The sequence below is a fragment of the Tasmannia lanceolata genome, unplaced genomic scaffold, assembly GCF_043159265.1.
Source record: "Tasmannia lanceolata isolate RefF3 unplaced genomic scaffold, GAP_Taslan_0.1 ptg000011l, whole genome shotgun sequence".
NCBI classification, from domain to species: Eukaryota; Viridiplantae; Streptophyta; class Magnoliopsida; order Canellales; family Winteraceae; genus Tasmannia; species Tasmannia lanceolata.
Genome location: NW_027518688.1, coordinates 21,065,727 through 21,137,815, shown reverse-complemented (window position 1 = coordinate 21,137,815; position 72,089 = coordinate 21,065,727). Strand labels below are relative to the sequence as shown.

General features: G+C 39.7%; 3 protein-coding genes and 1 pseudogene across 4 annotated transcripts; 1 reads left to right on the top strand and 3 right to left on the bottom strand.

Annotated features, from left to right (window-relative positions):
- Positions 1–21,315: 21,315 nt before the first annotated feature.
- LOC143886249 (endochitinase-like) lies at positions 21,316–23,035 on the bottom strand (annotated as a pseudogene). The gene is made up of 3 exons (XR_013253721.1): positions 22,675–23,035; positions 21,945–22,098; positions 21,316–21,850 (listed from the first exon to the last, which is right to left on the bottom strand). The product of XR_013253721.1 is annotated as an endochitinase-like (transcript).
- An 11,281-nt stretch (positions 23,036–34,316) lies between these two features.
- LOC143886248 (endochitinase-like) lies at positions 34,317–36,386 on the bottom strand. Its single transcript, XM_077390188.1, has 3 exons — positions 35,948–36,386; positions 34,926–35,079; positions 34,317–34,831 (listed from the first exon to the last, which is right to left on the bottom strand). Exons 1-3 carry the CDS (start codon positions 36,369–36,371, stop codon positions 34,462–34,464), a joined length of 948 nt encoding a protein of 315 aa, XP_077246303.1. The 5' UTR covers positions 36,372–36,386; the 3' UTR covers positions 34,317–34,461.
- A 9,155-nt stretch (positions 36,387–45,541) lies between these two features.
- LOC143886017 (uncharacterized) lies at positions 45,542–59,180 on the top strand. Its single transcript, XM_077390020.1, has 5 exons — positions 45,542–45,587; positions 46,299–46,453; positions 46,655–48,580; positions 48,761–49,195; positions 59,133–59,180. Exons 1-5 carry the CDS (start codon positions 45,542–45,544, stop codon positions 59,178–59,180), a joined length of 2,610 nt encoding a protein of 869 aa, XP_077246135.1.
- On the bottom strand, positions 59,080–61,232 carry LOC143886247 (endochitinase-like). The gene is made up of 3 exons (XM_077390187.1): positions 60,724–61,232; positions 59,689–59,842; positions 59,080–59,594 (listed from the first exon to the last, which is right to left on the bottom strand). The coding sequence occupies exons 1-3, from the start codon at positions 61,145–61,147 to the stop codon at positions 59,225–59,227; spliced, it is 948 nt and encodes a 315-aa protein (XP_077246302.1). The 5' UTR covers positions 61,148–61,232; the 3' UTR covers positions 59,080–59,224.
- Positions 61,233–72,089: the final 10,857 nt, after the last annotated feature.

Below are 72,089 nucleotides of genomic sequence, written 5' to 3'. Positions count from 1 at the left end.
CCGTAAGATTCTGGGTCATTTGTGACCCGGCCCGTACCACCCGGACCGTAGGGTTGGGTGAAACACGGCACGGTCCACGCGTTTGCCTTGTCTATCAATTATTATTATCCACACTCTCTTGTTTTGATATTAGCACTCCTCTCCTCAACTTATAGAGTAACAATTCCCAACAAGATAATAACAGCCAATCAAGAAATTTTAAAATAAAGAAATCTTACTTTTTCCATGGCAAAACCCAAAAAACACAGCTTGCCATTTATCATCCCTCATCAAGGGCCAGGGATCATTTGATGAAATACCAACGTCTCTAGCCAAGCCATTTCTAGTCAAAGCTAAGATTGGGTGGCGTGGGACACACGTCAGCACTGCAACCGTAGATCTTTGAACTAGAGGTTGAGAGGGGAAGAGAAGTCAACACAAAGTAGTCAGAGTAGAAAGGACAGGCCCACTAAATGAAGAGGTGGGCCGAATATAAATAAAAAGATGTAGAAAGAATGAAGAGATGGGATGATCTTAACCGTTTGAAGGGCAAAAAGTTACATTTCAGTGATTTCACTAGATGGTCATCTCAAAAAACCAGGGATAACTCGAAATGACTTTAGTACCCTGATTCGTCCATGAGTACATCGAATAAACCTATATGTTGTGAGGGGTATTTTAGTATTTTCTCCATAGCTAGGGGCTCTTTCTCACTCCATTTAATTTATCCGTTCCATTATTTTTACTTGGGACAGCCAGCTCTAGCGAGCCTGATTGCCACGTACACTGGAGGAGCTGGCTTTCCCAAGTAAAGAAAAGGGGCAAATTTATCATTTATATATCTGTATAAAAGCACCAAATCCCGCAGATCCCCTCCTCTCTTCTCTCATGCCTTCTCCAGTGAGATTCTGGAGGCCGTCGGTGTGGGACCCGGGCTCGTAGCTCAGTGGGGCATTTTAGTTGTTGGTAGGGACCGTGCATGAGGGCCCCATACTACTCACCGCTGCCTGTTGTGGCCTTAGTCTCCACAGAGGGATCTCCCTCTGGCTATTAGTGTCGTCACTCTCGCAATCTAAACAATGGGACGGAAGGGATAGGGTCAAGTAACTGAAAACCGAGTCGTATATAAGTTATTTCCCTCCCACAGATTGGAAATCCAATGCGGAATGAAGGAAAAGAGTCACCACCTATTTTGAAGGGCCTAGGACCCCATATGACACGCTGTGCTAAAGGCAGGTCGACGTCCCCACAAAAACAGTTCTGTGCTTGGTTACGAGCGGAGAAGGTGTTAGGCACCCCACTCGCCGAGGACTTCTATCCCTATGCAAATTCATTAGTTTTAGAACATTTAGGGCGAAAAAAGATAAAATGGAAACAAAAATCCCAACTTCCCAAGTAATCAATCTATGCTATCAAGTGGACCCACTTTAGCGAATTCCCCTTTGAATCGTTTCACTATCTAAGATCAAGCAATCAACACACCAACAAGCCACCAATGAAGGAGGTTTGACCAAGGTGGGCCCATCTGCCATCAAATCAATGCTGAGATAGGCATAAGAAGAGTATTAATAGGGCTTGCCTCTCACTTCCCAAAGAGATCCACGAAATCCTAGGGGATTTCTCCTTTGAATCCTAGGGGATTAGAATCAATAAAGAGGAAGCCTTATTCCCATCCTCCTCTAGCCATGATGGCTCAGGGATGTGCAAACACATGCATCACAAAACAATAGAAACTTTGTTAAGGTTCTAACGCAACCAAACAAACAAGCACACACTAAAGGGAGGGTTGATATTAGCATTATGCAGCCCTCGCTCAAGCACTAGAGTCCGCCGTCTCCCCCTTATACACATAACTGTCTTTCGTCTCCCCCTTATATACATAACTAGCTTTGAAATACATCAAGATAGCAGGGAGGCAAGGGACGGTAATGGATCTCCAACGTTGGGCAGCCAGTGCACGAGGCTCCCGCCATTGCGGAGTCTGGGGAGGGCTAGATGTACGCAGCCTTACCCTAGAGGCTGTTTCCGTGACTCGAATCCGTGACCATCAGGTCACAATGGAGCGACCTTACCGTTGCACCAACATTAACGTTACATAACCCTAATTCATGTCTCCAACGAATCATATGCAAACAGAATCACCAAATCGGAGGGAGAGTGTGGAAAACCAAAATGAGCCAATTATGAAAAAAGAAAATATTCAAGGGAGAGGGTATTAGGAGAACAACAACTAGAAACATGAAAAAGAGTAGACTAATTAAGGGGCCACTAAAGACGAGGAAATGATACCAACACTACAATGTTTGATGATATACACGGCTCTAATTTCACTTCTAATACTTAAACGGCTTCCAAAGAAGTTAATACAGTTCCCACAAAGGGGCTCGATCAATAGCCAATAAAAAGAAAAGACAAGTTAGAGCCGTGCAACTATTGAAATATGGTTGTGGTTAATCAAACAACAAAGGAGGGCGGTTGGATTTGTATAATCAACAGAACATAATGGCGCCTATATCGATGGCCCAAGACCTCTTGTAGGCACCACTGTGTTTTAGTGATCACATCGTTGATTCCAATCTCCAACTGATTGCTCAAATTTGTTTTATATGGTCTATATAACAAGGAATGGGATCAATTTGGGTGAAAAGAAAGGTTGATCTAGTATACCCAACAAAACAAGGTTATGCTAATATCATTTCTTATACAGGGTCAAAGAAGAAAAACAAACAGAATTAGACTACTAATGTGCAAAATGTGGAAGTCCAGACTTAACTACAATCCAAATATGAACTGTGCTCTCCAAATTTCCCAAAAACAAATGTCCTAAATCAATTTCAACAGGGGCAGAGCACATGAATCATGTTCTTTGGATTTTCGAGAGGAAGAGAATTAGAGATAAAAGATTGAAAATAGGAATAAGAAGACCATGAGACCAAAACTTGGGAACGAAATCAGAAGAGGAGTAGAACTGGAATTAAAGAAAAAGTGTTAGAATTTATTGAATCAGATCTTGAAAGATCTGACCGTCAGATCATGGTAGTGGTAGGTTAGGAAGTTATTTAGTTACCTACTTTGAAATTCAAACACATGTAGTTATAGTTGGTTAAGCACTTGTTTTCCTGGGTAACTACTTGTAAAGCCCTTTATAAATATATGCGAAAGGCACCAAAATTGTATTGGGTTTTCTCCCCATTTTCATAAATCTTTTATGGTATCAGAGCCACAGATCTTGCCCTGATCTCAACACGATAGATTCGTTTTCCGGCGGATGGCCAATCTTTCTGTCTGCCGGGCCATGGTAAAACATCCTTGCTTTGGTAAAAAAATTATTTCCTTTGTTTTTCAGAACATAATCTATACAACCCTTCTCTGAAACCACCATGCAAATCCCTGTTGTGTCCTACCTTATGCTTCGGAGCCACCCTCAAATCCATGTTGTTTGTGTCTTTTCTCCTTCCTTGTCCAAGAATTTGTTGGGTATATATAATATAACCCATGTATGTTCTAATATAAGCCCAATAGGTAATGGACCAGGTGTAGTGGGCCCATTTGGGCTGGAGCCCATTAACCTCTCATAACCCTAGTGTATCTCTATATATAGGGGCTGGAGGCAACCAACTTGGTATTCCAAACTAGATACCTTGGGTGTAATGCTTTAAGCATCCTTGCTTAAACCCTAATACACTAACAATCTAAAAGCATCACAAAAAAACCTAATTTTTTCTTCTACGTCGGCTCCTCTTGAGATTGACCATCGCCGGTGAAACCCATCTCACGGCATCTTCTTTGCCGGTCGGTGAAACCCATCTCAAACAGAGGGTTTCTCACGGAATCTGCTCTACCGCCGGTGAAACCCATCTCACGGATTCTTATTTGCCGGTCGGTGAAACCCATCTCCCACAAAGGATTTCTTAAAAAGAAACCAACACAGGAAATCGTTTTGGGCGTGGGTTTCTCCCTCTCTCTTCAGCTACAAGGGAAGCAGGGCTTCTTCTCAAGGCATGAGATTTGTTTGAGAAGGAGGGGAGACTACCACCAGAAGAATACCTCTGAAATTCCTTTGTGCGTGGGATTCCATTCCTTTTCCTCTTCACGGTAGTTGTTCTCTCCATCAGCAACCTGCAAGAACGTGAAGGCTAGAGACAAAAATCTGGGTTGCCTTTAAAAGAAAAGGAGGGGAGGTTGATTAAAAAGAAAACAGATTTGGTTGTGGGTTTGGCTTTTGTCTGCATCTCATGGGGATGTGAGACTCTCTCTCCCATCGCTATTTGAAGTGGGGTTTCATCTCCCACAGACGTTGTTGGGAGTGGATCGATTTTTGGGTTTCTCGATCAAACCCTCTGCCTCTTGATCAAACCCTCAAATCGTGGGTTTCTTCTTCAAAACGACTCTGTTTCTTGGGTTTCTATTTTCTTCACTTCAGAACTCGTTTTGGGTTTCAACTTTGTGACTCTACCATTAGACCCGACTCGTGGGTAGAACTCTCAACAGATATATATTCAAATCTGTGTAAGACGAAATTTTTCTCGTTCATCACTTGTGAAACCAAATTTCTCCTTCAGGAGCAGATTATGTTTATTCTTGTGCATCAAGAATAATCCGATCCAAACCCCTTCCAAGTTGGAGGTTTCTCTCTCTCGAAACCTGTTATTTGGCCGTGGATCTCACTCCTCCGAAATTGTTTTGGGCGAACTCCTTTGTGGCCGAGTCTTGGTTGGACTATTGTTAGCCGAATCCTCTTGGTGACAAAATACTTCCTGCTGATTGTTGTTGGTTTAACAATAAAGTGGCTTGCAAAGCGACATCCTTGGGTTGAATTTTTCGCCAATAAGGTGCACTCTTTCCAACTTTTATTTCTTCTCAATTCTAAAATGGAAAAGATCTCTATGCCTTTTGAGATGGTCAAACTTCACTCCTTTGGTGGATCTGAGTTTACCTCATGGAAGCGAAAGACTCAATTCAGTCTAAAATATATGAACTGTTTCTACACTGTTTTGAGTACCTTTGCTGAGACGGATGAAGACGTTGATGAATCTCAATAGCTTAGGGATGAAGATTTCTGCAAAGACTACCTATTGAATTGTCTTTCATATCGTCTTGCAGAAACCTATAGTAAATTTAATACTGCTAAAGCAATATGGGACAACTTAGATGCTCAATTCAAGAAGGAGGAGGAATTGTCCAAGACCCATCTGGTGGACAAATTCATGGATTTCAAGTTTCAAGAAGACAAGGAAATCACTCCTCAAGTTACTGATCTAGAGAATTTGAGATCTAAGTTGAATAATGAAAAAATAGCTGTCTGTGATTCGTTTCTTGTGGGTGCAATTATATATAAATTACCATCTGCATGGCATTCTTTCAAAACCGAGATGTATCGGAAAAAGGTGCAAGTGGGACTAGATGATCTCAAACGATTCATTCGAATCGAAGATGAGAATCGAGCTAGGAATAACTTGGAGATGGTTAGACAGCAACAGTCTGCTGCTAACGCGGTAACATATCCCAAGAAATTTCCTCGGAAATCCAAGTCACCTAAAAGTGACCATCCCAAGTTGGAGGCCAAAAAGACTATCTTTCAGAAAATGAAGGACAAGTGCCACAATTGTGGGAAATGGGGTCATTTTGCTGCAGAGTGTAAACAACCTAAGAAGGCTAAATCTGACACACCACAAAAGGAAGCTCATATGATGGTGGGCAGTACTGCGCCTAAGAGTTTTATTGCCATGTTAGGTAATGGTAAGGCCAGTACTTCTTCAGACTAGTGGTTAGATACAGGAGCCACCTGCCATGTTTGCAACTCGAAGAAACTACTTACGGATGCTGTTGGCGTGAGAGAGAGCGTTACAGTGGCTAGTGGAGCTGAGGCAAAGGTGACTCACACTGGAACTGCGAACCTGGTCCTTTCTTCAGGTAAAATACTAACTTTAAAAAATGTTAAAGTAGTTCCTGCTATTCAAAAGAATATAATTTCTATTAGTCTTTTAGACAATGCTGGCATGTGTTCATCTTTTTTGGGTGGAAGAGTAACTTTAACTGTTAACTCTTATTATTTTGGCTGTGCTTTCTTAATCGATGGTATGTATAGACTGAGTTTAGCAAATGAAATCGTTAGTCAGGTTAGTTCCACTTTGATTGATCCTAAGTTGTTACACACTAGATTGGGACATGTGAACTATAGAAAACTGGTCAAACTTGCTAAAACTTATAATATACCTTTAGATACATCGATTAGATTTGACAGATGTGAAGTGTGTGCACAAACCAAGATCACTAGAAAACCTTTTTCATTCTGTTTCTAGGAGCACACAACTTCTTGAGTTAATACATTCTGACCTCTGTGATTTTAAAAGTTTCACTACTCGAGGTGGTCGGAAGTATTTAATCACTTTTATAGACGATTTTTCTAGATATTGTCATATTTATCTCCTAAAATCGAAAGATGAAGCTTTTGATAAATTTAAAATTTTCAAGAATCGTGTTGAAAATCAATTGAACTTGAAAATTAAGCAATTTAGGAGTGATCGAGGAGGAGAATAAACTTTGACAGAGTTCAAGGAATTCTATGCCTCTTAGGGCATAATACTTGAAACTACTGCTCCTTACTCACCTCAATCTAATGGCATAGCTGAACGTAAGAACCGGACGTTAACTGAAATGTTAAACTCTATGTTATTGACAGCTGGCATGCCTACTAGCTATTGGGGAGAAGCAGTTTTAACTGCAAATCACATCCTGAATAGAGTACACCACTCTAAGTTGACCACTACTCCTTATGAGTTATGGCATAAACATCCTTGTAGATATGACACTCTTAAGACTTGGGGCTGTATTGCTTATGTGAGAATACAAGACCCTAGGAGACCTAAGGTAGGACCTAGAACAAACACTTGTGTTTATCTAGGTGGTGCAGCAGATAGTGCTGCTGATCGGTTTTTCGATCTATCTACCAATTTGGTTATAGAATCTAGAGATGCAGTATTCTTTGAGAATAAATTTCTCAGAGATCATGGTTTGAACCTACCTGGCGATATTGAAATGGTTACAGAATCGAATGTAGAGTTTGAACAGAATACTTCTGACACCTGTCCTACACTGATTTCTACATCAGAATCTTTAAGAGTTTCTACAAGAGATAGACTACCCAAGAACTTTGGTGAGGACTTTGTGACCTACCATGTAGAGAATGATCCATCAACCTATAAGGAAGCGATGAGATCTAGGAACTCTTTGTTGTGGGCAGAAGCTATTGATGATGAAATGAGCTCTCTGCTACAAAATCAAACTTGGCAGCTAGTCGATTTGCCAAAAGGGGCTAAGACTGTGGGCTTTAAGTGAATTTTGAAGAAGAAACTTAATCCTGACGGATCCATAGCTCGGTATAAAGCACGTTTAGTAGCTAAGGGCTATACTCAAGTCAGTGGGATAGACTACTTTGATGTTTACTCACCGGTCTGTCATTTGGCAACGATAAGAATTCTTCTTGCTTTGGCTTCTATTGAGAAGTATGTTGTGCATCAAATGGATGTAAAAACGGCTTTCCTTAATGGAGACCTCACAGAGGAAATCTACATGAACCAACCTGAAGGGTTTGTCATGGAAGGTTTCGAGAACAGAGTTTGTAAGTTACACAAATCTTTGTATGGTCTTAAACAAGCACCTAAATTGTGGCATCAAAAATTTGACAAGGTAGTAAAGAGCTTTGGTTTTCAGACCAGTTACTCAGATAAATGCCTTTACTATCGTTCTGTGTCGAATAAGGTTGCGATTATTTGTTTGTATGTAGACGATATGTTGATTCTTGGTTCCGATCTCTCTGTAGTGAGTGACGTGAAAACCACTTTGGCTCAAGAATTCGACATGAAAGATCTTGGTGTGGTTGACACCATTCTTGGTATGAAAGTAAGTTTTGAAAGGTGTAGACACCCCATTTTGACCGGACCCAGGTTCGCTATGTTTCTGCGAAGCCTCGTCAAATCAGTGAGCTGGGGTTCCAAATTGAACCCTAGGGTAGCTTAAGGTCTCCCTTAGGTCTCCGTAAAATTTCGTCGAGATCCGAGTTCGTTTGCTCAGTGAACGAGCCAAGAGAATGAGCGCAATGCGGACCGGAAGGAGGGTGAATATATCATGAAGGGGAGGTGAACTTATCCTATGAGAAGCAAATTAGGGGACAGATGGGACATGATTTGGTCGTGCGCCCATCATTTTCCTCGCGCAACCGCGCACCTCATCAAGTGGGGGTGCCATTATCAGCGTTTTTATTTTGATATAAAAAAGAAAATCAAAAGAAAAAAAGGGCATTGTTCATTTTCTCGTGAAAAGAAGCAGAGAGAGAAGGATTTGGGTTTTCCTCCCCTCCGATCGCCTTCTCCGATCGTCTGCTCCTAAAGGCTCCGGTCATATTCCGTTGAAAGATCTAAAAGAGATTAAGAAGAAGATCTGAGATTTCTTCGTTGGAAATTCAGAGAGAGAAATTTTACTCTTCTTCTTCCCTCCGATCATCTTCTCCGGTCTGATCTAGTCAGATTCCGGTCGATTTCCGGTGAGATCTTCTCTTCAAACACCTTATTATTCTTCCTTCATCCACTATCAAAACTTGGATCTAAACCCTAATACCCAGATCCAAACCGTAGATCTATTATTCCATCTCAGATCAAGGCCTTTTAGGTTTAGCATTTCTATTCATCGAAAATCCTCAGATCCAAGCAATTTCTGTAGGATTTGTTTGTTTGTTTTTTTCTCTCTTAGCGAATTCTAGCTCTATGTTCATGTGCCTCAGATCTGAGTATTATGGCTCAGATCGAGTAGGTTTTTTAAGAGTTTTCTTTGGATCTGGTTATTTTCTACTCGTAAAGTCGTGGCTAGCAGCTCAGATTGTTCTGCGTTTGAGAAGCTGTGAAAAGCTTTGGCGAGCAGCTCAAAATTCGTGATCTGCGATCAGGGTACAATTCGCATGAAAAAGAAGATTAGAAGGCAAGGTTTATATTCATCTTCTCTGTTCATAAGGATATTGAATCGACAATAGAAGTTTTTCACATTCCATTGTCATCACAGGTATTTTTATCTTGAGCTATTTCTTTATTATTTTCATAACCTGAGTGTTCAAATGTATGCTTGTAAAGTTATTTTTGCTATTTTCATAATTCGGATATTTTTATTCTTTTTGTTGGATTGATCTTCACGGATGGGATAGATCTTAATTGTCTGGATGCAAGCCCGAGCCTGATTCCTAGTGTATTTTTATATGATCTCCAAAATTCATATATTTATCTCATGGTCCAGGGCATATGTTATAGATCAATAGGATCAATAGATATATGTGGAATTTGTGCACTGTTTGGATATGTTGATTAGTTATATTAGCTTTGTTTTTATTCATATTAAAAATGATTTTTATCATAACAGGGTCTGTTTTGCTTTGATTAATATAGAGTTGAACTTGTTGTCATTATAAGGTATACTTTAGTTATCAGCATTTGTATTGTACTGCTAGGAATGTACAAAGATGAACTTGTCTTCGTAGCTTTAGTTGAACATTAATGAGTTGCATGGGTGGTTGTTATGATGCGCAATATGTAACAGTTTGGATAATTGAATATCTGTTTTATACCTTCATCTATATAATTCATTACACAGCTATTGTTTCAATTCTGCAAATTTTATGTTGCCTATAATGATGCTCATAAGGTGGCAATGGTACTATTGTAGTTAATGACATGAATTTTATCATGATTGAGTATTAGTACTGTTTTGCCTTGCATTTCTCGAAAATAATGAGTGCCAATCTCTTGGTGTTTTACCATGCATTATGATCGAGTCCTACACTTATTGTTGAAAATATCATTGGCTGAAACAATGACGAGTTTACATTCCTATGATCATTACAGTTTTGGCAAAATGTATGTTGATATTAATTCCTTCTGCTTCAATGCATGATTTTTTATCCAAAACAATTTTCTTCTACTATTAAAATTCTCGCAGGCTGTTCGTGAATATATCTTGAGAAACATCATAAAGATGAAATTATAGTTGGAAGGTAGGTTTATATCACAATACTATTTCGAAAAAAAAGCAAGGCTGTAATGGCAGTTTTTATGGTTATCTTTTGTATAGTTTGTATTTGGATTCTTATCCCATGGAAAATCTTACTGTATGAATGCCCATCTAATATGCTTGTTTTATTTCACTTTAATATTTTGGTAGCATCCATTTCACTTTGATTCTGGTAATTACTATTTCACTTGTGAGCAATTTTTCTTCTTCTCTGTATTGGTATTCTTACATAGATAATGAGGCAGATTCTTTTTCACAGCTTGAATTTACTAGTTACATTTCCTCATTAGCTCAAGGTGTGAATAAGAGAAAGAAGATCATTTCTCTTTGAGATTCTCTGGAATTGTTATAGCTGTGGAGACTTTGAGTTAGATCTCAGATTTTTAATTTCGTATGATTCAGCTCTTTATGGTTTATGATATTCATGTGATAATACATTTAATGATACGATCATAATTTTAGTTGAGAATTATGCCAATCTTTTCAAGATCTATTACGGTTTCCTACAGTTGCATATAATTTCTGCTGATTTTGATTTCGATCTGGAATGATAGCATATTCAAGTTACAATTTCTCTATTATCCCTTTATTTGCTAATTTCTTTTGATGACTGAGTGTGGAAGATCCTAATTTTCTTGGAATCTTTGATTAGCAGTTACATCATTATTTTGATATGTAGATCCCATTTATTACTTTGGTGTTCACATCCTTCACCTTATTTCTGATAGATACAGCCCTATTCAGCACATTTTCTGCACCCTGATTCAGCCCATGGTTAGCTCCCTGTTTTGACACAATGTGAGCCCACGGTTCAGTCACTGCTAGCGCAAATTAGCCCCCTGTTTTGAACAGGTTTAACCCGCAAATCAGCCCTTGTTTGGTACACTTCAGTCCCTATGTACACATGTTCATGCACTGAATCGATTCATGCTTCAACTCTTGTTGGCACAAATTCAGCCCCTGTTTTAACCCTCCTAAGTCAGTCATGTTATACCCTAATTCATCACTATAGCATATGACTATTTGGTATTGTTTAAGGACTGTCCAAGCAATTTAAATGTTCTATGGTTATGATTTTTGGGTTGAGATAGAAGTGTATGTTTGTTTTCTGGCATAGTATAGTTGCTGTCCTACAGTTGGTATGCCTTGAAGTTGTAATTTTGGATGAGTTAAGGATCACATAGCTAATGCTCATCGCTGCATAGTTTTATTCCACAGTTGTATGCACTCGCGGTTATGATTTTGTTTGGTTTAAAACACTAACTGTTGTACAAGAAGCTAGTTCCCTTTTGTAACTAGTCTAGACATGGCATAAAGAAAAAATAATAACTGATTGAACCGTGTCTTGATAATGAGACAGAATTGTGATAAGCTACTGTTTAACAAATAAATAAATATATAATATAATGATATGGGTACTAGGTCTCTGTTGCATCCAGCAGAAGTGGATCCTAGAAGGTTATTTTTTTATTTTATGTGATAGTGGTATTCGCATAGAGATGAAATAGAATATATATCATTTGTTGGCCCTGCTCTAATTTTACAATTTATAAAGAATGAAATCTTGTTATAAATACTCTATGCAGATTTCAAGGCCATAGATATTTCTTTTAGCTTTAAGATTGCATGTAAAGGTTAATTGTTGAGATGGCAGATTCATGTTCATATTTTTGCTAAGTAAGCATTGTCTGCTGGTCGTGGTTTAGGTGAATTCTTGATAAGAGCCTAATGCTCTATTGGAGTTGATAAACCTGAAGTGGAGGTTTTGATATTTTGAGATAAGGGCGATGAAGGCGCTAGCCCAAGCCCATCCTTAGGGGACTTGCTGAGTCCGAGTAGCATACCCCTCCTTTGTATATAGGAGACTTACCTAGTCTCATTCTCTTGCTAAGCCTCCTCTTTGTGCGTCGTTTGGTTTTGGGAGAACACCCTACTCAGCTTGGCAGCATACCCCTACCCTTATGGGTATTGGGTTGCACATTTGTTGCACCCTAGGGCTAGGCAGCTGTCCGGCCCGGCTGGGTGTTTTACCTTTGCCAAATATGCACAGGGTCTCTTATTCTTTTTTTTTACGTCATTTGTGTCTCGGAGACAAGCCTTGTCTCATGTAGAGAGTTTCCCCTTTAGGAGGCTTACCTAGCCTCATGTTAGAGTGGCCTCCTCTTTTAGAGTGAGTCTTTGACTCGGTAGTGCTATTAGAGAGTCTCTGACTCATTTGTTCCCCCCCTTTAGTGTTGTTAGTTCGGAGTTTCTCCTTTAGAGTTGTTGATTACTTCGCTTTGATTAGAGGCTAACTCAGTCTTATTAGAGCTTTGCTTGCTTGGGATCTTGGATCGTTTTCTCTCTTCTTGGGACGCTATCTTTCTTGTTGTGGTTCGTCTCTTTGAGACGTTAGTTGCTTGTTCGGGGTTTCCCCTTTTGGATTTAGGGCTTTGCCCTAGTTTGTGGTTATTCTTGCTTGTTCCCTTTAAGATTGAAAACATTTAAAGGTTTAGAGCATTGGAAAAGCTTTAAAATCCAAAAAAAAATCAGAAATTCGAAACTAAAAAAAAAAAACATTTGAAAACTTTAAAAATATCAAAAATATTTGAAAAATATAAAAAACCTTTAAAAAAATCTAAAGTGTTGAGTGTTTCTTTTAGAAGCGTAGTTTGAGAGTTCGTTTCGAACTACGTTGGCTTGATCCTCTTCCGAGGTACGTAGTGCAGCTTGGGATTTACATCCCAAGTCCAGCCAAACTTTTTTGTAAATGACTGTTTTAAACCTTCTTCAAAAACCTTTAAAATCTTATTTTCAAAAGATCTTCCTCTAGAGTTAGGAGTTTCTCCTAGATAGAGAGTTTTAGAGTTATGGTTTTTTCTTTTGATAGGTTGTTTGATTGTTTGTTTGCTGTGTGCTTGTTTTAGAGTTAGGGGTCTGTCCTAGAGTTATAGGAGCGCCTCCGTCCGGTCAGTCGGCGATCCACATCGCCGAGTGATGACTAGAGTAGGATACGTTAGTACATCTTTTGTTTTCCTTAGGAAATACAGCCTAGTTACACATAGGTTGTAGGAATCACCTGCATTAGCCTAGGGCTAATCTGCATTTAGTTAGGGCATATAGGGTGTCCTAAAATCCACAATTCACTAGAATTAAAATAATTGTACAATAAATTTTAATAATTGGTCCGGTCTTTTAGATCGAGTCTAGGATAGAGGGATAGGTGTCTTAGGCATCCTAGCTTAGAATAGGCGCGAAGAACTACGTTGCCTTGATTCTCGTGGAGGCGGGGATACGTAGGCTTCTTTGGATGAATACCAGACCATCCGAGGGCTCGGGCTAATAATTTAGAGTCTTAGGATTTGTTGTGTATTCATCGTATGTTTTGATGTGTTTACATACTTTCTTGTACTGATCCTATACCTTTAGCTATAGCTTGCATGTGTTTGCACATCAGAACTTAGACACCCATTAGGCATGTCACTCATAACCTAGCTATGCTTAGGTGACACATCTTTCATTTTATTTTATGTGTGCTTATTATCTTTATCCTCAGGAAATGCATGCTTAGGTAGACGACTCCTGAGGATTGTTCCCATTTCACATGACTTCTACCCAAACTTCTTCGGAGTTAATAATAAATGGCATAGGAGACCAAGTGCTTGCACTCGGACGAATTGGGGGTGCTCTCAGACCTTCCCCATTCGTAACCAGGCACGAACTCATATATATTTCTGATTATCCATTGCACAGAGGATTTGATTTTAGGGTTCCATGGCATATCCATGGATGGCGACTCTGAGTTTATTTCAGGTATGTCTTGGTTTCGAGCCTTGGCTCCGGATCGAGACATATCTCTTTCTTTTTTATATCGCCACTCGTGCTATGCTATGAGGGTGGCATCCGTTTTGAGAGTTCCTTGGCAGAGCTCTCCTTCATACGTGGATGATCCAGAGGGTGTTAGGGACCCGTTCCCTCACTCGTCCTCGGATCGGGGTCCACAAAAGGCAAGGGATTACTCTTAGCCAAGCCCATTATATTGAAAAACTACTTTCTACATGGGGATACAGTGAGTGTAAACCGATTAAGACACCATTTGATTATACCAAGAAGCTGATCTCTAATGAAGGAGACAGTGTGAATCAGTTAGATTATTCTAAACTGATTGGTAGTCTCATGTATGTTATGAGTTGCACTAGACCAGACATAGCCTTTACAGTTGGCATGCTGAGTCGTTTCACTAGTAATCCTGGCCATGAGCACTGGGATGCCCTTCTGAGGCTGATGAGATACCTTAAGGGTACTCAAGGATATGCTCTATGTTATACTGGCCATCCTCCTATCCTGGAAGGGTATTCTGATGCATCATGGGACTCAGAATTAGGAGACAGTAAATCTACCAGTGGTTATGTTTTTACACTGGGTGGAGCCGCTGTTGCATGGAAGTCAAAGAGACAGACTAATGATATGGAAGGTAGTTGGTTTGAGAGCATGTGTTGAGGTATTATAAATTTGTTCTATGCCTTCCAAAATCTATACATGGCTTCCTGTCTAGAACTATGGTCAAGGAAGTCTATATTAAAAATTCTTATGAGGTACTGGAAAATCGGTTGCATATCTAGTCTGTACAAATGGTCTTAGAGACAATGTGCTGGTGTGTCATCTACATTTACTCCTCATGTTAGAGGAGGTTTACTTGTTTTTTTCTTCTTTCTGTTTGTTAAGTTCTTTTTTCATTTTAAGCCTGATAGACGCACTCGGCTTCTCGTATTGGAGGGCAGCTCTTCATCTACACTTGCAAAGCTCTGGAGATCAAGATAACCTCTTCATTGGATAGTGGCTTGGAGGAAGGTTAACACTTTGGATGTTCTAAAAAATAAAGATAGATTACTAAGCACATGCTCAGTATGTAGACAAAGGGAGGAAGCAAAGGTAGATTATCAAGAACATTGCTCATTGTGTAAATAAAGGGGTTCAGCAGACCATCACCTTTTCATCAATTGTAAGGTGACTTGAAGGGGTTGGACTTCAGTGCTAAAGTGGTATGGCCTTACTTGGTTGTTTAGGAATCCAACATCCACAAACTTTGTCAATGGAAAATGGGCCATTACGAAGACAAAAATAGTGTTCTTTGGTCGGTCATTCTTTATGTGGTGCTTTGGTTGGTTTGGGGAGGAAGAACCTTTGAGGACAAGTCATTAGCAGATATTGGGGATCAAAAGTCATAATCATTAGGTGGGCATTGTAAAGGAATGAATTTTGGGTGATCTCAACTCAAGATCTCCGAGGAGATAGAAGGATATTATTTTTCGCTGAACAAACAACTATGGGAAACACACAAGATGGAGGGATCCTCTTGATGTTACGGGGCTAAATTTTGATAGAAGTCGGGTGGGGGATCATAGAACAACATATTTTCTATGATAGTACAATGAATATTGCATAGTAGAGCAGCAACCAAACCTCCGGCAACTCCAATCATACGAAATGAGTTCGACTTCCAATTATGAAAGCCTTGGAAGAGGAGGATGAATTGAAATATAGCTGCTACACCGAAACAGGGCGCAAAGAACCAACCAGAGCAAAGATCTTTTCAGGAAGAATTCTAGTTATGTTCCCATGTCGTTCTTGTATTGCCTTTCTTTCACCCGTTTTTAGGCCTGATTCTGAAAAAGGTACAAGGGCTAGAGTTACAAAGATGAGATTTTGATGGCACATTTCAATCCATTAGGTTTCAAGGATTCCAACAAAGACCAAGCTTGTAATCATTTATGTAGTATTCGCATTTTTACTAAGTTGCGAAGAAAGTTTTAGGTTGAGAGGGACTTATCTAATGTGATCAGTTGGTGCCCTTGTTCATCATAAACAGTCCCCTCTTCTCTCCTGTTCTTGGCCTTTCTTGGTCCTTCACCGCACTTGCTGTGTATTTTTCTATCTGGGACAATATCTTGCTGATTTTCTCTCTATATCCACCTCTTTACTGTAGATTCATATTCCCAGACATGCCATATCGCTGATTGTTGTGGCCTTGGGACTGATGGAAGCTTCCGGGCTTCTTCACCACTACTCTTGGGTCCCACCCAGCATGTCCCATACCAGGCGGGGTCTCACCCAGTCCCATACCTAGGCGGGCCCCCACTCAGGACAGTAACATACCACCACGCTTCCGAATCTGCCGTCCTCAGTGGCTCATTCTGTGATGGCTTTCACTCTAGCCTTTTTTCCAGGCATCCATTTCCACAGGTCGCCCCTTCCACGGTGGCCCACTCTATGGCAACTTCACTCTCGCGGCTTTCACTCTGGCTTTTTACCCGGTAGCCCTTTCTAGGTAGTCCTCTCCACAGGTCGTCCCGTCACTCGAACACCGGACGTGGTGGCTGCTTTGATACCAAATGTTAGGTACTTTACCAATACACCAAAAGCTCCAAAGCTGATAGAACGCGTAAGGCAAGGCCCTTTAAACCTGTCTCATATCAGGCTTGGTCCCACCCAGTCCCATACCTAGACTGGCCCCTACTCAGGACCGTAAAATAGATAGCATTGCAGCCCTTATTCAGAATGAGTGCGAAGAGCCCTCATTTCTTGATCCTAATGAAAATTATTAGTAAGAAGAGCAGAAGACTCGTTTGGCTCATCCGTGGATTTAAAAGAAAGTGAAACAGGTAGATTAATTTGTTCCTTTTTTACTTTCTTTCCAATTGGGGGAGACAAACCAAAAGGCGCCTATTGAAAAGAAAATGAGAAATGTAAAAGGAAAGTAGCAAATGTGAAGGAGAAAACAATTTGATGGGAAGAGATATCCATCCATTCTGAAAACTTTTATAAAGGCTATTTAACAATTTAATAAAAATGATTGTTTTAAATTTTCCAAAGGTTTAAAGTTTTATTGAAAATTTCAATAATACATTTTGGGATTTGCTAGGGTCCATCGCAAAAGGCATTTCGAGGCTGGTCTGTCGCATGCCAGACCAGCCACCTCATGAATGGAGACAAAAGCTAGCAATTCCCATACATTTTTGGGGAAAAGGAAATAAAATGCATATTTTCGAAGAGAAAATGTGAAGTACGTTTTGGTAACATAGATTGCAAACCACCCGATCCAATTAATGTAGTGTTCGTGGTCAAATTGGGGGCAGTTATCATGAACGCCTAATTAATCAAATAGGACACATTGACATGCGGGTTGTTTATAAAAATTTATGGTTGGGCAATATCAAATTTATGTTGTCATCTAAAATGTAGCCACATGCAAGATGTTTCTTTGGGGAAAGTGACATATTGCACCCCATTTTTTTTCCTCGGGCCAGCCCCCTCTAGTGCATTTATGAATTATGATTACTGTATTACACCCCAAGGGGTTAGCCCGGGGAAGAATAAGGGGTGAATATATCATTTCCCTTCAGCAATGGTGATTTTTTCAATATATTATCCTGCACTAAGAAAGGCCTCAGATCATAATTAGACTATAAGCTAAAAATGCCTTTGTTGAATTGATGCCAAGAGAAGAAGCATCAATGTAAAGATAATATCGTTTACTGTTCCCTCTTAAAAAGAGTATTTTAAGAGAATATTCACTCCTAAAATAAATGCAAAGATAATATCGTTTTGTAGGGAGGATTAGGGCTACAACAGGGTCGGGTTTTTCAAAACCCTAGCCCAACCCTGGATCCCATTATCTCGACCCTGACCCGCCCTGAGTCAGGGCCGAAGAACCTCCAACCCATGGCCCGCCCTGCAGGGCTCAGTGCTGGCCCTGGCCTACCTTGATTGGCCCCGATTGGGTGGGACCGGGCCGGGCCAACCCTAATTGACCCTATTGCAAATACCTGTTAACTTGTTAAGAGTGCCAAAAATAAAGCAACAGAACAAAATGATCAATAAACAGAGAAAGGGAACAAAATAAGACAATATGAATTCAACAACATAATGGGCAACAGAGACAATTAATAATAATAATCTAAAGAAACATCAATCCAAGATAATAGAAAACATTAGCAAAAGAAACATGCATAGATGGTTCAATTCTATAATAGAAAACTTAGGGTCGGGTCGGGTCAGGGTACCCGAGGCATTAACCCAGAACCCGACCCGACCTGAGTCAGGGTCTAAAAAGATGAACCCTGATCCGCCCACAGGGTTGGAAAATCCAACCCTAACCCTGTTCGGGCTCGGGGCGGGTCAGGGCTGACAGGGCCAAACTTGCACCCCTAGGGATAGACCTGGCAAAACCGACCCGTGCCCGCGGGTCGACCCGGCCCACCTGCAAATTTGCGGGTACGGGTCGGAATTTTCGTGACCCATCAAAATCAACCCGCAGGTCACCCAACCCGCCAAAACATGGGTCGGGTCGGGTTAACCCGCGGGTTTTGTGGATTTTACTTTTTGTTTAACTTTTTATTTTTATTATTTAAAAAGATGAAAAATCAAAGGTTAAGATCAAAAGATCAAAAGCAAAAGCAAAGGGAGTTAGGGTTTTATACTTTTCTCTTTTATAGCTTTTTAGATTTAGCCATTTAGGGAGTCACCGAGTTAGGATTTCTCATCTCTGTAACCTCTTACCGCCAACCATCGGAGCAAAACCGAAGGAAGAAGAAGGCCACCATCCGAGCCGCCTCCTTGCCGATCCGGCCACCATCCGAGCCACCTTCGATTCGGCCACCATCAGCTATATTTCCTTTTTATTTGTCTTACAACCATGATTCTTTATTAGCACCAGTCCCCTTGAAGCTTTCCAGAACTTCACCTTGAGATTGCCTTTTATGTAAAAGAAATTTACTTTAAAAAAAAAAAATTTTGCGGGTGACCCGCGGGTCGACCCGGCCCACCCGCATTGGGTATGGGTCACCTGGTTGCTAACCCGCAACCCGCATGACCCGCACCTCCATGACCCGCGGGTTGACCTGACCCTACCCACCCGTTTGCTAGGTATACTAAGGGAGGATGCTTTCTTTAAACTAGTTTAACACTCTCCATGGATTACTTCATTTTGTGATTACCCATCGTCCACGGAATTGAGTCATCTATTCTGTGGGTGCATTGGATCATTAAATCATGGTGGGACCATGGTGTTCCGAATAGATCAATCGTATCAATTACTAGACCTGACAAAAAGTGACCTGGACCCTTGGGTCCACCCTGCCCGCCCGTAATTTAGTCACTAAATTAGTGACCCGTTGAAATTTGAACTGGCCCGTGCGGGTCCCATCAAAACTGGGCCGGGCTGGGTATACCCATCTAAACCGTACATGTGAAGGAACACAACGTAAAATGACACTCGTCAAAGCTAAGATAATAACAGCCAATCAAGAAATTTTAAAATAAAGAAATCTTAACTCTTCCGCGGCAAAACCCAAAAAACCAGCTTGCCATTTATCATCCCTTGCCTGGATCATTTGATGAAATACCAACGTCACTAGCCAAGCCATTTCTACTAGAACTCCTTTCTGTTAAAATGACACTCGTCAAAGCTAAGAAAAACAAAATAAGAGACTTAGAAAAAAATGCATGGAGTAGCCCCATTGCAAATGAACCCTTGTCCCTTTTATACTAGGTTGCATTTCCTCTTAATCTAGACCGTCCATTTCTCTTTTTCTTTGATCTCACAGTTCATATAAATTGCTTCTCAATGAAGTAATACAAAATGCCTGGAGTACCCTCTAAAAGAGAGAAATCTCCTATTTAATCTAAAAGTTGTCATTTGTTGCGAGTTAGGAAATGCGGCCTGTATCTACTTGAACAAAAAAACAAAAAACAAAATGAGGGTATCTGCGGGTTCACCCGACCCAACCCATGTTTTGGCGGGTTGGGTGACCCGCGAGTCAATTTTGACGGGTCACTCAAATGCCAACTCATTTATAAATTCCTTGATTGGAATTTATAATCTTCGATCTTCAACAACGCATGTTTTGGCTTCAGACAGAGATACAAAGATTGAGACAGAACTTAGAATACCATCGATGAAGGGGACGAAACAACTTTGAACAAAAATCAGTAGGCAGCAATCATTGAAAGAAATGGAAGAGGGGGAGACGTATTATATCAGTGTTTTTTTCACATGTTCATTTTCTTTGAATGGCTTTTTTGAGATTGATGTTCATTTATTTATTTATTTTTAATGGCTTTATACCATGTTGACTGAACCATAGTTCTAAGCATGGTTTTAAATTTCGACGAGATTCGGTGGAGACCGACACCGGAATCACACTTACCCGAAATGGTATTTTATTTCAGCCGAAATTTTAGAATTTCGGTCGAACTTTTATTTTTTCCCGAAATTTCAAACAAAAAACCTGTTTTTTATTATTATTTTAATATTTTACCGAAATTTCGGCCAAAATTTTATATCGAATAAAATACTGTTTTTCTTGTTTCGCCGTATTTCAGCCGAAATTTAAAACCTTGGTTGATAAATCGACTCGCCATGTGTCTTTCTCTCTCCTCTAGGTTAGACAGAGAAAGAGGAGAGAGATAGACACATGGGGAGTCGATTTATCCATTTGGGGAGTCGATTTATCACTGCCCAAAATATTTTTGAAAAGTTTTTCCAATGGTTATGGCTGATTTAGAGGCACATCAACTTAAATTGAAGGTCCCACTAAATAAAACCATGTTGAATAAGCTTTTGTGGTTGTTTCACCTCCTTGTCGCCCAGAAATCAGCCTGTCATGTTTTTGTGAAGGTCTGAGATTAATCCCAGTAAAAACATGTTTTTTAATCTCAGCCCTTCACAAAAACATAAAAAGGCGATGAACGCATTTGGTCGCGAAGGAGGTGAAACAATTTCTTATTCCTATCCCATTTTTTAGCCAAAACAAAAGAATTCATTATTTCAGAATCCTGGTTTAAAATTAGTGATAAAATACATTGTTATAGAGCCAAACCAGCTAGGCAGTCTAGCCTTATCATCCGATTGACCGCCTTAAAATTAAGGGTCCCTATCAGCCAGTTATACAACCAAAGTGTATATTGTAGTAGACAATTTGTTATATAAATGTTAAATTCTTACGTAGGATTTGAGTCTTAGGAGTTAAAGTGTGAAGAAGAATTTGAGTCACTGAATGAAACTAGTTTTTCACTGAATGAAAATTTGAATACAAATTTAATTTTCACCTTCTTTTCTGGACATGCTGTTGCATCAATTCCATCCCATGTATTTCATATGTCGTCCCCTCAGATCGAGAAGGAATCGAAGACAATTTTTTCAAAGAGAGGGAAGACTATGTTACCTTTGACAGACCATATATAGATTTGTTATAAATCATCTATTTACTATTTTTTCTCATACGAAGGGAATAATCGCCTTTCATAGGCTCGCCACTTCAGATTTTATGCATAGGTAAATCATCTATGTAGTTTTATTCAATAAACTTGAAGATGATTACACAGGATTTGTATACTGATGACAAAATATTATTGTCTTCGACACTTATTTAGATGATACTAGTAGTCATTTATTTTAATACATCAAAAGCACCTAATCAAGCAAAAGGACGTTGGTTGTAGCAGTCAAGGTTGGAGCCATAGCTCACACCAAGTATGTCACAGTCTCTCTTGTAGAATCCGATGCGGTCCGCCACCGCATTGTTGGTGCCTTTGCCGCATTCGATTCCACCATTGATGATATTTGTAAGAACACCGAACCCTGGAAGGCGACCGGCAGACTTGTCGGCAGCGGATGGTGTCCATTGGCCAGTGATGACATTATGGCATGAAGGTTTTGGAGATCGTCCAAAACCATAGGGCTGTCTTAAATGAAACGGTTGCATCAGTGGCAACAAGGTCTGGGTTTCTGAGAAGGTCCACCCCAATGGCTTTTCCAGCTGGGCCATAGTTGTAGTTGCTGTAAGCATCAGAATCAAAGTCAAGTTAATCCCCTAGAAAATTATACATAGAAACAACATGACAAAAGTATGGGAAAAGATGATGAAACTTACTAAGAGATTTGAATGGGACCTCGGCCGTAGTATTTTTTACCAGCAGCACATGGCCATTGTGCATTTGAAACACAATAATCTCCTGGACTACCTTGTTCTTGGAGGAAGCAATATCCCCAAGCATATGGACCGTCTGATGCAGTTGCCCACCCACCTTAAAACATCAATTAATGGATCCATTAGTCAAGAATTAAAGTTCAATGTTGGGTAGAAAAATAACATAGTAAAACACTTCTATACAGAATTTTTTCTGAAAATAATAATGCAAGTGAAAATTGTTGGGGGTTCCATGCAAAGCAAAGATTCCACATCAGAAAAGTTGAAGGACGTGGATGGGCTTATAAAGATTTGGGTACCCTCCCCTTAAATGCTAGCTTTTAAGGTTTGGGCACCCTCCCTTAATGGCTACCTTTTAAGGGTAATTCTAGTTGGGTACCAACAAAAATGACTAGGATTTGGTCATTGTTGGTGGGATTCGAGCTTTCATCATTGTCTTCTTGCGGACAAAATGGAAGATCTTGTCCTTCTTACAAAACAGATTTCCGTTTTTCAATCCTCACTAACATGCTATTAAATGCATGAAAATGAAGATTATTGTTCTTGGGGCACCCTTGTTGCTGGGTTTTTACAAGAGCGGCCTTAAGTATAGCACTCCTCATATTTCAATTACTAAGAAAATTATGAACAAATCAATCAAAGAAGATGGGATATCTCAAAAAGGGAGACCTACCAATAGTTTCATGGGATGTTTGAGCCAAGAAAGCTGCAATCTCCCTTTTACGTGTGTTGGTGTCACCCGTGGTTCCAAAGCTACCAAAGGCATTTGCAGCAGCTATGAAGGCATTGTAAGTGTAGAAGCCATTGCCTTTGCAAGCACCATCATTTCGATGCTTCAACATTTGTATGAAGAGGGCCGGAGTGATGATGGAGCCCACACCACTACCACCACTCGGAGTAGGAGACGGTGTTGAACCGCCACCGCATCGGCTTTGGCAACCGGTCCCACAGTACGCGGTGGTGGTGCCACACCAACCAAATTGGCTGCAACATAGCTCTCCTGGACATAGAGCTTGCCCAGCTTTTCTCCTCATTTTTGCTAGTAGATGTGTTGCTTAAGAAACATGAGGCCTATAAATAGAGAGGGGGGAGGGGTGTTGGGGTTTCTTTTGACTAGTCAAAAATAATAGGCGATAATTCAAGGTAGGACAAGAGGAAAGGATGAGGTAATGGCAAAGAAGATAAGAAGTTACAAGACCTACGCCAGCGAGATAAACAAAACAAGAATTCACCGAGGTAGAAACTTTGGTTGGAAGTGGGAATTTCCATGAGAAGCTCAATTTGGGCCCACTCCCATGATTTCCAAATGATCGTGACCCTTCATCCAAGGGGGTCCCCCATTATGTACCATGTCTAGAAAGTCTTTCTAATTGAAACTATTCGAGTACTTGAATGTTGACTGTCGTTGCTTCACGTTTTTTTTTTCTTCGCTTTGTTTGATTTTGGAGAAAAGTACGGAATATGTGCTAATGTTTGGGGAAATTACGGATTAAGCACACTTTTAAAACAAGAACGAAACACAGGCTAATCTTCAAAATCGGGTGGTCAAAAGACCCGGATACCCTTCTGACATCGACAGGGTCCTCCTTTTTCATTACTGCCAATTAAATTGGAAGGCTTCACGAGGATTCTTTTGGTTCATTTGAATGGGTATTTGAACCGAAAGAACCTTGGGTTCGTTTCTATCTTGGCAGTCAGAAATAACTAGAGACGGATGGATGCTTGACATATGTTGGAATACTTGAACTTTTTGGAATGCTAATGTTGTTGAATACTTTAATGAGCAACGTTATCTTTTCTCACTTCCTTTTTGGCTTAGAATCTTTTCCCACTCTTTTGGTGCTCATTATTTACGTTGGCTTATCCCATTATTTAACGCCAGCTTACCCATTAATTACGCTTGCATACCCCATTATTTACGCCGGCGTACCCATTATTCTCTTTTGGCTTAGAATCTTCTCTTTTCCCTTCTCTTTTGGTCTTCATTATTTGCGTCGGCTTACCCCATTATTTACGCTTTCCGCCAGCGTACTCCATTATTTCCTCGGGCGTACCCATGAATTCCGCCGGTGTACACCCTATTTCTCTTTTGGCTTAGAATCTTTTCCCTTCTCTTTTGGTCCTCATTATTTACACCGGCTTACCCCATTATTTACGATTTCCGCCGGCTTACCCAGTACTTCCGCCGGCGTACCCATTACTTTCGCCGGCGTACACCCTATTTCCGCCCGCGTACCACATTATTTACGACGGCGTACCTATTACTTCCGCCGGCGTACCCATTATTTCTCTTTTGGCTTAGAATCTTTTCTCTTCTCTTTTAGTCCTCATTATTTACGCCGCCTTCACCCCGTCATTTCCGCCAGCGTACCAATTATTTCTCTTTTGGCTTAGAATCTTTTCCCTTCTCTTTTGGTCCTCATTATTTACACCTGCTTACCCCATTATTTACGCTTTCCGCCGGCATATCCCATTATTTCCTCCGGCATACCCATGAATTACGCCAGCGTACACCCTATTTCTCTTTTGTCTTAGAACATTTTCCCTTCTCTTTTGGTCCTCATTATTTACGGCGGCTTACCCCATTATTTACGCTTTCCGCCGGCGTACCCCTTCATTTCCGCCGGTGTACCCATTATTTCCACTGGCGTACCTATGAATTCCATCGGCGTACACCCTATTTCCGCTTACAGCGTATTTTCGTCGGCGTACCCCTTTGTATTCCGGCGGCGTACTCCTGAATCCGGTAGCGTTCTCAACCAAAAGAGACATGAGAAATAATAAAATATTCAATAACATCGCTAATCTAAGCCAAAAGATGAGCATTCAATAACGTTACCGTTATAAGCAAAAAGAGAAATGAGGACCAAATGAGAATTGAAAAGATAGAAACGAACCCAAAGCCAAAAGAGACGTATTCAAATAACGTTACCGTTCTAAGCCTAAAGAGAAGTGAGAAAAGATAATGGTTGACTTTGGGTTGTCAACGTTTCAAAAAGTTTTTCAACACGTGTCAAGCATCCGTCCGTCTCTAGTTATTTCCGACGGCCAAGGTAGAAACGAACCCAAGGTTCTTTCGGCTCAAATACGCACTCAAACGAACCATAAGAAACCTCGTGAAGCGCCCCAATTTAATAAGCAGTAATAAAAAAGGACGACTCTGTCCAGGTCAGAAGGGTATTAGGGTCTTTTGACCACCCGATTTTGAAGATTAGCCCGTGTTTTGTTCTTATTTTAAAAGGTGCCCGCTATCCGAAGTTTCTCTAAACATTAGCCCGCATTCCATACTTTTCTCTTGATTTTGTTATGGGAAGTGATATATTCGTCCCTTCTTTTTCCCGGGCCAACCCCTTGTAGTTTAAAAGAGTAGTCATATATACACTTAAGCGGGCTGGCCCAAGGAAGAAAAAGGGTTGAATATATCATTTCCCTCTTGTCATTTCATAGATAAAATACAAATAAAAATAAGCTTCCAACTAAAAAATATTTAGAAACCCAAAGGGCTCCAAACTTAGAAACGTCCAAAATAACGTGCTAGGATTTTCAACATAGATGAAATCAACTTCTATTTTGAAGCAATCATTGTCACGCCCCAAACCCCACCCTGGGCTTAAGACATGACAGCGCCGTACACCTGCAAGACGAATCCCACAATGTACAAGGCTACAAAGTAATAACAAAATAACCTGGCAATTCATAACTAAAATATCAAAGTTCAATTAATGCGGACCCATCAGAGTCAAATCAAATCTCATCTCTCCCCAAAGAGTCAAAGCGGAAATAAATAATATTGTCTTTACATCTTATTCAAAGTACTCACTTCCTAAAGAATCTGAAAACAAATAAACTAATTTCCGAGTAAATGTCAAATTCCAGAACTAAGCGTTCTGCTCCACGTTAACCTCACAAGGATCAAAACCTGAAAATGATATATAACCACAGTCAGCTGAAAAGCTCAGTACATAATAAAGCACTACTCTAAGCACAGTCTAACATGACAGGATTCAATGGGGTCAACTAACAGAGCCAAAACTGAATTCACTACTGAATAGTAAGCACAAAGTAGTATAGTGTATGTCAAATAAGGTTCTGAATCAAAGGTGCAATAATGCAATTCAATGTCTAAGTTTGAATCAAAGTCGAAGGTTTCAGAGTTCATGTACAAAGGGTTCAAAGTTCAAATACAATTAAGAATCATTGGCATGGTTCAGAAGACATGTCATTGCTTATACACCGACAGTCCATGGTGTTCGGAATCAGTTCCTGAAGTTCAGATACAAGTCGACAGGGCCAACGTTTTATCCCACTGATGGGCCAAAAGTTCCAGTGTACTACCCCCACGGTGGGTCCAGAGTTGCCAAATATTTTACCCCATATGGCAAGGTCCAGAAATCATCCAAGCCTCCACAGAAGTGTTCAAAAGTGTCCAAGGTTCATATTCAAATAGTTCAGAATATTCAAAGTTCAAACTGATAGTTCACAGGTTCAGAGTTCAGAGCAGATGTTCATAACAATATTTCAGAACAGTTATTTCAAAGGTTCTAGAGTAGTAATAGGTAAGACAAAATGGCATGCTAGACTCATAGCTAGTTCAGAAGTTCAAAGGTGTCAATACAGAATTTCAAAGTCAATATGAAGAGGGTTTACAAATACCCAAAGTAGTACGTTATTACGTACCTCAAGGATACTCGATTCCTTTCTTAATTCGGATTATGATTCAATATCCTGATCTGAACAGAACATAAGTAACAAATAATGGCCCAAAAGGTAACCCATTCTGTAGCTATTTCTAGTATTTTTGTGATATCAATATTGTAAAGTTTCCAAAACTTATTGAAACTATTTTTTAACATAAAGATGACATTTTCGGCATATCCGTTGAATACAAGAGCGTCGAAAATTGACAAGAAAAGAATAAGTTATCAATTTCCGAAGTTTTGGAAAAATTGTCGCGCCAGACGTTCGAGAATTCCGGACGTTTGAGAATACAGATGTCCGAGAATTACGGACGTCCGAGGATCCATCTGTTGCCAAAGTTAGTACTCACGGACGTCCACAAATTTTCCGGACGTCCGCCCCAAGCGCGGACCAAGATTTCTCCGTAACGCGATTTTTCACCGTTTTTTGTTACTAAAACGGCCATAACTCCTTCGTTTGGGGTTCAAATCGCGCGAGGTCGGATCCGATGAATTCGTATCGGCGAGAAAAATCCATTAAATCTGATTTCACGCTCCGAATTCATATGTATAATTTAAGAAAAAAATCACCAATGATTCTACGTCGAATCTCCAAAGTTTTAATTTCTAAATTCAAATTCATATATATTGATTTTGAGTTCATTGGAATTGTAAATCAATATCGGGTCCAAGAAAACTCAAGATCAACCCAAAGATTCTTATGTCTAATCCATATTAATCAAAGTTCTTATTTCTTTTCTCTTTTCAAATCCTTGTTTTAGGGTTTCTAATATTTCAAATCGTTCATGGTTCATAAGTCTTACCTTGGTTCGCGGCTTCGACCTCAAAATCGCGATCTCCTTGGTATTCTTCTTCTCTTTCTTGGGTTGCACAACCGTTTAATTTTAGCCACAAAGCAACTATTTATAGGCTTTATTAGAAAGCCCTAATATGAGTTTAACATGAACAGACAAAAACGGCCCCCTTTATCAAGGGGGGACGAAATTTTAAGTGGGGGGTATTTTGGGTATTTACAATCATGTACAATTTTTCTTAGGGATGAGGTGGCTGTAGCCGTGAGGGACTTTCCGTAGAAGACTTCAAGCCTTCAAAGAGCTTGTATTTTTCTAAGTCACTTGGCTTTTTAGTCCAGGTGGATAGCACTAGAAGTGCCTCACGACTTATTCGTACCTTATGATACTAAAGTCTCTGATGGGTTATATAAACCTTTTTCTTGAGTCAAGATGTCTCATGCCGTATCAAATGGGAGTCAAAATTATCGCATTTAGGTAAACAAGCCAATCTTGCAATTCCTATTTCATTATCTAACTATAAGGGTATTTGGAATCCTTTCCCACTTGCCTTGGTAAGAAGAGTGCTTTTTATTGCTAGATTATTCGGAACAGAAGTTATTCCTGAATAAGTGTTTATTCAGAATTTGTTTTGAACAATTATCCCGGATAGAAACAATTTGGCATAAGGAAGCAATCTGTCAAACAAGTCTTCATCCCTTCCCGAGTAGGAAGTGATCTACTAGAGGCATGAAGTTGAAAGATGCTTTTAGTTCTTGCAATATGTTTTGAGTAATGGAGATACTTTCCTACTAAGATTGATGATTTCCATAATACAATTGAACAGCCTCCATGTCTATACTCGATCATTTTTGTGAAAACAGAAAACTAGTGGATCATGATTTATGTGAATGCCAATCTTGTTACTAACTGATTTTTAGAGCACTCCTCTAAACTTTTCTATTGGATTGCTCTTATATTGCTATAAACAGGGCAGTGTTTTCTATAGTTCCTCACAATAACACTTGTGTATAGCAGGTGCACTCCACAGGTAAGGCACTTGCCAAGGATATGAACTTCGAAAAATTAGCAAGGAGCTGTCTGTTGCATGATCTGAAACTTCCCTTGTGTCTTGTATTGTATAATCATATACACTGAAATCAGAGATTTAATCAATGGAAAAACCACATTCTATAATACATTTTTGTTGAGAAGCATGATCCCAACATTGGATTAAACTTAAAATTGGTGAAATCTGTGTAAAAAACAAGGGCTCATCGCTGAATTATTATTATCTGCATGGCTCTTCAGGAACCTCTTCCACTTCGCTGCTTCTTTTCTTCTAACCCAGTTGCTTCATTCAACATGTCGGCGGCATCCTTGTGCATGTCTAGCTTTGCAAGGGCCACTGACTGCATGTAGAAAGATGTGTGCCAGTCTGGATAAACACATTGAGCTTGCATTGCATCTCTGAGAGCGGCATGTGGTTGATCACAGAGAAGATGGCACAAACTACGTCTCGCATAGATTGTTCGGGGCCACCATTGTTCCAACATCTATGAACCGCATACCACAAGTAGAATGACCAAATGAGATCACCATCTTCTTTTTTAGTTTCTACAAACTCCATAGGTTCCATATCTCCATTACAGAACATGATTTGCTTATGGGTTCATTTGGATCCATGCAAGTATAGGTTGAACCATGGTTTTAAATTTCGGCCAGAATTTTGGTCAAAATTTCGGATTTTGGCCAGGGCCGACACCAAAAGTACAAGATGAAGATGAAGATGAGAGAGAGTCTGCGTCTGCGATGGATTTGGGTTTGGGCTTTTTTACAGAACGAGAGAAGATGAAGATGAAGACGAGAATCTGTAATTTTTTCGTTTTGAAGCTTAAAATGTTAGAGAGAGAGGGAGCGATTCTGCGATTTGGGTTTTTTGGAAAACCCCAACCATGAAGACGAAGGTAATTTGGGTTTTTTTGCTTTTTCAAAACGAGCGCGTGTTGGGGTTTGTCGAGTCTGCGATTTGGGGTTTTTCAAAAAAGAACCATCATGAAGACGATGAAGGCAATTTGGGTTTTTTTGCTTCTTCAAAACGAGCGCGTCTTGGGTTTTTCTTCGCATTAGCTAGTGGGACCCACTTCAAAGCAAACCTTCAGCGCACCATATTTCCATGCGCTTAAGCGCACAAACAGTTCTCTCTCTCTCTCTCTCTCTCTCTCTCTCTCTCTATATATATATATATATATATATATATATATATATTTTTTTATTTTTTTTTTCCGAATTAAAAAACAATTTGCCGAAATTTAACAAAATTTTTTTTACTGAATTTCGGCCGAAAGTTCAATATTTCGGCCACAGCTGAAACTGATACCGAAATTGAAATTTCAAGCCTTGGGTAGAATTGCTATGAGTGCACCCATGCATTCAAGTCTGAGAGCAGTGTGAGAAGTTTGAGAAATTGCCTGGCAGTAAAAGTTGATGGCTGATTTAAAACCTTTATCGCAGAATGCCAAATCGCCACGCTTCCTTTCTTGGCCCTTCACCTTACTTGCTGCGTATTTTTCTATCTGGGACAATATCTTGCTGATTTTTTCTCCATATGCACCTCTTTACTGTAGATTCATATTCCCGGACATGCTATATCGCTGATTGTTGTGGCCTTGGGACTGATGGAAACTTCCGACCTACTTCACCACTACTCTTGGGTCCTAACCAGCTTGTCCCATACCAGTTCCGGTCCCACCCAGTCCCATACCTAGGCGGGCCCCCACTCAGGACTATAACATACCACCACGCTTCCGAATCTGCCGTCCTCAGTGGCCTATTCTGTGACGGCTTTCACTCTAGCCGTTTTTCCAGGTATCCATTTCCACAGGTCACCCCTTCCACGGTGGCCAACTCTATTGAAACTTTACTCTGGCGGCTTTCACTCTGGCTTTTTACCCGGTACCCCTTTCTAGGTAGTCCTCTCCACAGGTTGCCCCGTGATTCGAACACGGGACGTGGTGGCTGCTTTGATACCAAATATTAGGTACTTTACCAATACGCCAAAAGCTCGAAAGCTGATGGAATGCATAAGGCATGGCCCTTTAAACCTGTCTCATATCAGGCTGGGTCCCACCTAGTCCTATACCTAGACTGGCCCCTACTCAAGACCGTAAAATAGATAGCATTGCAGCCCTTATTTAGTCTATTTAGAATGAGTACGAAGAGCCCTCGTTTCTTGATCCTAATGAAAATTATTAGTAAGAAGAGCCTAAGGCTCGTTTGGCTCATCCGTGGATTTAAAAGAAAGTGAAACGGTAGATTAATTTGTTCCTTTTTAACTTTCTTTCCAATTGGGGGAGACAAACCAAAAGGCGCCTATTGAAAAGAAAATGAGAAATGTAAAAGGAAAGTAGCAAATGGGAAGGAGAAAACAATTTGATGGGAAGAGATATCCATCCATCCTGAAAACTTTTATAAAGGCTAGCTATTTAACAATTTAATAAAAATGATTGCTTTAAATTTTCCAAAGGTTTAAAGTTTTATTGAAAATGTCAATAATACATTTTGGGATTTGCTAGGGTCCATCGCAAAAGGCAAATGAGGCTGGTCTGTCGCATGCCAGACCAGCCACCTCATGAATGGAGACAAAAGCTAGCAATTCCCATACATTTTTGGGGAAAAAGGAAATAAAATGCATATTTTCGAAGAGAAAATGTGAAGTTTTGCTAACATAGATTGCAAACCACCTGATCTAATTAATGTAGTGTTCGTGGTCAAATTGGGGGCAGTTATCACGAACGCCTAATTAATCAAATAGGACACAATGACATGCCTGTTGTTTACAAAAATTTATGGTTGGGCAATATCAAATGTATGTTGTCATCTAAAATGTAGCAACATGCAAGATGTTTTTTTTCCTCGGGCCAGCCCCCTCTAATGCAGTTATGAATTATGATTACTGTATTACACCCCAAGGGGTCAACACGGGGAAGAATAAGGAGTGAATATATCATTTCCCTTCAGCAATGGTGATTTTTTCAATATATTATCCTGCACTAAGAATGGTCTCAGATAATAATTAGACTTTAAGCTAAAAATGCCTTTGTTGAATTGATGCCAAGAGAAGAAGAACCATTTTTACCGTTCCCTCTTAAAGAGTGTATTTTAAGAGAATATTCACTCCTACAATAAACGCAAAGATAATATCGTTTTCTAGGGAGGATGCTTTCTTTAAACTAGTTTAACACTCTCCATGGATTACTTCATTTTGTGATTGCCCATTGTCCACGGAATTGCGTCATCTATTTTGTGGGTGCATAGGATCATTAAATCGTGGTGGGACCAGGGTGTTCCGAATAGATCAATCTCATTAATTAGTAGACCTGGCAAAAAGTGACCCGGACCCGTGGGTCCACCCTGCCCGCCCGTAATAGATCATTAATTAGTATACCTGGCAAAAAGTGACCCGGACCCGTGGGTCCACCCTGCCCGCCCGTAATTTAGTCACTAAATTCCTGTTAAAATGACACTCGTCAAAGCTAACGTGGGATACACGACAGCACTGCAAACGTATAGGTCTTTGAACTAGAGCTTCAAAGTGGAGGAAGAGGAATCAGCACAAAGTAGTCAGACTAATCAGAATTAGTTGTACAAAGGATGGGCCCACTAAATGAAGAGGTGGGACGACTAAGACTTATGAGAATTAGTTGTAGAAAGGATGGGTCCACTAAATGAAGAGGTGGGACGACTAAATGAGAAGTTGTAGAAAGGATGAAGAGATGGGATTACCTTAACAGTTTGAAAGGCAAAAAGTTGCATTTCAGTGGATAGTCTATCTCGCGGGTCATGCGGGTGGGGGTCAAACGGCTTGGGTCAAAAAATGACCTGCATCCCTACTTGTCAGCACTTTGGTGACCTTAACCCCGTAATTTTTCGCCGAAGAGTATTTTTTTGGGTGAATAAGGAAATTATAGAGAGAAAAACAAAATAAGAGACTTAGAAAACAAATGCATGGAGTACCCCCATTGCAGATGAGCCCTTGTCCCTTTTATACTAGGTTTCATTTCCTCTTAATCAAGACCGTCCATTTCTCCTTTTCTTTGATCTCACGGTTCATATAAATTGCTTCTCAATGAAATAACACAAAATGCCTGGAGTACCTTCCAAAAGAGAGAAGTCTCCTCTTTTATCTAAAAGTTGTCATTTGTTGCGAGTTAGGAAATGCGGTGAACAAAAAAAAATCGAAATGAGGGCATCTGCGGGTTCACCCGACCCAACCCATGTTTTGGCGGGTTGGGTGCCCCGCGGGTCAATTTTGACGGGTCACTCAAATGCCAACTCATTTATAAATTCCTTGATTGGAATTTATAATCTTCGATTTTCAATAACGCATGTTTTGGCTTCAGACAGAGATACAAGGATTGAGACAGAACTTAGAATACCATCGATGAAGGGGATGAAACAACTTTGAACAAGAATCACTAGGCGGCAATCATTGAAAGAAATGGAAGAGTGGGAGAAGTATTATATCAGTGTTTTTTTCACATGTTCATTTTCTTTGAATGGTTTTTTTGAGATTGATGTTCATTTATTTATTTATTTTTGAATGGCTTTATACCATGTTTACTGAACCATAGTTCTAAACAAGGTTTAAAATTTCAGTTTCGGTAACCGTTTCGGACCCCACAATAAACCGAAATTTTGGTCCGAAATTTGGTAATTTGGTTCCAAATTCCGGACTTAAATTTCGAATAGCACTTTTTTTAAAAATAAATGATGTCATTAAACCGAAATTTTGGTCCGAAATCCGTGAAAAAATGAATTTCGGAAATTTTGGTTTCGGTCCCCAGCGGTATCCGAAATTTCGGTCGAAATTTTAAACCATGGTTCTAAGCATGGTTTTAAATTTCGACGAGATTCGGTGGAGACCGACACCAAAATCACACTTACCCGAAATGGTATTTTATTTCAGCCATAATTTTGGAATTTCGGTCGAAATTTCGTTTTTTCCAAAAATTTCACGCAAAAAACCTGTTTTTTTAATCATTTTAATATATTACCGAAATTTCGGCCAAAATTTTATATCAAATAAAATACTGTTTTTCTTGTTTCACCGGATTTCGGCCGAAATTTCAAAATTTTGGTCGAAATTTCATTTTTGGTGGGTCCAAAACCGGTATCAAAACAGAAATTTAAAACCTTGGTTCTAAGTAATAAATACATTTTTTGGATTAATAGTTTAATATTTAGAGAGGAAAGAGAGAAAAGTGAGAGAAGAGATGGGTTACATGCATGGTTTAAAATTTCCGTTTCGGACCCAACCAAAAACGGAAATTTCGGATTTCGCCGAAATTTCGGTCGGAAATTTGGTAATTTGGTTCCAAATTTCAGACCCAAATTGCCGAATATATCATTTTTACCTTAGTTTAAACGTAAAAGCTACTTTCTTACGTGTACGTTTGGATTTCAAGAAAAATATTTTTGAAAAGTTTTTCCTATGGTTATGGCTCATTAAGACACATCAACTTAAATAGAAGGTCCCACTAAATAAAACCATGTTGAATAAGCTTTCGTGGTTGTTTCACCTCCTTGTCACCCAGAAATCAGCCTGTCAAGTTTTTGTGAAGGTCTGAGATTAATCCCAGTAAAAACATGTTTTTTAATCTCAGGTATTTCATATGTCCCCTCATATCGAGTAGGAATCGAAGGCAATTTTTTGAAAGAGAGGGAAGTCTATTTTACCTTTGACAGACCATATATAGATTTGTTAATTATAAATCATCTATTTACTATTTTTTTCATACAAAGGGAATAATCGCCTTTCATAGGCTCGCCACAGTAGATTTTAAGCATAGGTAAATCATCTGTGTAGTTTTATTCAATAAACTTGTATATGATTACACAGGATTTTTATACTGATGACAAAATATTATTGTCTATGACACTTACTTAGATGATACTAGTAGTCATTTATTTTAATACATCAAAAGCACCTAATCAAGCAAAAGGACGTTGGTTGTAGCAGTCAAGGTTGGAGCCATAGCTCACACCAAGTATGTCACAGTATCTCTTGTAGAATCCGATGCGGTCCGCCACCGCATTGTTGGTGCCTTTGCCGCATTCGATTCCACCATTGATGATATTTGTAAGAACACCGAACCCTGGAAGGCGACCCGCGGACTTGTCGGCACCGGATGGTGTCCATTGGCCAGTGATGACATTATGGCATGAAGGTTTTGGAGATTGAGGGGTCGTCCAAAACCATAGGGCTGTCTTAAATGAAACGGTTGCATCAGTGGCAACAAGGTCTGGGTTTCTGAGAAGGTCCACCCCAATGGCTTTTCCAGCTGGGCCATAGTTGTAGTTGCTGTGAGCATCAGAATCAAAGTCAAGTTAATCCCCTAGAAAATTATACATAGAAACAACATGACAAAAGTATGGGAAAAGATGATGAAACTTACTAAGAGATTTGAATGGGACCTCGGCCGTAGTATTTTTTACCAGCAGCACATGGCCATTGTGCATTTGAAACACAATAATCTCCTGGACTACCTTGTTCTTGGAGGAAGCAATATCCCCAAGCATATGGACCGTCTGGTGCAGTTGCCCACCCACCTTAAAACATCAATTAATGGATCCATTAGTCAAGAATTAAAGTTCAATGTTGGGTAGAAAAATAACATAGTAAAACACTTCTATAAAGAATTTTTTCTGAAAATAATAATGCAAGTGAAAATTGTTGGGGGTTCCATGAAAGCAAAGATCCCACATCAGAAAAGTTGAAGGACGTGGATGGGCTTATAAAGATTTGGGTACCCTCCCCTTAAATGCTAGCTTTTAAGGTTTGGGCGCCCTCCCTTAATGGCTAGCTTTTAAGGGAAATTCTACTTGGGTACCAACAAAAATGACTAGGATTTGGTCATTGTTGGTGGGATTCGAGCTTTCATCATTGTTTTCTTGCGCACAAAATGGAAGATCTTGTCCTTTTTACAAAACAGATTTCCGTTTTTCAATCCCCACTAACATGAGAGCTGATATCAAAACGGGATTTCGTTCAGAAAATAAAGACAAAATCCTATGCAAGAAGACAAGGAAGTGAGATCGAATCCCCATGAAATGCAAAAACAAAAAAACACAATGAAAATGACCAAATTGTCGGTTAATTCTACTTTTGTCTTTATGTTTTGGAAGTGTTTTCCATAACATATATTTCAAGAGGAATGCTAAACTAAAGGACCCCCTTTTAAAAAACCCAGATACAAGGGTGCCCCAGTTGGACCATCTCACCAAAATGCATTTATAATCGCACAGAAAAACATGCTATTAAATGCATGAAAATGAAGATTATTGTTCTTGGGGCACCCTTGTTGCTGGGTTTTTACAAGAGCGGCCTTAAGTATAGCACTCCTCATATTTCAATTACTAAGAAAATTATGAACAAATCAATCAAAGAAGATGGGATATCTCAACAAGGGAGACCTACCAGTAGTTTCATGGGATGTTTGAGCCAAGAAAGCTGCAATCTCCCTTTTACGTGTGTTGGTGTCACCCGTGGTTCCAAAGCTACCAAAGGCATTTGCAGCAGCTATGAAGGCATTGTAAGTGTAGAAGCCATTGCCTTTGCAAGCACCATCATTTCGATGCTTCAACATTTGTTGGAAGAGGGCCGAAGTGATGATGGAGCCCACACCACTACCACCACTCGGAGTAGGAGACGGTGTTGAACCGCCACCGCATCGGCTCTGGCAACCGGTCCCACAGTACGCGCTGGTGGTGCCACACCAACCAAATTGGCTGCAACATAGCCCTCTTGGACATAGAGCTTGCCCAGCTTGTCTCCCACACTGTTCTGCCAAGGAGCCTAACAAAGAGGCGAAAGAGAACAAAACCAAGATCCAAGTCCTCATTTTTGCTAGCAGATGTGTTGCTTAAGAAACATGAGGCCTATAAATAGAGAGGGGGGAGGGGTGTTGGGGTTTCTTTTGACTAGTCAAAAATAATAGGCGATAATTCAAGGTAGGACAAAAGGAAAGGATGAGGTAATGGCAAAGAAGATACGAAGTTACAAGACCTACCCCAGCGAGATAAACAAAACAAAAATTCACCGAGGTAGAAACTTTAAGGTTGGAGCTGGGAATTTCCATGAGAAGCTCAATTTGGGCCCACTCCCATGATTTCCGAATGATCGTGACCCTTCATCCAAGGGGGTCCCCCATTATGTACCATGACTAGAAAGTCTTTCTAATTGAAACTATTCGAGTACTTGAATGTTGACTGTCGTTGCTTCACGTTTTTTTTTTTTCTTCGCTTTGTTTGATTTTGGAGAAAAGTACGGAATAGGGGCTAATGTTTAGGGAAATTACGGATTAAGCACACTTTTAAAACAAGAACGAAACACGGGCTAATCTTCAAAATCGGGTGGTCAAAAGACCCGGATACCCTTCTGACATCGACAGGGTCCTCCTTTTTCATTACTGCCAATTAAATTGGCAGGCTTCACGAGGATTCTTTTGGTTCATTTGAATGGGTATTTGAACCGAAAGAACCTTGGGTTCGTTTCTATCTTGGCCGTCAGAAATAACTAGAGACGGATGGATGCTTGACATGTGTTGGAATACTTAAACTTTTTGGAACGCTAACGTTGTTGAATACTTTAATGAGTAGTGTTATCTTTTCTCACTTCTTTTTTTGGCTTAGAATTTTTTCCCACTCCTTTGGTCCTCATTATTTACGCCGGCTTATCCCATTATTTAACGTCAGCTTACCCATTAATTACGCTTGCGTACCCCATTAATTACGCCGGCGTACCCATTATTTCTCTTTTGGCTTAGAATCTTCTCTTTTTCCTTCTCTTTTGGTCGTCATTATTTACGCCGGCCTACCCCATTATTTACGCTTTCCGCCAGCGTACCCATTATTTCCTCCGGCGTACTCATGAATTCCTCCGGTGTACACCCTATTTCTCTTTTGGCTTAGAATCTTTTCCCTTCTCTTTTGGTCCTCACTATTTACGCCGGCTTACCCCATTATTTACGCTTTCCGCCGGCTTACCCATTTCTTTTGCCGGCGTACCCATTACTTTCGCCGGCGTACACCCTATTTTCGCCCGCGTACCACATTATTTACGACGGCGTACCAGCCGGCATACCCATTATTTCTCTTTTGGCTTAGAATCTTTTCTCTTCTCTTTTGGTCCTCATTATTACGCCGACTTACCCCATTATTTACGCTTTCCGCCGGCGCACCCCGTCATTTCCGCCAGCGTACCAATTATTTCTCTTTTGGCTTAGAGTCTTTTCTCTTCTCTTTTGGTCCTCATTATCTACGCCTGCATACCCCATTATTTACGCTTTCCGCCGGCGTACCCCATTATTTCCTCCGGCGTACCCATGAATTACGCCAGCGTACACCCTATTTCTCTTTTGGCTTAGAACCTTTTCCCTTCTCTTTTGGTCCTTATTATTTACGCCGGCTTACCCCATTATTTACGCTTTCCGCCGGCATACCCCTTCATTTCCGCCGGCGTACCCATTATTTCCACTGGCGTACCCATGAATTCCAACGGCGTACACCCTATCTCCGCTTACACCCTATTTTCGTCGGCGTACCCCTTAGTATTCCGGCGGCATACTCCTGAATCCGGCAGCGTTCTCAACCAAAAGAGACATGAGAAATAATAAAATATTCAATAACGTCGCTGTTCTAAGCCAAAAGAGGAGCATTCAATAACGTTACCGTTATGAGCAAAAAGAAAAGTGAGGACCAAATGAGAAGTGAAAAGATAGAAACGAACCCAAAGCCAAAAGAGACGTATTCAAATAACGTTACTGTTCTAAGCCTAAATAGAAGTGAGAAAAGATAATGATTGACTTTGGGTTGTCAGCGTTCCAAAAAGTTTTTCAACACGTGTCAAGCATCCATCCGTCTCTAGTTATTTCCGACGGCCAAGGTAGAAACGAACCCAAGTTTCTTTCGGTTCAAATACGCACTCAGACGAACCAAAAGAAGCCTCGTGAAGCGCCCCAATTTAATAAGCGGTAATGAAAAAGGACGACTATGTCCATGTCAGAAGGGTATCAGGGTCTTTTGACCACCTGATTTTGAAGATTAGCCCGTGTTTTGTTCTTATTTTAAAAGGTGCCCGCAATCTGTAGTTTGTCTAAACATTAGCCCGCTTTCCATACTTTTCTCTTGATTTTGTTATGGGAAGTGATATATTCGTCCCTTCTTTTTCCCGGGCCAGCCCCTTGTAGTTTAAAAGAGTAGTCATAAATACACTTAAGAGGGCTGGCCCAAGGAAGAAAAAGGGTTGAATATATCGTTTCCCTCTTGTCATTTCATAGATAAAATACAATTAAAAATAAGCTTCCAACTAAAAATATTTAGAAACCCAAAGGGCTCCAAACTTAGAAACGTCCAAAATAATGTGCTATGATTTTCAACACAGATGAAATCAACTTCTATTTTGAAGCAATCATTGTCACGCCCCAAACCCCACCCTGGGCTTAAGACATGACAGCGCCGTACACCTGCAAGACGAATCCCACAATGTACAAGGCTACAAAGTAATAACAAAATAACCTGGCAATTCATAACTAAAATATGAAAGTTCAAATAATGCGGACCCATCAGAGTCAAATCAAATCTCATCTCTCCCCAAAGAGTCAAAGCGGAAATAAATAATATGGTCTTTACATCTTATTCAAAGTACTCACTTCCTAAAGAATCTGAAAACAAATAAACTAATTTCCGAGTCAAAGTCAAATTCCAGAACTAAGCGTTCTGCTCCCCGTTAACCTCACGATGATCAAAACCTGAAAATGGTATATAACCACAGTCAGCTGAAAAGCTCAGTACATAATAAAGCACTACTCTAAGCACAGTCTAACATGACAGGATTCAATGGGGTCAAGTGACAGAGCCAAAACTGACTTCACTACTGAATAGTAAGCACAAAGTAGTATAGTGTATGTCAAATGAGGTTCTGAATCAAAGGTGCAATAATGCAATTCAATGTCTAAGTTTGAATCAAAGTCGGAGGTTTCAGAGTTCATATACAAAGGGTTCAAAGTTCAAATACAATTCAGAATCATCGGCATGGTTCAGAAGACATGTTATTGCTTATACACCGACAGTCCACGGTGTTCGGAATCAGTTCCTGAAGTTCAGATACAAGTCGACAGGGCCAACGTTTTATCCCACTGATGGGCCAGAAGTTCCAGTGTACTACTCCCACGTTGGGTCCAGAGTTGCCAAATGTTTTACCCCATATGGCAAGGTCCAGAAATCATCCAAGCCTCCACAGAAGTGTTCAAAAGTGTCCAAGGTTCATATTCAAATAATTCAGAATATTCAAAGTTCAAACTGATAGTTCACAGGTTCAGAGTTCAGAACAGATGTTCATAACAATATTTCAGAACAGTTATTTCAAAGGTTCTAAAGTAGTAATAGGTAAGACAAAATGGCATGCTAGACACAAAGCTAGTTCAGAAGTTCAAAGGTGTCAATACAGAATTTCAAAGTCAATATGAAGAGAGTTTACAAATACCCAAAGTAGTACGTTATTACGTACCTCAAGTATACTTGATTCCTTTCTTAATTCGGATTATGATTCAATATCTTGATCTGAACAAAACATAAGTAACAAATAATGGCCCAAAAGGTAACCCATTCTATGGGTATTTCTAGTATTTTTGTGATATCAATATTGTAAAGTTTCCAAAACTCATTAAAACTATTTTTTAACATAAAGATGACATTTTCGGCATATCCGTTGAGTACAAGAGCGTCGAAAATGGACAAGAAAAGAATAAGTTATCAATTTCCGAAGTTTTGAAAAAATTGTCGCGTCGGAAGTTCGAGAATTCCGGACGTCTGAGAATACAGATGTCCGAGAATTACGGACGTCCACAAATTTTCCGGACGACCTCCCCATGCGCGGACCCAGATTTCTCTGTAACGCGACTTTTCACCGTTTTTTGTCACTAAAACGGCCATAACTCCTTCGTTTGGGGTTCAAATCGCGCGAGGTCGGATCCGATGGATTCGTATCGGCGAGAGAAATCCATTAAATCTTATTTCACTCTCCGAATTCATATGTATAATTTAAGAAAACAAATCACCAAAGATTCTACGTCGAATCTCCAAAGTTCTAATTTCTGAATTCAAATTCATATATATTGATTTTGAGTTCATTGGAATTGTATATGAATATCGGGTCCAAGAAAACTCAAGATCAACCCAAAGATTCTTATGTCTAATCCATATTAATCAAAGTTCTTATTTCTTTTCTCTTTTCAAATCCTTGTTTTAGGGTTTCTAATATTTCAAATCATTCATGGTTCATAAGTCTTGCCTTGGTTCGCGGCTTCGACCTCGAAATCGTGATCTCCTTGGTATTCTTCTTCTCTTTCTAGGGCTGCACAACCCTTTAGGATTTGTTTTAGCCACAAAGCAATCTATTTATAGGCTTTATTTGACAGCCCTAATCTAAGTTTAACATGAACAGACAAAAACGCCCCCCTTTATCAAGGGGGGACGAAATTTTAAGTGGGGGTATTTTGGGTATTTACAATCATGTACAATTTTTTTTAGGGATGAGGTGGCTGTAGCCGTGAGGGACTTTCCGTAGACGACTTGAAGCCTTCAAAGAGCTTGTATTTTTCTAAGTCACATGGCTTTTTAGTCCAGGTGGATAGCACTAGAAGTGCCTCACGACTTATTCCTACCTTATGATACTAAACTCTCTAATGGCTTATATAAACCTTTTTTTTGAGTCAAGATGTCTCATGCCGTATCAAATGGGAGTCAAAATTATCGCATTTAGGTAAACAAGTCCATCTTGCAATTCCTATTTCATTGTCTAACTATAAGGGTATTTGGAATCCTTTCCCACTTGCCTTGGTAAGAAGAGTGCTTTTTATTGCTAGATTATTCGGGAACAGAAGTTATTCCTTGTAGACACCCCATTTTGACCGTACCCTGAGCCTCCCCTGTTTGAGCAAAAACCCAACCAAATCAATGAGTTAGCATCCCAAACTTCACTCTAGGCTAGCTTAGGGTCCCATCTAGCTCCTTGTAAAATTTCGTCGAAATCCGAGTGCGTTTGCCTAGCGAACGATCCGAAAAAAAAAGTGTACGCAGTGTAACTGGAAAAGGGGGTGAATTATCCTGGAGCAGTGCCAAATCTGGGCCGAATGGGACACGATTCAATCGTGCGCCTATCGTTTTCTTCGCGCAACCGCGCGCCCATCAAATCTAGAGTGCCGATATCAATCCCCAAAATTCCGTATAAATACCAGCATAAGCTTTGTTTTAAAAAAAAAAGAGAAGAAATTCGTTTTAGAGAGAGAAAGAGAGAGAAACCCAGTGAGAGAAAGTAGATCTCGCCATTCTTCTTCTCCGTTTGATCTTCTCCGGCCAGATCCACCGGAGCTCTGGCAAGATCTGCAACCCCCGATCATATTCTCCATCTTGTCTTCTCTCAACCTCGCCCAATCTTATCCCTGCTGTCATAACAAGAGTTTATATCCTTCTCAAACCCTCATTTGGAACCGTAACTTTTCCACTATTCTTTCTTCTCCAATGAAGTTCTTAGCTCCGGCCTAGCTCCGGCCTAGCTCCGGTAGAGTTCCGATCAAGAGATCGCTCTAGTTCTTTCCTCATTTTTCCTTAGGTCTGTCACTCAAGACCTAGAGAAAACAGAATCGAAACCCTAACTCATATAAAACCTTAGATTTGCTCAATTTGAGTGAGATTTCTGTAATTTTGATGATTTTGGAGAGCTTTAAGCAAGCAGAATATCACGTTGTCGTAACATCACTCTCAATTTATATCAATTAGGCAGGCTTTATCCTCAGGGGGATTTTATCAGGTATGTGTCTAATTGTAAATCAATATTTCAGAAATTTCTCATTTATTATTATATATATATATATATATATATTTAGTAATTGTAATTATTAACTTAAAAATTAAATGATTCTGTACATGTTATAGATTTATTTGCATGATTTGTTTTATGATCTATTTAAATTTTGTGTTTGAATGATCTATTATGTCCATATATATAAAAAATAAACTAGTCGATCTTCTCTGAAAAATAAAAATAAAAAAATACTTTACTAAGTTGAATGTTCAAATATGTATATACTGATTGCAAGTAAGCTTGTTTTCCCTATCTAATATATAATTCATTCAACTATGATTTTAAATATTTTTTAACACAATCAGTGTGAATGAATGAGTTTTTATTGCAATTTTTTTTTTTTGTAAGCATCACACATAAAAAAAAGAAGCAAATCATCATAACGGGTTCTACATCTTAGCTATTATTAGGCGACACTTCTTTCATTTCTTTTATGTGTGCTTATTATTCATCTCCGAGACATGCATGATTAGATAGACGTCTTCTCGGAGATATTCGTTCTCATTTCATATGACTTTCGCCCAAAACTCTTCAAAATTATTAAGTAAATGGCATAAGAGACCAGGTTTTTGCACTTGGGCGGATGAGGTGCTCTTTAGACCTTCCGAATTCGTAATCAGGCACGAACCCTCTTTTTATAATCTCTGGTTATCCGTTGCAACAGAGCATAGTATGGGATCCTTGGCCCACTTCCTTGGATGGCGACTCTTCTTTGTTTAAGGTACGCCTCGAATCTGGGCTAGTCCCCGAATCGAGAGGTATCTCACCTTTTATATCGTCACTCATGCTGTGAGGGGCATTTATTCTTTCGAGAGTTCCTTGGTAGAGCTCTCCATTCACGTGGATGATCCATTGAGACTGTTAGTGTGGGGGCACGTCCCCCGCCTGCCTCTCTCGGATCGGGGTCCACAGGCTGGCGACTCTGCTGGGGATCATCTTTCAAGATATTGCCTAACTCTGTTAAAATGCCATTTTTATTAATTTTGAAGAATTTTGAACTAAAGTCATTATCAATGGGAATTTAATCGATTAGAATCCAGGGGCACCAAATAGGTGTTTAAAATAAGGGATTCACACACTGCACAGCATACATCATTTTATTTTTATTTTTATTTTTTTTCTTTTATTGATTTTATTATTATTAGCTCCATGGGATAGATATAATGCGTGCCTCATGGGATATCACTATCCAGATGGTGCTGTTGTATCTATTACCAAGCTATGCGCCAGTGCTGCAGTCGTAAACACTAGGCGTACTTGTGTTTACAGCAGTTGATGAGCAATGAAGCATACTATGTATAACACTAGGCGTACTTGTGTTATACATTTTAAGTATGGATCATAAGCATAGTATCCGATATATTGAGTCCGGAGCTCTACTTTCATTTTAAATATATTATGTATATGAATATATTAGTTGACTTAGTGAAACCCAATTAGGATCTGCATGTGCTTATATATATATTGTATTCATATAAGGACGAACATGTGTTGCTTATACATGTTGGAGCCTAGATTTAAGAGTCTTGTCGTATCCATAGATTATTGTAGCTCACCTTATGTGGCTACAACGCAGTCCTAGTGCACTCACATGTCTGTCTTGAGTCAAGTGTCTTGACTCTATGGGATTATATTTAGGGCTGGTGCCCCTGGTCAGGGTATATATGTATATATCTATATATTGATTATCAGATTGAGGGCCTACTCTTTAGTGAGGTTTCCTTGTCTAATCTAATCAGTTGTATCAGTCTGTTTTTCAGATCTAGACCCGACCAGTGGCTTTTACTTGCCCCTCTCATGGTTGTGGCCTCTCTGTTGTTCTATTTATTGAGATTATGTCCCTATATCTTTTGATTATAAGATCAGGACCTACTTCCTAGTAGAGATTTCTGGCTTGAATCAATCAGTCGTGTCTATGCATCTCTCAGATCTAAACCTAGCTAGTGGCTTCTACTTGTCACCCTCATAGCTACGGTTTATTCTTTGACTCGATGATGATAAAATTCACTTGTTTTTATCCCTCAGATTGAAACTTCATTTATCTATTCTTTTGTTGTGTCATATATTATTCAGATTGTTTTCTTGTCTTGTCTTTAGATATGGTCGACAGTTTGTCTGCTGTCTTTATGGCCATAGTCTATTATTGATCTCTTTGATTATTCAGTTTTGACATCCATCTTCCAGATTTAGATCCGGTCTATGATCTACTTTTGTCATTTTTGTGACCGTGGTCTCGTTTCTGAATTTATGATCATCTTTGATCAGTAGTGGAACACTCGATGTCATCGATAATATCCTTCTTGTGCTTGATCGTTAAGTTTATTTTTATTCTTTGTTTATTCGAAGTTATCTTCATTCCCTAATTATCCCGTCCTATCTTTGTGTCTGGTCTGATTATGGCAAACCTTTTGTTGGACAACTGGATAGCCGATACCATTAAAGCTCTTCCGCGTGAACAATCACAGAGAAATATGGCTGATCATTTCATCAATTCGTTCACTTATTTGAACAGTCGAGATATAAATTGGAAGTTTCTCCAAGCAGCTGCTGGACTTTGGGATCCTGTTCTTCATGTCTTTCGATTTGGCCGTTTTGAACTTTGTCCCAATTTGAAGATTGGTGTACCATGCTAGAGCTCCCATCTGAGGGACTCTGGATCAAACCTTCAAAGATAGAATCTCCTCATGGTCTGTTTTGCAAACTATTCAAAAATGAGACTGTGGATGCTCTGCCATGTTTAACGGATACGTGCGTGAAAATTCAAGACCTTATTAAACTTTTTTCGAAAAACGTCGATCCTACTAACTCTCGTTTTCAGGATTGCCGACGTAATGCTTTAATTTTTATGGTCTTCGCACGTCACGTTCTTCGCAGAAATTCCCATGTTGCATCTTTGATCCTATTAGGAGTGGTAGATCAGATCAACGAAGGGAGGAATCCCATCCCTACCATGTTAGCAGAGACCTTCTTGGGATTAGATCTTATTGCTTCCCGAGAGATCAAAGACAATTTATGTGGATGTGTGAAGCTGTTATATGTCTGGCTTGGTGAAAAACTTCAAATTCTTCAGCGACAAAACCAAAATCCGTATATCCTGAAGAATTTCCGTACATGGAAACCAATAGCCAATCAACCTCAGTCCATCGATGAATGGCACAATTGGTTGCAGCATATAGAGAAGAGCCAGTTTCGCTGGGTAAGTCATTCATGTTTCCATGTTTTTACTAGCACTTACCCGCATCCGTTTGTTTACCTCATGGGTATCGAAAAATCTTCTTTTTATGCACCCATGCTATTTCTCTATCAGATTACGGGAATTCCATGTCCTCCCGGAATCATAGTCCCTCCTCTTTGTGAGGATCTCACTCCTGATCTTATCAGATCCATTGTGGCTGCTTGGGAAAATAAAAATATGGAAAGGAGGTTTGGTTTAATATCCAAAGTCCGACATGAGGAAATAGCGGAAGAGCATGCAACCCGGAGAGCTCGGATTGAGGAGCCTTGAAGATCCATATCATGTTTTGTTATTCCGATTTCTGCATTTCCCATTATTGTCAGTCTGTTTATCCAGTTGTGATTAGAGATTAATATTTTTCATCCGTTGTAATCACAAATTGAATCTTATTAATGAAAGTGTGTTTTTGTTTCTTTTGTCATTGTTTGATCAAAATAGTTTATCTCGATTATCAAAATTTTAATCTAGTGTTTATATTTCCATAACAGGATTCTTGATTGAGCAACCATTGCTCCTAAGAAAATCCTCGTTTCAAAATCAACCTGGTCCCGTCAGTCCGCTGATTCCAGGCTGAGTCGTTTTTCTTCCTCACCAATTTCTTTTACCTCCCCTGCATTACCTTTTTCCAATCTCCAGGAAATCCCTTTGCCTGTCCAATTTACTCCTGAACAGAGCCTGCACCTACACCTCAACAACCCCCATTTATACCTCCTCCACCTCCTATGATGAATAGACCGGCAATGTTCACTGTTGAGGATGACTTTGATGAGGAGCAGTATGCAGAAGAAAATTGTCACCCTAACCTGGATAGAGTTGATAAGGGCAAGGTGATAACGGACAGACTGGACAAGCTGGCCCAGGAGATGGAAAACATAAAATTCCAAGGCCCGAAAAAGCTGAACATGGCCGATTTTATGATATATCCAGGAGTCACACTGCCTCCTAGATTCAAAGTGCCAGATATGGATAAGTATGACGGGACAGGGTGTCCTAGAAGCCATCTAATGTCAGTTCTTCCACTTTTACAGCAGCATGGTCTATCTCCAGAGCAGGTTGCTCTCTTATTTCCCCGATCTTTGGTCGGAGTGGCTAAGAAGTGGTTCTTGAGCCTAAAGTCTGAAGATATCCGAACCTTGGAGGATATTGCCAATAGGTTCGTCGAGCAATTCTCCAGGGAAGAGGGGATCGATGTAACCAAAAGAGATCTGAAGGCTTTGAAGCAGGGCCATAATGAAACATTTACTTCCTTTATCCGCAGATGGAGAAGGAAAGCAGCCCAGATGACTCATCGTCTTTCAGATGAGGAGCAAATCAAAATTGTGGTGAAAAATCTGTCGCCACAATATTATCATCACATGGCTATTCAATATTTCCTTGATTTTAACCATCTCATTAAAATCGGGACTCAAATAGAAGATGCATTGGCTAAGGGCCTAAGATCGAGAATTTCATCTGAAGTCAGAGAAGGAAAGAGACCTGTGTCAGCTCCGAAGGAAGTACATAATGTCAATTATGTCAGGCCCCCGCCCAGGGCAATCACTGAAGTGAGAAGGCCGCCGATGGAGCAGAAGCCTCCCCGTCACTTTGATCCCCTTCCATATTCTTTGTCCGTAGCTTTGAAGAAGCTGTTGAAGGACAGGAAGATCAAGCTACCTGACATTAAACCTCTACCTAACCCGTTGCCGAGATCCTGGAGAGAGGATCAATTCTGTGATTATCATCGCAATTCGGGTCATATCACTGATAGGTGTTTAGCTTTGAAACACCAAATTCAAAATATGATCGATAGAAAAGAGCTGTCAATTGAGTTACCAAATGTAACTAGAAACCCCCTTCCGACACATGCAATGCCGCCTCCGCCTTCAGTCAATGTCATTTGTGCCGAAGAGTCTGTTATTGATCCTGCTTCCTTTATATTCGCTATTGAATCTGAAGGGAACTATGTTTGGAAATTTGAGGAGGATGATCAGTGGGCAGAATCAGAAAAACCATATGTCTTATCCTGGAACGACCCTGATGTGGCTGGGCCATCAAATCAGTCATACGTTTTCCAGTGTGAGGATGAGGAGAAAGACTCTGAATCTCTATACGTCTTAAGGGTGAGTGATGATGAGGAAGAAGAGATAAAAACCCCATACATCCTTAAGATAGATGATGGAGATCTGTTGCTCTTGAATGATCAATGCGATGAGCTCCGCCACGTCACACGTGGTGGACGAGTTTTCAAGCCGGCTGAGCTCAGAGTTGAGAATCCCGCTGAAGTTGCAAGAGGGGTTGACCATCAGAAGCAGAAGCAGAGACTTGATGAAGAGGAAGATAACCTGTTGAATCAGCTTAAGAAAACCCAAGCTAATGTTTCAATTTGGGGTTTACTGATGGCGTCACCGAAACACAGACAAGTTGTGCTTCGTGAGCTGAACTCATCCCAAGTATCAGTTGAGATTACTCCTGACGAGTTGGTCGGTTTGGTGGCTATGACCAAGGCTTCAAAGGCCTTGTCTTTCTCAGACGAGTATTTGCCGTCAGAGGGAAAAGACCATACTCGTCCTCTCAAGATTACCCTGCTTTGCAATCAGAAAAAAGTATCAGAAGTACTGGTAGACAATGGGTCAGCTTTGAACGTGTGTCCTTTGAGCACTGCCACTACTTTGGGGTTTGGGCCTGAAGACTTCATTCCATCTGAGCAAGGCATACTGGCATATGATGGTACTCGAAGGGACGTTATCGGAACGTTGGCTACTGAGATTGTCATCGGAGGAGAAACCTTTGACGTTGAATTCCAAGTGTTGGATATCAAGACTTCCTTTTGTCTCTTGCTTGGTCGACCTTGGTTACACAAGGTTGGAGTCATCCCTTCCACACTTCATCAAAAACTGAAGTTCATTCGAAACAATCGGGTGATCACAGTCAAGGGAGATCCCGAGCCAGAAGTTGGACAAATATCTCAGGAGCTTGTTACTGAAAACACAAGAGATATTAGTCTGACAGGATTTTCAGTGGAGGTTTCAGCTATCACCATGAAAGAAGCTATGAGTGAAGAAATTATGTTTCTCTCTAGCACCAATACTCGGGTAGTCAAGATGATGCGCCGATTTGGATATCTCCCAGGGGCAGGTCTGGGAAAGAATATGCAGGGTCCGACTGAGCGGCCAGAGCTAAAAGCATCTAACGGATTGTTTGGGTTGGGATACAAGCCAACTCGCAAGGAGGTGCAGGAAATGAGATCTTATATGTTCAAATGGGCAGAATGTCGCCGCAGAGGCTTAGAATTTCCCATGGGACCGTTCAACAAGGTTATGAATGGTAGATTCCGAAAAGAGGGAGCTAATTGCCCTTATTACAGTTTCTCAGAGCCTTGGTATGATGAGAATGGGACCAGGCTGCCAGGTTTCGAGATCTTTTTCGCAGATGAGCTGCCAGCAGATTTTTATAGTAAGCAGATTGTAGAGGCAGTGGTGACAGAGGAACCAGACTTAGACTGGGTTGAGAATTTTGAGCCAGAATTCCTAGACTCTTTGTTTCAGGTCGAGGCACCAGTCATTGCTATGATTGGAAGAGACGCACCTTTTGTGAACCCAGAGGACTATATCACCCCAGCCGAGGGACCTCTGGATAATTGGACCTCACAGGTTATACCCCAGGTAGTCCTTCAGTATATTCCAGTCTCTCCAAAAGAGTCAGTTGTTTCAAAATTTGTGTCAGTTTCTGAGTCCGTCCCAGAGTCTGTCATTTCTAACTTTTCTTTTAATGCAGGTACTGTAGAGGTCGGGTCTACCTCTGGAGTGGGTGACGAGTCTGTTTCAAAGTCTGTAACGCCTGATGTGGGCAAATCATCTGATGTAATCATTGATTCCGATGAAATAAAAGACTCTTTTGCTTATATTCCTGTACTTGTCGCTTCTACTGATTCTGCTTCTGAACCTGATCAAGTAACTAATAATAACAATCAAGACTCCCCCTCTAATGAGGAAGCCGACGAAACTCCCTTTGAAATCAAGCATATGATTCAACAAGAGGAGAGTCGCCGCGCTAAACCACTTGAAGAGGAAATTGAAACCGTAAATATAGGTGATGAAACCTTAATTCGGGAAATACGAATTGGCAAAATTTTATCTCCTGAGGAGCGTGAAGAATTAATCACCTTGCTAAAAGAGTTTAAGGAGGTTTTTGCTTGGTCTTACGACGACATGCCGGGATTGAGCGAGGACATTGTCCAACACAGATTACCTCTAATCCCTGGCATCAAGCCGAAGAAGCAAAAACTCCGGAAACTTAAAACAGAATGGGAGTTGAAAGTTCATGATGAGGTTAAGAAACTACTCGAAGTGAAATTCATCGAAGTAGTAGAGTACCCTGAATGGCTTGCAAATATTGTACCGGTGGCGAAGAAGGATGGGAAAGTCAGGATGTGTGTCGATTTCAGAGATCTGAACAAGGCCAGTCCGAAAGATGATTTTTCGCTTCCGAACATTGATCTCCTGGTTGATAATACGGCTGGTCATGCACTCTTATCCTTTATGGATGGATTCTCAGGGTACAACCAAATCAAAATGGCACCTGAAGACATGATGAAGACGGCATTTATTACTCAGTGGGGGACATATTGCTACAGAGTGATGCCGTTTGGTCTCAAGAATGCTGGTGCTACTTATCAGAGGGCTGCGACTACTCTTCTTCATGACATGATTCATAAGGAAGTCGAGGTCTATGTAGATGACATGATTGTCAAGGGCAAGACTCGACCGGAGCATACAATCGCTTTAAGAAAATTCTTCGAACGAATCCGGAAGTTTCAACTTCGCGTGAACCCAAATAAATGTGTATTTGGAGTCACCTCAGGAAAGTTGCTCGGATTTATGGTCAGCGAGAGAGGAATTGAAGTAGACCCTCAGAAAATCAAGGCTATCTAAGAAATGCAACCACCAAAGACGGAAAAACAGATTCGTGGATTCCTTGGTAAGGTACAATACTTGAGGAGATTCATATCTCATTTAACTATGACATGTGAACCCATCTTCAAGTTATTGAAAAAGAATTCCTCCAAGAAATGGAATGAAGAATGTCAGGAAGCATTTGAAAAGGTCAAGCAGTGTTTGTCTTTGCCTCCTGTCCTATCCCCAGTTATTCCTGGTCAACCGTTGTTAATGTATTTGTCCATCACGAATATAGCAATGGGTTGTATGCTTGCTCAGCAAGATGTAGGGTCTAAGAAAGAAAAGCCCATTTACTACATCAGCAAGAAAATGTTGGAGTATGAAATCAAATACACCGTTTTGGAAAAGACGTGTTTAGCATTGGTTTGGGCGACTCAAATGCTTAGACATTACATATTATCGAATAAAATATTTTTGCTCTCACGGATGGATCCGTTGAAATATTTGTTCGAGAAACCCGCTCTTACAGGAAGAACAGCTAGATGGTTGCTATTGTTGTCCGAGTATGACATCACTTATGTCACTCAGAAATCAATTATGGGACGGGTAATCGCTGAGCAGCTAGCTGATGCTCCTGTTGAGGAGAATGCTTTTCTGAAGGCTGATTTTCCTGATGAAGAGATTATGGACATTGAAGAAGAAATTCCGAGTTCCAAATGGCTTATGTACTTTGACGGAGCTGTCAATAATCATGGTCAAGGAATAGGGGCAGTTTTGGTATCTCCAAAGAAGGAGTACATTCCGATATCCATCAAGTTGCAGTTTGAATGCACCAATAATATGGCAGAATATGAAGCATGCATCGCAGGACTTAAGGCAGCTTTGGCTTTGCGAATTCAAGATATCGATGTGTTCGGAGATTCAATTCTGATCATTTGTCAAATAAATGGGGATTGGAAAACGAAAGAGGCAAGGTTGATCTCATATCACACTTATCTTGCATCTCTGGTCGAGAAGTTCAGGAATGTCACCTTTACTCATCTGTCGAGAACAAGGAATCATTTTGTTGACGCTCTGGCTACTCTGGCGTCCATGCTAGACATTTCTGCGACAATGGAAGTTCAGCCTTTAGCTGTGAGGTTGCAATGGATTTTCTTCCCCCCTTGATGGATCTTTGTTTTGAGTTGGTTTTCCTTATTTTCCCTTGTTTTATTGTCTTGATTTTCTTTCTTTCCATTTTTTTTTTTTTTTGGGAAAATGACAAAAGAAGGTAAAGACTGAACAGGTTCATTGGGATTCCCCTATTAGATTATGGGGGATTATGGATTCAAATGTGGACGAGGGAGTAAGTGGTCTCTCAAGAACAGGAATGGAATCTTTCTCTAGGGCTTAGTCCTTTCTCGTGTTGCCTTGTCCTCATTAGAATTGATATATTGAGATGTCATCTAAAACAGGAGATTTCAATATCCCATTTTTTCCTAGCCATTCATTTCCCCTGTCTGCCCACAAGAAATAGACCATAGACCGACAATATCTGGGAGGGGGATTTTTTTTTTTTTGTTTATTTACACTTAATTGTTCATTTGCATACAATGAATCTGATGGTAAAGATTGCTAGGGTAGCTTGTTTTCACAATGTGGATCATCTACAAACAATGCAACCAATTGGATGACATTTTGGCTCGACTCGGTTGGGTCGAGTGGATGTCTTTATTAATGTATGTATAATTTTTGTAGCGCATCATATGCTTCTTATAGATTTAACACAAAAACATAGAGTACTTTGTGGGTTGACTGTTGTTAGCAGCATTTTAGGGCGTCTGCTTTGGCAAGGCTTCTAATTCTCGTCCGATGAAATGGGCAGAAGTGGATTAATTAAAGAGAATCTTAGGAAGTGACTCTGAATCGCTCTAAAGAATCTCATATTTTAGTCGAAATATGATAGGGAAATTGGTAAACAGGCTTTGCCGGTCTGGTAGCCGAATGGGATTTTTGCGAATTTTGACTTTTATCATTCTCCCAACTTAAAAAAAAGGATGGAGAATCCCTTTTAATAATGGTTGCCCGAGGCAACCTTAATTTCTATATTTACTATGTACTCGATCATTTAATTTGACTTTTTCCAAAGTTGACTTTGCGAATTAACTTAATTTAAGTACTTGTAAGCAAGGTTTAAAATTTCGGTTTTGGTACCGGTTTCGGACCCTGAAATTTTGAAATTTTGGTCGAAATCAGGTACAAAACCCAAATTCAATATTTTATTCAATATTAAATTTCGGTAATTTCGGTCGAAATTTCGGTGAAATATTAAATTAATATTTTAAAAAACAGATTTTTTGGGTCAAATTTCGGAAAAACCGAAATTTCGACCGAAATTCCAAAATTTCGACCGAAATAAATGACCGTTTCGGTTTTGGGTCATTTCGGTGTCGGTCTCCACCGAAATTTCAGATTTCGGTCGAAATTTAAAACCATGCTTGTAAGGAGACCCAAGTGCTAAAGTTGCTTTCAATTGATGTTGAGAGTATGGTTGCAACTGGGCTCGGGTTTTACCCGACTAGTTCAAAGAATAAAACCCAAAACCAAATCCAGATCCGACTCTTATAAGCGTGCTATGATTTTCTCAAATACCCCTTAAATAACAAGCCAAATTATTTTGTAAGTATATTGATATTGATGTTTTCACACATTTGTGATGTGAAAAATTAGTTTTCTTCTTAAATCTGTGCACTTGATAACTTAAATTTAAATATGTTTAGTGTGAAGATTTGTTGCTTTCTACACCATTTAAAATTAATTACTATAGTAAGCTAAACATTAAAAACCCGACCCGACCTGACCTGACCCAACCCGAGAAACTATCTCAGGTTGGGTCGGGTTTATGAATCTCGGGCTTTCCCAAAAAGATCCAACCCTAGCTAGATCAAAGTCAGCTTGGATTTTATTTTATTTTTTTAAAGTGACATATTTCATTGATATTGGAATAGCATTAGGGACCAGGAGTCCCGTCCTGGATTACAAAATACCAGAGAGAGCTGGAACGGGCATACGCAAGACCAATAATAAGAATGCAGTAAAACAAGGCAAAGTATAAACATTTCTCTTCTTCCTTCTTCATACCATTAGCAACTCTTCTTTTCAAACTCCAAAAAAATTTGTGTACACCTTCAGGCTTCCTTTGAAAGTAAAACCCATTTGTTCTATTCACTTAACCGGAGCTCGAATTAAAACTCTGAATTAGTCGCCACCCCAAGAGAAAAACGTAGCAAAGCAATAGAGTCCAGAATAATATCAAATCTAAGCGAAAGACATAGTCTCTCAAGCCTAAACTTGTGGGAGTTGTTGTCTACTGAACGCGGACAAATTTCATCCCCTTTGCTATATAACCATGACGTTCTATCCGTGAAAATCCTCAAATCAATAAACAAGCTCCCAAAAGCTTTCCTAGTCTTACAACTAACAGCCTCCAGATAAACTTCAAGAAAACGATTGAACCATTTAAAGACAAGAAAAATAGTGAGGAAGGATTACACCATGAGCGAATGACACAAAGCTCTCTCAAACCCAGGGGAATCAACTTCCTGACTACACCTTTAGGGGAATCAGCTTCGCTTTTTATCTATATTATTATTATTTTGGTAGAAAGATTTCTCATCTCCACTATCATATAAAGAGAATACATTCCTAAAAAATCAATTTCTATGTAGAAGTCTTGCATATAAGGGTGTAAGAACAAAAAAAAAATACTAAATTTATTTTAAAGACTGATTTATTTTCTTAGCCCGAAGCTGATATAAAGATATAATACAGAGAGGTACTAGTAGAAATAATGGCTATTTGCATTATTGTAGGTGAGAATGACCAGAAGGGTTGCAGCATAAATTATAGTTTAAAACATTAGCAAATGAATCTAAAAATAGATAAAGAAGCTGATTTGGTCAAAACATCAAAGATGAAGAACTTAACAATTAGGAAAACACTTGTAAAACGGGATCCCCTATTGAAAATAAAAAAGAAGGGAGTAAATATGGCCGATCGATTTGGCAATTTTAATGTGTGTTTTTTTTTTCTTTTTGCATTTGTCGAGATACGCACCTCTCTTTATATGTTTTATGAGCACGAGTCGCAATATATGATGCCCTGCTTTTATTTTCAGCACGGCCGTATTGCTAGAACCCTCTAACAAATAAGTAAGATGCAGTAATTGGGCATTATTAGGACAGATACCAATTTTTTAATGCATTTGCAACAGATAGGATTGAGAATAAATAGATATCTATAGAAACAACACAGCTCATCGAGTTGATGGGGGTGCAACTTGGGTAAAGACCGGTTCAACTTCTGCTAAAAAATAACTTGGAATAAATACGAACCCAATCCAATGTTAGGGTGAATGATCAACCGAAATTCCCAAAAATCGAATGGTGTTGCACCCTATTTGATGATAATAAATAAAATCGAATAGTGTTGCACCTCGGAGCCTTCTAATGATGATCCATCATGCTACGTAGCGCTGGCCGTCTGTGTAGAGTTAGTGCCCTAAAAGTCGGTCTTTGATATATTGAACTTATCAATTCATTAATAAAGCTCCATTACATGATATTTATTGGGTGCATTAATGGAGTGAGTAATGTGCTTGTTTCATTTGACACACATTTGTCCCTAAGTAGCATCGTAGCAATATTATGCCCATGGATTCACAGATACTAAGGGGCAAGGAGATATGATAAGTGCCTTGAACATCTAGAAGTTCTAGGTTGGGATTGAGAGTGGACATCTCTTTTTGTACACAACTAGCATCGAACCTTGTCTCGATACATGTATTAGGGTGGCTTATCTCAGTCACTGGAGTGATGGACCCTAAGCAGGTAGAATGAGTGCAACAAAATGATTTGTGCACTAAATGGATCATTACATAATAGCATGTGGACATGAAATATGGATAAGGTTGTTCTGGCAGGCATGACCCTTTATATCCTTAGACCTAAGGGGTCATATTGATCTGTGGGCCCACTCTATGGCTTTGGTCTATTTAATTGTGATTATGATCTCGGATCACTTGAGGCTAGTATTGGGTCATGCTGTAGGGTAACCCACGAGGTAAATAGGGATCCCCAGTAAGGAAACCTCCACATGTTTTAGAGGAAAGTCATTACGGTTTCAATCTCAGCATAGGCCTCTAAAAATAATTCTAGCCAGATGATTTGATAAGATGTTTATCAGAATATTTTTGTGAACCAGTAGTTATTTTTCAAAGGATTATGCAAATGAATTTGCTGGACCGGGCTGATAGATTGAAAGGTATACCATTGGATGCCAGACTAGCCACCTCATGAATGGAGACAAAAGCTAGCAATTCCCATTCATTTTTGGGGAAAAAGGAAATAAAATGCATATTTTCGAAGAGAAAATGTGAAGTTTTGCTACCATAGATTGCAAACCACGTGATCTAATTAATGTAGTGTTCGTGGTCAAATTGGGGGCAGTTATCACGGACGCCTAATTAATCAAATAGGACACATTGACATGCCTGTTGTTTACAAAAATTTATGGTTGGGCAATATCAAATGTATGTTGTCATCTAAAATGTAGCAACATGCAAGATGTTTTTTTTCCTCGGCCCAGCCCCCTCTAGTGCAGTTATGAATTATGATTACTGTATTACACCCCAAGGGGTCAACACGGGGAAGAATAAGGAGTGAATATATCATTTCCCTTCAGCAATGGTGATTTTTTCATAATTAGACTTTAAGCTAAAAATGCCTTTGTTGAATTGATGCCAAGAGAAGAACCATTTTTACCGTTCCCTCTTAAAGAGTGTATTTTCAGAGAATATTCACTCCTACAATAAATGCAAAGATAATATCGTTTTCTTGGGAGGATGCTTTCTTTAAACTAGTTTAACACTCTCCATGGATTACTTCATTTTGTGATTGCCCATTGTCCACGGAATTGCGTCATCTATTTTGCGGGTGCACAGGATCATTAAATCGTGGTGGGCCCAGGGTGTTCCGAATAGATCAATCTCATTAATTAGTAGACCTGGCAAAAAGTGACCCGGACCCGTGGGTCCACCCTGCCCGCCCGTAATATATCATTAATTAGTAGACCTGGCAAAAAGTGACCCGGACCCGTGGGTCCACCCTGCCCGCCCGTAATTTAGTCACTAAATTCCTGTCAAAATGACACTCGTCAAAGCTAACGTGGGATACACGACAGCACTGCAAACGTATAGGTCTTTGAACTAGAGCTTCAAAGTGGAGGAAGAGGAATCAGCACAAAGTAGTCAGACTTATCAGAATTAGTTGTACAAAGGATGGGCCCACTAAATGAAGAGGTGGGACGACTAAGACTTATGAGAATTAGTTGTACAAAGGATGGGTCCACTAAATGAAGAGGTGGGACGACTAAATGAGAAGTTGTAGAAAGGATGAAGAGATGGGATTGCCTTAACAGTTTGAAAGGCAAAAAGTTGCATTTCAGTGGATAGTCTATCTCGCTGGTCATGCGGGTGGGGGTCAAACGGCTTGGGTCAAAAAATGACCCGGATCCCTACTTGTCCGCACTTAGGTGACCTGCACCCACTGACCTGCACCCACTGCTGGTGGGTTGGGTCAACCTGCGGGTAACCCGTAATTTTTCGCCGAAGAGTATTTTTTTTGGGTGAATAAGGAAATTATAGTGAGAAAAACAAAATAAGAGACTTAGAAAAAAATGCATGGAGTACCCCCATTGCAAATGAGCCCTTGTCCCTTTTATACTAGGTTGCATTTCCTCTTAATCTAGACCGTCCATTTCTCCTTTTCTTTGATCTCACGGTTCATACAAATTGCTTCTCAATGAAATAACACAAAATGCCTGGAGTACCCACCAAAAGAGAGAAGTCTCCTCTTTTATCTAAAAGCTGTCATTTGTTGCGAGTTAGGAAATGCGGTGAACAAAAAAAAAACGAAATGAGGGCATCTGCGGGTTCACCCGACCCAACCCATGTTTTGGCGGGTTGGGTGCCCCGCGGGTCAATTTTGACGGGTCACTCAAATGCCAACTCATTTATAAATTCCTTGATTGGAATTTATAATCTTCGATCTTCAACAACGCATGTTTTGGCTTCAGACAGAGATACAAGGATTGAGACAGAACTTAGAATACCATCGATGAAGGGGATGAAACAACTTTGAACAAGAATCAGTAGGCAGCAATCATTGAAAGAAATGGAAGAGTGGGAGAAGTATTATATCAGTGTTTTTTTCACATGTTCATTTTCTTTGAATGGTTTTTTTGAGATTGATGTTCATTTATTTATTTATTTTTGAATGGCTTTATACCATGTTGACTGAACCATAGTTCTAAACAAGGTTTAAAATTTCGGTTTCGGTAACCGTTTCGGACCCCACAAAAAACCGAAATTTTGGTCCGAAATTTGGTAATTTGGTTCCAAATTCCGGACTTAAATTTCGAATAACACTTTTTTTAAAAATAAATAATGTCATTAAACCGAAATTTCGGTCCGAAATCCGCGAAAAAATGAATTTCGGAAATTTTGGTTTCTATCCCCAGCGGTATCCGAAATTTCGGATTTCGGTCGAAATTTTAAACCATGGTTCTAAGCATGGTTTTAAATTTCGACGAGATTCAGTGGAGACCGACACCAAAATCACACTTACCCGAAATGGTATTTTATTTCAGCCATAATTTTGGAATTTCGGTCTAAATTTCGTTTTTTCCCAAAATTTCACGCAAAAAACCTGTTTTTTTAATCATTTTAATATATTACTGAAATTTCGGCCAAAATTTTATATCAAATAAAATACTGTTTTTCTTGTTTCACCGGATTTCGGCCGAAATTTCATTTTTGGTGGGTCCAAAACCGGTATCAAAACAGAAATTTAAAACCTTGGTTCTAAGTAATAAATACATTTTTGGATTAATAGTTTAATATTTAGAGAGGAAAGAGAGAAAAGTGAGAGAAGACATGGGTTACATGCATGGTTTAAAATTTCCGTTTCGGTAACCGTTTCGGACCCAACCAAAAACGGAAATTTCGGATTTCGCCGAAATTTCCGACCGAAATTTCGGTAATTTGGTTCCAAATTTCGGTAATTTGGTTCCAAATTTCAGACCCAAATTGCCGAATATATCATTTTTACCTTAGTTTAAACGTAAAAGCTACTTTCTTACGTGTACGTTTGGATTTCAAGAAAAATATTTTTGAAAAGTTTTTCCTATGGTTATGGCTCATTAAGACACATCAACTTAAATAGAAGGTCCCACTAAATAAAACCATGTTGAATAAGCTTTCGTGGTTGTTTCACCTCCTTGTCACTCAGAAATCAGCCTGTCAAGTTTTTGTGATGGTCTGAGATTAATCCCAGTAAAAACATGTTTTTTAATCTCAGGTATTTCATATGTCCCCTCATATCGAGAAGGAATCGAAGGCAATTTTTTGAAAGAGAGGGAAGACTATTTTACCTTTGACAGACCATATATAGATTTGTTAATTATAAATCATCTATTTACTATTTTTTTCATACAAAGGGAATAATCGCCTTTCATAGGCTCGCCACAGTAGATTTTAAGCATAGGTAAATCATCTATGTAGTTTTATTCAATAAACTTGTATATGATTACACAGGATTTTTATACTGATGACAAAATATTATTGTCTATGACACTTACTTAGATGATACTAGTAGTCATTTATTTTAATACATCAAAAGCACCTAATCAAGCAAAAGAACGTTGGTTGTAGCAGTCAAGGTTGGAGCCATAGCTCACACCAAGTATGTCACAGTATCTCTTGTAGAATCCGATGCGGTCCGCCACCGCATTGTTGGTGCCTTTGCCGCATTCGATTCCACCATTGATGATATTTGTAAGAACACCGAACCCTGGAAGGCGACCTGCTGACTTGTCGGCAGCAGATGGTGTCCATTGGCCAGTGATGACATTATGGCATGAAGGTTTTGGAGATTGAGGGGTCGTCCAAAACCATAGGGCTGTCTTAAATGAAACGGTTGCATCAGTGGCAACAAGGTCTGGGTTTCTGAGAAGGTCCACCCCAATGGCTTTTCCAGCTGGGCCATAGTTGTAGTTGCTGTAAGCATCAGAATCAAAGTCAAGTTAATCCCCTAGAAAAATATACATAGAAACAACATGACAAAAGTATGGGAAAAGATGATGAAACTTACTAAGAGATTTGAATGGGACCTCGGCCGTAGTATTTTTTACCAGCAGCACATGGCCATTGTGCATTTGAAACACAATAATCTCCTGGACTACCTTGTTCTTGGAGGAAGCAATATCCCCAAGCATATGGACCGTCTGGTGCAGTTGCCCACCCACCTTAAAACATCAATTAATGGATCCATTAGTCAAGAATTAAAGTTCAATGTTGGGTAGAAAAATAACATAGTAAAACACTTCTATACAGAATTTTTTCTGAAAATAATAATGGAAGTGAAAATTGTTGGGGGTTCCATGCAAAGCAAAGATCCCACATCAGAAAAGTTGAAGGACGTGGATGGGCTTATAAAGATTTGGGTACCCTCCCCTTAAATGCTAGCTTTTAAGGTTTGGGCACCCTCCCTTAATGGCTAGCTTTTAAGGGTAATTCTACTTGGGTACCAACAAAAATGACTAGGATTTGGTCATTGTTGGTGGGATTCGAGCTTTCATCATTGTTTTCTTGCGCACAAAATGGAAGACCTTCTCCTTTTTACAAAACAGATTTCCGTTTTTCAATCCCCACTAACATGAGAGCTGATATCAAAACGGGATTTCGTTCAGAAAATAAAGACAAAATCCTATGCTGTGACAAGGGCAAGAAGACAAGGAAGTGAGATCGAATCCCCATGAAATGCAAAAACAAAAAAACACAATGAAAATGACCAAATTGTCGGTCAATTCTACTTTCGTCTTTATGTTTTGGAAGTGTTTTCCATAACATATATTTCAAGAGGAATGCTAAACTAAAGGACCCCCTTTTAAAAAACCCAGATACAAGGGTGCCCCAGTTGGACCATCTCACCAAAATGCATTTATAATCGCACAGAAAAACATGCTATTAAATGCATGAAAATGAAAATTATTGTTCTTGGGGCACCATTGTTGCTGGGTTTTTACAAGAGCGGCCTTAAGTATAGCACTCCTCATATTTCAATTACTAAGAAAATTATGAACAAATCAATCAAAGAAGATGGGATATCTCAACAAGGGAGACCTACCAGTAGTTTCATGGGATGTTTGAGCCAAGAAAGCTGCAATCTCCCTTTTACGTGTGTTGGTGTCACCCGTGGTTCCAAAGCTACGAAAGGCATTTGCAGCAGCTATGAAGGCATTGTAAGTGTAGAAGCCATTGCCTTTGCAAGCACCATCATTTCGATGCTTCAACATTTGTTCGAAGAGGGCCGGAGTGATGATGGAGCCCACACCACTACCACCACTCGGAGTAGGAGACGGTGTTGAACTGCCACCGCATTGGCTCTGGCAACCGGTCCCACAGTACGCGGTGGTGGTGCCACACCAACCAAATTGGCTGCAACATAGCCCTCCTGGACATAGAGCTTGCCCAGCTTGTCTCCCACACTGTTCTGCCAAGGAGCCTAACAAAGAGGCTAAAGAGAACAAAACCAAGATCCAAGTCCTCATTTTTGCTAGTAGATGTGTTGCTTAAGAAACATGAGGCCTATAAATAGAGAGGGGGGAGGGGTGTTGGGGTTTCTTTTGACTAGTCAAAAATAATAGGCGATAATTCAAGGTAGGACAAAAGGAAAGGATGAGGTAATGGCAAAGAAGATAAGAAGTTACAAGACCTACCCCAGCGAGATAAACAAAACAAAAATTCACCGAGGTAGAAACTTTAAGGTTGGAACTGGGAATTTCCATGAGAAGCTCAATTTGGGCCCACTCCCATGATTTCCGAATGATCGTGACCCTTCATCCAAGGGGTTCCCCCATTATGTACCATGACTAGAAAGTCTTTCTAATTGAAACTATTCCAGTACTTGAATGTTGACCGTCGTTGCTTCACGTTTTTTTTTTTCCTTCGCTTTGTTTGATTTTGGAGAGAAGTACGGAATAGGGGCTGATGTTTGGGGAAATTATGGATTAAGCACACTTTTAAAACAAGAACGAAACACGGGCTAATCTTCAAAATCGGGTGGTCAAAAGACCCGGATACCCTTCTGACATCGACAGGGTCCTCCTTTTTCATTACTGCCAATTAAATTGGCAGGCTTCAAGAGGATTCTTTTGGTTCATTTGAATGGGTATTTGAACCGAAAGAACCTTGGGTTCGTTTCTATCTTGGCCGTCAGAAATAACTAGAGACGGATGGATGCTTGACATGTGTTGGAATACTTAAACTTTTTGGAACGCTAACGTTGTTGAATACTTTAATGAGCAGTGTTATCTTTTCTCACTTCTTTTTTTGGCTTAGGATTTTTTCCCACTCCTTTGGTCCTCATTATTTACGCCGGCTTATCCCATTATTTAACGTCAGCTTACCCATTAATTACGCTTGCGTACCCCATTAATTACGCCGGCGTACCCATTATTTCTCTTTTGGCTTAGAATCTTCTCTTTTCCCTTCTCTTTTGGTCCTCATTATTTACGCCGGCCTACTCCATTATTTACACTTTCCGCCAGCGTACCCATTATTTCCTCCGGCGTACTCATGAATTCCTCCGGTGTACACCCTATTTCTCTTTTGGCTTAGAATCTTTTCCCTTCTCTTTTGGTCCTCACTATTTACGCCGGCTTACCCCATTATTTACGCTTTCCGCCGGCTTACCCATTACTTTTGCCGGCGTACCCATTACTTTCACCGGCGTACACCCTATTTTCGCCCGTGTACCACATTATTTACGACGGCGTACCAGCCGGCAAACCCATTATTTCTCTTTTGGCTTAGAATCTTTTCTCTTCTCTTTTGGTCCTCATTATTACGCCGACTTACCCCATTATTTACGCTGTCCGCCGGCGCACCCCGTCATTTCCGCCAGCGTACCAATTATTTCTCTTTTAGCTTAGAATCTTTTCTCTTCTCTTTTGGTCATCATTATTTACGCCTGCATACCCCATTATTTACGCTTTCCGCCGGCGTACCCCATTATTTCCTCCGGCGTACCCATGAATTACGCCAGCGTACACCCTATTTCTCTTTTGGCTTAGAACCTTTTCCCTTCTCTTTTGGTCCTCATTATTTATGCCGGCTTACCCCATTATTTACGCTTTCCGCCGGCGTACCCCTTCATTTCCGCCGGCGTACCCATTATTTCCACTGGCATACCCATGAATTCCATCGGCGTACACCCTATTTCCGCTTACACCCTATTTTCGTCGGCGTAGCCCTTAGTATTCCGGCGGCATACTCCTGAATCCGGCAGCGTTCTCAACCAAAAGAGACATGAGAAATAATAAAATATTCAATAACGTCGCTGTTCTAAGCCAAAAGAGGAGTATTCAATAACGTTACCGTTATGAGCAAAAAGAGAAGTGAGGACCAAATGAGAAGTGAAAAGATAGAAACGAACCCAAAGCCAAAAGAGACGTATTCAAATAACGTTACTGTTCTAAGCCTAAATAGAAGTGAGAAAAGATAATGATTGACTTTGGGTTGTCAGCGTTCCAAAAAGTTTTTCAACACGTGTCAAGCATCCATCCGTGTCTAGTTATTTCCGACGGCCAAGGTAGAAACGAACCCAAGGTTCTTTCAGTTCAAATACGCACTCAGACGAACCAAAAGAAGCCTCGTGAAGCACCCCAATTTAATAAGCAGTAATGAAAAAGGACGACTCTGTCCATGTCAGAAGGGTATCAGGGTCTTTTGACCACCCGATTTTGAAGATTAGCCCGTGTTTTGTTCTTATTTTAAAAGGTGCCCGCTATCCGAAGTTTCTCTAAACATTAGCCCGCATTCCATACTTTTCTCTTGATTTTGTTATGGGAAGTGATATATTCGTCCCTTCTTTTTCCCGGGCCAGCCCCTTGTAGTTTAAAAGAGTAGTCATAAATACACTTAAGAGGGCTGGCCCAAGGAAGAAAAAGGGTTGAATATATCATTTCCCTCTTGTCATTTCATAGATAAAATACAAATAAAAATAAGCTTCCAACTAAAAAATATTTAGAAACCCAAAGGGCTCCAAAGTTAGAAACGTCCAAAATAATGTGCTAGGATTTTCAACATAGATGAAATCAACTTCTATTTTGAAGCAATCATTGTCACGCCCCAAACCCCACCCTGGGCTTAAGACATGACTGCGCCGTACACCTGCAAGACGAATCCCACAATGTACAAGGCTACAAAGTAATAACAAAATAACCTGGCAATTCAAAACTAAAATATCAAAGTTCAATTAATGTGGACCCATCAGAGTAAAATCAAATCTCATCCCTCCCCAAAGAGTCAAAGCGGAAATAAATAATATGGTCTTTACATCTTATTCAAAGTACTCACTTCCTAAAGAATCTGAAAACAAATAAACAAATTTCCGAGTCAATGTCAAATTCCAGAACCAAGCGTTCTGCTCCCCGTTAACCTCACGAGGATCAAAACCTGAAAATTATATATAACCACAGTCAGCTGAAAAGCTCAGTACATAATAAAGCACTACTCTAAGCACAGTCTAACATTACAGGATTCAATGGGGTCAAGTAACAGAGCCAAAACTGAATTCACTACTGAATAGTAAGCACAAAGTAGTATAGTGTATGTCAAATGAGGTTCTGAATCAAAGGTGCAATAATGCAATTCAATGTCTAAGTTTGAATCAAAGTCGGAGGTTTCAGAGTTCATATACAAAGGGTTCAAAGTTCAAATACAATTCAGAATCATTGGCATGGTTCAGAAGACATGTTATTGCTTATACACCGACAGTCAACGGTGTTCTGAATCAGTTCCTGAAGTTCAGATACAAGTCGACAGGGCCAACGTTTTATCCCACTGATGGGCCAGAAGTTCCAGTGTACTACCCCCACGTTGGGTCCAGAGTTGCCAAATGTTTTACCCCATATGGCAAGGTCCAGAAATCATCCAAGCCTCCACAGAAGTGTTCAAAAGTGTCCAAGGTTCATATTCAAATAATTCAGAATATCCAAAGTTCAAACTGATAGTTCACAGGTTCAGAGTTCAGAACAGATGTTCATAACAATATTTCAGAACAGTTATTTCAAAGGTTTTAAAGTAGTAATAGGTAAGACAAAATGGCATGCTAGACTCAAAGCTAGTTCAGAAGTTCAAAGGTGTCAATACAGAATTTCAAAGTCAATATGAAGAGGGTTTACAAATACCCAAAGTAGTACGTTATTACGTACCTCAAGGATACTCGATTCCTTTCTTAATTCGGATTATGATTCAATATCCTGATCTGAACAAAAAATAAGTAACAAATAATGGCCCAAAAGGTAACCCATTGTATGGGTATTTCTAGTAGTTTTGTGATATCAATATTGTAAAGTTTCCAAAACTTATTGAAACTATTTTTTAACATAAAGATGACATTTTCGGCATATCCGTTGAGTACAAGAGCGTCGAAAATGGACAAGAAAAGAATAAGTTATCAATTTTTGAAGTTTTGAAAAAATTGTCGCGCCGAACGTTCGAGATAGTACTCACGGACGTCCACAAATTTTCCGGACGTCCGCCCCACGCGCGGACCCAGATTTCTCTGTAACGAGACTTTTCACCGTTTTTTGTCACTAAAACGGCCATAACTCCTTCGTTTGGGGTTCAAATCGCGCGAGGTTGGATCCGATGGATTCGTATCGGTGAGAGAAATCCATTAAATCTGATTTCACTCTCCGAATTCATATGTATAATTTAAGAAAAAAATCACCAATGATTCTACGTCGAATCTCCAAAGTTCTAATTTCTGAATTCAAATTCATATATATTGATTTTGAGTTCATTGGAATTGTATATCAATATCGGGTCCAAGAAAACTCAAGATCAACCCAAAGATTCTTATGTCTAATCCATATTAATCAAAGTTCTTATTTCTTTTCTCTTTTCAAATCCTTGTTTTAGGGTTTCTAATATTTCAAATCATTCATGGTTCATAAGTCTTGCCTTGGTTCGCGGCTTCGACCTCGAAATCGCGATCTCCTTGGTATTCTTCTTCTCTTTCTAGGGCTGCACAACCGTTTAGGATTTGTTTTAGCCACAAAGCAATCTATTTATAGGCTTTATTAGAAAGCCCTAATCTAAGTTTAACATGAACAGACAAAAACGCCCCCCTTTATCAAGGGGGACGAAATTTTAAGTGGGGGGTATTTTGGGTATTTACAATCATGTACAATTTTTTTTAGGGATGAGGTGGCTGTAGCCGTGAGGGACTTTCCGTAGAGGACTTGAAGCCTTCAAAGAGCTTGTATTTTTCTAAGTCACATGGCTTTTTAGTCCAGGTGGATAGCACTAGAAGTGCCTCACGACTTATTCCTACCTTATGATACTAAACTCTCTGATGGCTTATATAAACCTTTTTCTTGAGTCAAGATGTCTCATGCCGTATCAAATGGGAGTCAAAATTATCGCATTTAGGTAAACAAGTCCATCTTGCAATTTCTATTTCATTGTCTAACTATAAGGGTATTTGGAATCCTTTCCCACTTGCCTTGGTAAGAAGAGTGCTTTTTATTGCTAGATTATTCGGGAACAGAAGTTATTCCTGAATAAGTGTTTATTCAGAATTTGTTTTGAACAATTGTCCCGGATAGAAACAATTTGGCATAAGGAAGCAATCTGTCAAACAAGTCTTCATCCCTTCCCGAGTAGGAAGTGATCTACTAAAGGCATGAAGTTGAAAGATGCTTTTAGTTCTTGCAATATGTTTTGAGTAATGGAGATACTTTCCTACTAAGACTGATGATTTCCATAATACAATTGAACAGCCTCCATGTCTATACTCGATCATTTTTGTGAAAACAGAAAACTAGTGGATCATGATTTATGTGAATGCCAATCTTGTTACTAACTGATTTTTAGAGCACTCCTCTAAACTTTTCTATTGGATTGCTCTTATATTGCTATAAACAGGGCAGTGTTTTCTATAGTTCCTCACAATAACACTTGTGTATAGCAGGTGCACTCCACAGGTAAGGCACTTGCCAAGGATATGAACTTCGAAAAATTAGCAAGGAGCTGTCTGTTGCATGATCTGAAACTTCCCTTGTGTCTTGTATTGTATAATCATATACACTGAAATCAGAGATTTAATCAATGGAAAAACCACATTCATTAATGTAAACAAGGGTTTTCTCTATAATACATTTTTGTTGAGAAGCATGATCCCAACATTGGATTAAACTTAAAATTGGTGAAATCTGTGTAAAAAACAAGGGCTCATCGCTGAATTATTATTATCTGCATGGCTCTTCAGGAACCTCTTCCACTTCGCTTCTTCTTTTATTCTAACCCAGTTGCTTCATTCAACATGTCGGTGGCATCCTTGTGCATGTCTAGCTTTGCAAGGGCCACTAACTGCATGTAGAAAGATGTGGGCCAGTCTGGATAAACACATTGAGCTTGCATTGCATCTCTGAGAGCGGCATCTGGTTGATCACAGAGAAGATGGCACAAACTACGTCTCGCATAGATTGTCGGGGACACCATTGTTCCAACATCTATGAAATGCATACCACAAGTAGAATGACCAAATGAGATCACCATCTTCTTTTTTAGTTTCTACAAACTCCATAGGTTCCATATCTCCATTACAAAACATGATTTGCTTATGGGTTCATTTGGATCCATGCAAGTATAGGTTGAACCATGGTTTTAAATTTCGGCCAGAAATTTTGGTCGAAATTTCAGATTTCGGCCAGGGCCGACACCGAAAGTACAAGCCAGATATCAAATTTATGTTGTCATCTAAAATGTAGCCACATGCAAGATGTTTCTTTGGGGAAACTGACATATAGCACCCCATTTTTTTTCCTCGGGCCAGCCCCCTCTAGTGCATTTATGAATTATGAGTACTGTATTACACCCCAAGGGGTTAGCCCGGGGAAGAATAAGGGGTGAATATATCATTTCCCTTGAGCAATGGTGATTTTTTCAATATATTATCCTGCACTAAGAATGGTCTCAGATCATAATTAGAGTTTAAGCTAAAAATGCCAAGAGAAGAAGCACCATTATTACCCTTCCCTCTTAAAAAGAGTACTTTAAGAGAATATTCACTCCTACAATAAATGCAAAGATAATATCGTTTTGTAGGGAGGATGCTTTCTTTAAACTAGTTCAACACTCTCCATGGATTACTTCATATTGTGATTGCCCATTGTCCACGGAATTGAGTCATCTATTTTGTGGGTGCATAGGATCATTAAATCGTGGTGGGACCAGGGTGTTCCGAATAGATCAATCGCATTAAATTACTAGACCTGGCAAAAATGGACCCGGACCCATGGGTCCACCCTGCCCGCCCGTAATTTAGTCACTAAATTTATGATAAAATGACACTTGTCAAAGCTAAGATTGGGTGGGACGACTAAGACTTGTGAGAATTAGTTGTAGAAAGGATGGGCCACTAAATGAAGAGGTGGGACGACTAAATGAGAAGTTGTAGAAAGGATGAAGAGATGGGATTATCTTAACAGTTTGAAGGGAAAAAAGTTGCATTTCAGTGGATAGTCACCTCGCGGGTCATGCGGGTGTGGGTCAAACGGCTTGGGTCAAAAATGACCCGCATCCCTACTTGTCAGCACCTAGGTGACCTGGACCCACTGCTGGTGGGTTGGGTCAACCTTCGGGTAACCCGCAATTTTTCCCCAAAGACTATTTTTTTGAGTGACTAAGGAAATTATAGCAAGAAAAACAACATAAGAGACTTAGAAAAAAAATTATAGCCCGGGGAAGAATAAGGGGTGAATATATCATTTCCCTTGAGCAATGGTGACTTTTTCAATATATTATCCTGCACTAAGAATGGTCTCAGATCATAATTAGAGTTTAAGCTAAAAATGCCAAGAGAAGAAGCACCATTATTACCGTTCGCTCTTAAAAAGAGTACTTTAAGAGAATATTCACTCCTACAATAAATGCAAAGAAAAGATCGTTTTGTAGGGAGGATGCTTTCTTTAAACTAGTTTAACACTCTCTATGGATTACTTCATTTGGTGATTGCCCATTGTCCACGGAATTGAGTTATCTATTTTGTGGGTGCATAGGATCCTTAAATCGTGGTGGGGCCAGGGTGTTCCGAATAGATCAATCGCATTAATTACTAGACCCGGCAAAAAGTGACGCGGACCTGTGGGTCCACCCTGCCCGCCCGTAATTTAGTCACTAAATTCCTGTTAAACGTATAGGTCTTTGATCTAGAGGTTCAAAGTGGAGGACGAAGAATCAGCACAAAGTAGTCAGACTTATCAGAATTAGTTGTACAAAGGATGGGCCCACTAAATGAAGAGGTGGGACGACTAAGACTTATGAGAATTAGTTGTAGAAAGGATGGGTCCACTAAATGAAGAGGTGGGACGACTAAATGAGAAGTTGTAGAAAGGATGAAGAGATGGGATTACCTTAACAGTTTGAAAGGCAAAAAGTTGTATTTCAGTGGATAGTCTATCTCGCGGGTCATGCGGGTGGGGGTGAAAACGGCTTGGGTCAAAAAATGACCCGCATCCCTACTTGTCAGCACTTAGGTGACCTGCACCCACTGCTGGTGGGTTGGGTCAACCTGCGGGGAACCCGTAATTTTTAGCCGAAGAGTATTTTTTGGGTGAATAAGGAAATTATTGTGAGAATAACAAAATAAGAGACTTATAAAAAAATGCATGGAGTACCCCCATTGCAAATGAGCCCTTGTCCCTTTTGTACTAGGTTGAATTTCCTCTTAATCTAGACCGTCCATTTCTCCTTTTCTTTGATCTCACGGTTCATATAAATTGTTTCTCAATGAAATAACACAAAATGCGTGGAGTACCCTCCAAAAGAGAGAAGTCTCCTCTTTTATCTAAAAGCTGTCATTTGTTGCGAGTTAGGAAATGCGGTGAACAAAAAAAACGAAATGAGGGCATCTGCGGGTTCACCCGACCCAGCCCATGTTTTGGCGGGTTGGGTGCCCCGCGGGTCAATTTTGACGGGTCACTCAAATGCCAACTCATTTATAAATTCCTTGATTGGTATTTATAATCTTCGATCTTCAACAACGCATGTTTTGGCTTCAGACAGAGATACAAGGATTGAGACAGAACTTAGAATACCATCGATGAAGGGGACTTAGAATACCATCGATGAAGGGGACGAAACAACTTTGAACAAGAATCAGTAGGCCGCAATCATTGAAAGAAATGGAAGAGTGGGAGAAGTACTATATCAGTGTTTTTTTCACATGTTCATTTTCTTTGAATGGCTTTTTTGAGATTGATGTTCATTTATTTATTTATTTTTGAATGGCTTTATACCATGTTGACTGAACCATAGTTCTAAGCAAGGTTTAAAATTTCGGTTTCGGTAACCGTTTCGGACCCCACAAAAAATCGAAATTTCGGATTTCGCCGAAATTTGGTAATTTGGTTCCAAATTCCGGACTTAAATTTCGAAATTTCGGCCGAAATTTTGTATCACTTTTTTTTAAAATAAATAATGTCATTAAACCGAAATTTCGGTCTGAAATCCACGAAAAAATGAATTTCGGAAATTTTGGTTTCGGTCCCCACCGGTATCCGAAATTTCGGATTCCGGTCGAAATTTTAAACCATGGTTCTAAGCATGGTTTTAAATTTCGACGAGATTCGGTGGAGACCGACACCGAAATCACACTTACCCGAAATAGTATTTTATTTCAGCCATAATTTTGGAATTTCGGTCAAAATTTTGTTTTTTTCCCAAAATTTCACGCAAAAAACCTGTTTTTTTTAATCATTTTAATATTTTACCGAAATTTCGGCCAAAATTTTATATCAAATAAAATACTGTTTTTCTTGTTTCACCGGATTTCGGCCGAAATTTCAAAATTTTGGTCGAAATTTCATTTTTTGTGGGTCCAAAACCGGTATCGAAACAGAAATTTAAAACCTTGGTTCTAAGTAATAAATACATTTTTTGGATTAATAGTTTAATATTTAGAGAGGAAAGAGAGAAAAATGAGAGAAGAGATGGGTTACATGCATGGTTTAAAATTTCGGTTTCGGTAACCGTTTCGGACCCAACCAAAAACCGAAATTTGGTAATTTGGTTCCAAATTCCAGACCCAAATTGCCGAAATTTCGGCCAAAAATTTGTAACACTTTTTTTTTTTAATAAATAATATCATTAAACCGAAATTTCGGATGGAATTTTGAGCTAATGGAATTACATCAAATCAGTATGGTATAGTTGCAAATTACTTTTCTCTATTCATGGATCTGATTTTGGTTCCATATTGCTGCAATTCTAATTGAGATCCTAAAACATGATAATCTATATTCTCAAAATGATTTGAAATGGTTAATTTTATGAATTTCATGATAACTATCCATATAATGAAGAGGTTCTGAATTTATACATTGGAATTATAAACATGTAGTATTGTGACAAATTTGGGTAAGAATCAACAACTGATGGAATAGAAGTATTTTTTTTCTTCGTTTTATCCCATTTTGAAGCTCTCATTGAGTGACATTCTATAGTTGTTTTGACATTTGGGGTTAGTTTAAACTGCAACAGGGTAGTTCTTGATGGTAATAACTGGTATGTAAAGACAATGCGGATTTGAAAAAGTATTTTTGTTTATGAGGGTTCAAATTGCTACCTGTTTGGGGACTTCATGTTCTAGTGACCTCTATTGAGGATATCAGATTTTTTTTTATCATCTTCGGCATGACAGGAGCTGAAGTCTTTGTCATTCAAAGTTTTGTTGAGGAGTCAGCCATCCAGAGTTTATCATTCCTATTGAAAAATAGAGTCGTTGTCTTTGGATTTGAATGAAACGAACTAGGAGCTGAATGTTAAATCTCATTTTGTCTAGGACTTTGGTCTTGGGTGTATATATTGAGTAATAAGGAGATTGTGGATTTGAAGTTTTCGGGTGAGGGGGGAACAATTTCTTGTTGCTGCAACCAATTTGGAACAAGGAGAACACTTATAATAATGGAAAGCAAGGACGAGAGTTTCTTGTGCCCATTAGATCCTTGTGCTCCAGGCGACTCACTCGAGCATGCCTTTCACAATTCATTGGCATAATAATCAGATCTTTTACATCCTATCATTTAGCTTTTGCTCTACGCTTCTAGGAATTAGATACATTCGCATCCTTCTTTTAGATCTTTGCCTTTGCATCTTGCGATCTAAGAGATAAGCATTCCGGTACCTTTCATATAACCATTGCATTTGTACTTCTCCTGATATACGTTTGTGTCTCCATTTGTCCTTCTCCTAATTTCTTTTGAGGTACACCATTATTATTACCTGGGGGTGTCTGGTCTTGGGCTTTATGATGTATATAAGATTAGGATGATATTGTCTTGCTTCAGTGAATAGATTAAAAAAATATTTTTCTCAACTAAGCGATTCATGACTCATTTCCTTGACCTTTAATTCTTCTCATCCGACATCGATTCTCATGTCATACTTTTGCGTGATGTCAACTAAATTCAAGTCTATGTC

Coding starts and splice junctions, on each gene's coding strand:
- LOC143886247 (XM_077390187.1), bottom strand. CDS start 61,147: ATGAGGACTTGGATCTTGGTTTTGTTCTCTTTAGCCTCTTTGTTAGGC. Junction 59,843..60,723: donor AACATCCCATGAAACTACTG/GTAGGTCTCCCT, acceptor TGATGTTTTAAG/GTGGGTGGGCAACTGCACCA. Junction 59,595..59,688: donor GGTCCCATTCAAATCTCTTA/GTAAGTTTCATC, acceptor TGATGCTTACAG/CAACTACAACTATGGCCCAG.
- LOC143886248 (XM_077390188.1), bottom strand. CDS start 36,371: ATGAGGACTTGGATCTTGGTTTTGTTCTCTTTCGCCTCTTTGTTAGGC. Junction 35,080..35,947: donor AACATCCCATGAAACTACTG/GTAGGTCTCCCT, acceptor TGATGTTTTAAG/GTGGGTGGGCAACTGCACCA. Junction 34,832..34,925: donor GGTCCCATTCAAATCTCTTA/GTAAGTTTCATC, acceptor TGATGCTCACAG/CAACTACAACTATGGCCCAG.
- LOC143886017 (XM_077390020.1), top strand. CDS start 45,542: ATGGCACAATTGGTTGCAGCATATAGAGAAGAGCCAGTTTCGCTGG. Junction 45,588..46,298: donor AGAAGAGCCAGTTTCGCTGG/GTAAGTCATTCA, acceptor ACTCCTGAACAG/AGCCTGCACCTACACCTCAA. Junction 46,454..46,654: donor ATAGAGTTGATAAGGGCAAG/GTGATAACGGAC, acceptor CCACTTTTACAG/CAGCATGGTCTATCTCCAGA.